At 38.6% G+C, this 72,089-nt stretch overlaps 1 pseudogene; it reads right to left on the bottom strand.

The window, feature by feature from the left end:
• Positions 1–21,647: 21,647 nt before the first annotated feature.
• Positions 21,648–34,600, bottom strand: LOC149145920 (auxin response factor 16 pseudogene; annotated as a pseudogene).
• Positions 34,601–72,089: the final 37,489 nt, after the last annotated feature.

Genomic DNA, 72,089 nt, shown 5'->3' on the forward strand with positions numbered 1-72,089 from the left:
TTTATTATTGTTATTATTCAATTCCAAACTATCTTCTCAAATTTAAATTTTGATAGGATATGGTCTCATCCATTTATTCCAATTTAAATATCCATATCCCCAAAAATGTCCTCTCAAATTTATGTTGGCATTATGGTTCAAGTGTTGTCCTTGATGGCAACTCACTCAGTGGATGGTACAGGTGCTCAAAGGTTAGTACAGGTGATGGCAACTTAATCAGAAGACAGATCTCAGTACAGCATGGCAAGAAAGCTCATACACGCTCTTTCGTTAAGCCCAAGTCGCGTGTACACGCAAGTTCGATTCAGAAAAAGCGCGTGTATGTGGAAAGGTTCCTTTGGTTCATGGTGGTTAGACCTTGGAAGTTGTGCCTATGATTTCGGACCATTATGTCTCGACGGGCGTGTCGATCCCTAGTTTTAAAGTTGATGGTATTGTGTTACTATGGTTTTGGCTCTTGGTATTGAGAAAGGCCTAAGGCTATATAAGGAGAAGAAGATCATTAGGCAAAGATCATCTTTCGACAAGGCATGAATATCTAAGAGAGAAAGAGATCTGATATGCAGGTTCTGAGTTGGTTGATCTGAGCTAAGGAGAGATCTCATCGGTTGATGGAGAACTAGATCTAAGGAGAGATCGGGATCAAATGGTTTGAAATGCACTATCATGATATGGTTGATTATGCGTATTTCTAGATCTGCATATTGTCGCAATGTTACGTTCTGAGTCTAACTAATATCTGGTACAGCTGCAAATTGAGAAAGTTTATTTTTAGATCTGTACGCAGGTTGGCTTCGGTAAAAACGCGTGTATACGCGGTTTCTGCTCATTAAAGTAGCGTATATCTTTTGAAGCTTGATTTGAGTTTACAGTGGGGTCTGACTGTTATTACAGAGTTCTGTAGTCTGCTCTGTGTTCTGGTAACTGGTGATTGACAGGGTTCAGTGGTTCAGTGATTCAAAGTTGGGTTGTTTTATGCTTCAATGATCTGTTGTGAAAATTGAATGAATTGTGGTCTTCAGATTGTAATGTTGTGCTTCAGGAATATCCAAGTCTGAAAATGTATGAAAAGTGATACCTGGAAGAAGGAAGATTGTAGGTCAGCACCTACGTACTAGTATCTTGGCTAGTACAAAAGCAAAAGGGGGTTGGAGCTCCCTTCCAAGGAAGTTTGGAGAACGAGAGAAGGTTGAAGCCTTCTGCAGGTTGTAGCCTGCGTACTGGTATAAGGCTGCACCAGTACAAAAGATTGTAAACTGAAGTTTCATATTAAGAAAGATAGAGACAACTTGCAGCAGGTGGTTTTCACCCACATTGGGTTTCCACCTTATATCTTGGTGTTCATGTGTGTGGCTTTTTATCTGTTCTGTTATACTGCACATGTTTACTGTTAATATGATGAATAATGTCCTGATGCACTTAATTGAAGAATAAGCCAACTAAATTGTGAGTTTTCTGCTTATACGCTGTTTTACTTCGTCACAGTAGCGTGTACACGCTGGTTCACTTAACTGAAGTAGCGTATATGTTTTTGGGCATTTGAAAAGTTTGATTAATCTGATAATACTGATTCACCCCCCCTCTCAGTATTATTTCCAACAATTGGTATCAGAGCAGGTCCTTCAGAGAAGCTTGATCGCTTGAAGGAAGATCATTCATCATGAGCAACTACGAGAAAGAAGCATCAATCAGGCCACCGGTTTTTGATGGAACAAATTTCAATTATTGGAAGGTAAGAGTTACTGCATATCTTCAATCTCTTGGTACAGAAGTTTGGGACATTGTAGAAACAGGCTATGCTTTTCCTTCAGCTACTCCTACAGATCCAGATGAGAAAAGGGCATATGAAACAAATGCAAAAGCAGTCGCTACTCTATTAGGAAGTATATCTCAAACAGAATTCATGAAGGTCATGCACTTCAAATCAGCAAAAGAAATATGGGACAAAATGATCACTAGCTATGAAGGAGATGAACAGGTAAAGCAAGCTAAACTTCAAACTCTCAGGATTCAATATGAGACTCTCAGGATGTATAATGATGAAAGTGTGGCTAATTATTTTCTCCGGGTAGATGAGATTGTTAATTGTATGAAAAATTTGGGTGAAGAAATAAGAGAAACTATAGTTGTTCAAAAGGTTCTAAGATCTTTATCTCCCAAGTTTGAATCTAAAGTATCTGCAATAGAAGAAAAAGAAAATCTCCGTGTTCTCACTATGTCTCAGCTACATGGAATTCTAACCGCTTATGAAATGAGAAAGGGAGGTCCATCTGACAGAAGGGAAGCTGCTTTTAAGGCATCAGGAAAAGAAGATTACTATGAAGCAAGCCATGTTCCAGAAGAAGAGGAAGAAGAATCAAATTTTGTCAGAAATCTTCAAAGGGGTTCTGGAAGGTTCAGAGGTAAGCTACCTTTCAAATGTTTTGCTTGTGGGAAAGTAGGTCATTATGCTGCAAAATGTCCTTATAAGGATAAAGGAAAAGAACCTGCTAGATGGAACAAGAAACAAAGTGCAAATAGGAAAAGCTACTACACCCATGAAGATAGTGATGGCTTATCAAACAGTGATGAAGATGAACAAGGTAATAAATATAAGCTGTTAATGGCATTTGAAGATGATGATTATGAGGATGCTATAGATGTGGATAATCTCTATAATGAAATCACTAGACTCAAGAGAAGCATAGAAGAAAGGAATGTGATTATTGATACTTTGCAATTTCAGATTGATGAAAAGGAAAAACATCTTGAAAAACTAGAAGGTGAAATTGTTGGTCTCAGAAAAGAAATTGAGAAAACAAAAACTATTAATCTTAAATTTGTCAAAGGATCTGAAACCTTGGATGAGATTATTAGTGTGCAGCGGTCTCCTCTAAACAAAACAGGTTTGGGCTATAATGGAGAAACCTCTCAAGCATCCACCTCAAAAAGTTATCTTGATGCAGCAAGAGGAAATGAGCGGAAGAACAATGAAGATAATCAGGTAAAGCAGGGACGAGTTACAAACAGAAACTATCAGGGACAATCCTCCTTAAGGATGAACAAAAGCTACAACCAACCACAGGTAAAATCTTCTCAGTTTGGCTCAAGAATAGATGAAAATAGAAATTACAATCAGTTGGCTGGTAGATTCAATAACCGCAGAAGCTTCTTCAATGGACAATGCTTTTCTTGCCACAACTTTGGTCACAGAGCAGCTCAATGTGTTGCATATAAAACAATCATGACTAGGGAAGCTCAAAAACAAAGAAGTATGACAGGGATTACAAAAAGGACCTATAACAACTTTTCGGTGCTTGAAAATGAAGTTGAATGTTCTATTTGCAATAATTTTGGTCATAAAGACTCTGAATGCAGGAGCAGGTTTCAGGAGAAAAAGGAACAAGCCACAAGCACCAAAACATGGAGAATAAAGGAACCTCAAACAGAAAGATGTGGGATAGCATTTTATGCAGAAGGACAGGAAAATCTATGGTACATTGACAGTGGATGTTCGAAACATATGACAGGTGATAAAGAAAAACTTGAATCTTATTCTACTTTAGAAAAAGGAAAGAAAGTCTCTTTTGGAAATGATACTCCTGCAACTATAAAAGGAAAAGGTATTGCTCCTTTAAAAGAAAAGGTCAAGGCTGGAAATGTTTTGTATGTTGATGGATTGAAACATAATCTTCTAAGTGTCAGCCAGATGTGTGATCAAAAAACAGAGGTTATTTTCAGATCGAATGGATGTCTTGTTCGTGATCTTGATACAGGTGAAACAGTTCTCAAAGGCAAAAGAACTCCAAATAATCTGTACATATTTGAAGAAGAACAACAACAATGCTATCTTAGCAAGGATGAAGAGCACTGGTTATGGCATCGAAGGTTGGGACATCTAAGCTTCTCACAAATAAGGAAAGCATGCAAATATCAGGCAGTTCGCGATCTTCCAGATATCAAAATTCCAGACAACACCATATGCAAATCTTGTCAGTTTGGAAAGCAGACCAGAACTAACTTTCCAGAGAAGGAAGGATCAGCTAGCTTGCCTCTTGAGCTAGTCCATACAGATGTATGTGGTCCATTTAGGAAAAGGTCACCTCGAGGAGAAGAATATCTGATATTATTCATTGATGATTTCTCAAGGTTTGTTTGGTTAGGGCTTATGAAGCACAAAGATGAAGCATTCGAAAAATTCAAATCCTTCAAAGCATTGGCAGAAAATGAATCAGGACACAAAATCAAGTGCCTCAGATCTGACAGAGGTGGGGAGTTCACATCAAATGAATTTTTTGATTTCTGCGATGAACATGGGATAAGAAGAGAATTCTCTACAGCTAGAACTCCTCAGCAAAATGGGGTTGTGGAAAGAATGAACAGAACTATCCAACAAATGGCTCGTGCTATGCTCGATGAATCAGGTACTCCTGCAACCTTCTGGGGAGAAGCCGCACATGCTGCTGTTATCATTCTTAACAAAACAAATGTCCGAGTAAACAGCACTCAAACACCTCATGAGCTTTGGAGTGGTAAAACTCCTTCCGTGAAGCATTTCAAAATCTTTGGGAGCAAATGTTATATTAAGAACACTGATGAGCAACTTGGCAAACTTGAACCTAGAGCAGATGAGGGCATTCTTCTTGGTTATTCTCCACATAGCAAAGCATACAAGTGCTACAATAAAAGACTTGGCAGAATTGTTGACAGTATTGATATAGTGGTTGATGAGAAGGGATATATTCCTAGGCAAGTTCATCATGAAGAAGATGAAGGTTACTCTCAAAGGCGAAATGATGAAGAAAAAGAACCTCAAGAAGAAGAAGAATCTCAAGAAGAACCAGAGGAGCAGACAAGAATAGAAGAGAAGACTCCATCCAGATATGTCCAAAAGAATCATCCAGAAACTCAGATTGTGGGGCAGAAAGAAGCAGGAGTACAAACAAGAAGGACACTTGCAGAAGCTTCAAGCTACTTGGCTCTACTCTCCTCCATTGAACCACAAAATGTGAAAGAAGCATGCAAAGATGAATGTTGGGTCAAAGCAATGGATGAAGAACTTGAGCAAATCGAAAGGAACAACACTTGGGAATTAGTTCCTAGACCAAAAGATAAGAATGTAATAGGAACAAAATGGGTCTTCAAGAATAAGTTAAATGAAAATGGAGAAGTAATTAGAAACAAGGCCAGACTTGTTTGTAAAGGGTATGCACAGCAAGAAGGAATAGATTTTGAAGAGACCTTTGCTCCTGTGGCAAGACTAGAGGCCATCCGAATGTTCCTTGCTCTCTCAAGCTTTCAAAACTTCAAGGTATTTCAAATGGACGTGAAATCAGCCTTCCTGAATGGAGACTTAGAAGAAGAAGTATATATTGAGCAGCCAGATGGGTTCATTCTTGGGAATGATCCAAACCTTGTATGCAGATTGAAAAAGGCTCTCTATGGGCTCAAACAAGCCCCAAGGGCTTGGTACTATCGGTTGGACAAATATCTTCACCAACAAGGCTTTTCAAAAGGATCAGCAGATAGCAATCTCTATATAAAAGTTGAAAATAACAAATTGCTAATTCTTGTTGTTTATGTAGATGATATTATTTTTGGCAGCAATGAAGAAACTATGAGTCAAAACTTTGCCTTGGTTATGCAGAAAGAGTTCGAAATGTCACTTCTTGGAGAATTGACATATTTTCTTGGATTGCAAATCCAACAAAATGAAGGAGGTATCTTCTTGTCTCAAACCAAATACCTCAAGCAGATCTTGAAGAAGTATGGCATGGAAGAGTCAAAACCAGTATGTACACCCATGGTTACAGGATGCAGCCTCAGTGCAAATGATGAATCAGCAGCAGTTCACCAACCCACTTATAGATCCATGATTGGGAGTTTGCTTTATTTGGCAGGTACTCGACCAGATATTACTCATGCAGTAGGGATGGTTGGAAGATTTCAAGCCAACCCAAAGGAAACCCATCTTCAGGCAGTCAAAAGAATCTTCAAATATCTTCAAGGGACCCAAAACTATGGCTTATGGTATCCTAGAAATACAGATCTCACTCTTCATGCTTACACAGATGCAGATTGGGCTGGAAGTGTGGATGATAGGAAAAGCACAAGTGGAGGTGCTTTCTTCATGGGTTCCAGATTAGTGTCTTGGTTCAGCAAGAAGCAAAGTTCGATTGCCTTATCTACAGCTGAAGCAGAATATGTGGCTGCAGCATCTTGTTGCACACAACTTCTTTGGATGATGCAGACCTTGCAGGACTTTCAAATCACTTGCACTCCACCTGTCTCTATCTTATGTGATAATACAAGTGCAATCAGCATTTCAAAGAATCCAGTCATGCACTCAAAGACCAAGCACATACCAATCAAGTACCATTTTCTTCGGGAACAAGTGCTTGAGCAGAAGGTCAAATTGGAGTATGTTCCTTCTAAGGAGCAAGTTGCTGATATTCTCACAAAACCACTGCCCAGGGAAACTTTTGAATATCTCAGACAAAAGCTGGGAGTAGTTGATGCTTCATCCTGTTGTTGAAATTTGTTTGTTCTACAGAAAAGTTGGTATACGCAGGTTACGGAAGGGATATGAGCGTATACACGCGGATTTATGGTGAGTAAGTCGCGTGTATGCTGGACGCTTGTTGCAGAAAGAATATCCGCGTACATACGCTGTTTTATACAGGATAAAACGCGTATATGAAGTTCTGAACAGCAAAGGAAAACTCTGAAGTTCTGAACAGCAATAGGAATGTCAGAAGTTTTCAGGCACAGTTTCAGGGAGTGCAACAGGCACAGGTTCAGGGGGAGCAGCTCCAAAGTCTCATAAAGCATTGTTGGCATTCAGATGTTTTGGTTGATTGGTTTAAGAAGGAGCTCAGAAAGAAATTCTAGTTGCTGATCTAACAAGATGTTTATCAGATGTTGCTGGTGTCTTTCCTAAGTCTTGGTCTAGATCTGTTGTCTCTATGTCATGTATCTCTCTTGTCTCTTTTATGGTGTCAAGGTCATGTAACGGCCTTTGTTGGTTTCCCCACTATGCCTGGGATGAATGATGAAATGTTCATGTATTATCATGGTTAGGTGGATGAGTCAATATTGATGTATCCCCACTTGGTTGGGTGGATGAGTCATTTTTTTGTATATCCTCACTTAGTTGAGAAATGGATGTATGTATGAGTCTTTGGTGATAGGAAGGTCTTTTATGATGTATAGAGTCATGTTCTTCTTGAAGAACATCTTTTGCAGATCTTGCCTACAGTCAAGGGGAGCATGAACAGCACTTGGTGAGCAGGATGGATAGATTAGTACTCTTTGGCATTCACAAAGGGGGAGCACACTTGGAGATTTCAGCATGTACTCAGGGGGAGTATGGACAGCAGTATGGACAGCAGAAGGATTACCAAGGAAGAGAATATCTTGGTCCTCCCTTTGCCCTTGATGTCAAAGGGGGAGAGTGACTTGGTGTGGTGGTTGCCATCAAGTCCAAAGGGGGAGATTGTTGGCATTATGGTTCAAGTGTTGTCCTTGATGGCAACTCACTCAGTGGATGGTACAGGTGCTCAAAGGTTAGTACAGGTGATGGCAACTTAATCAGAAGACAGATCTCAGTACAGCATGGCAAGAAAGCTCATACACGCTCTTTCGTTAAGCCCAAGTCGCGTGTACACGCAAGTTCGATTCAGAAAAAGCGCGTGTATGTGGAAAGGTTCCTTTGGTTCATGGTGGTTAGACCTTGGAAGTTGTGCCTATGATTTCGGACCATTATGTCTCGACGGGCGTGTCGATCCCTAGTTTTAAAGTTGATGGTATTGTGTTACTATGGTTTTGGCTCTTGGTATTGAGAAAGGCCTAAGGCTATATAAGGAGAAGAAGATCATTAGGCAAAGATCATCTTTCGACAAGGCATGAATATCTAAGAGAGAAAGAGATCTGATATGCAGGTTCTGAGTTGGTTGATCTGAGCTAAGGAGAGATCTCATCGGTTGATGGAGAACTAGATCTAAGGAGAGATCGGGATCAAATGGTTTGAAATGCACTATCATGATATGGTTGATTATGCGTATTTCTAGATCTGCATATTGTCGCAATGTTACGTTCTGAGTCTAACTAATATCTGGTACAGCTGCAAATTGAGAAAGTTTATTTTTAGATCTGTACGCAGGTTGGCTTCGGTAAAAACGCGTGTATACGCGGTTTCTGCTCATTAAAGTAGCGTATATCTTTTGAAGCTTGATTTGAGTTTACAGTGGGGTCTGACTGTTATTACAGAGTTCTGTAGTCTGCTCTGTGTTCTGGTAACTGGTGATTGACAGGGTTCAGTGGTTCAGTGATTCAAAGTTGGGTTGTTTTATGCTTCAATGATCTGTTGTGAAAATTGAATGAATTGTGGTCTTCAGATTGTAATGTTGTGCTTCAGGAATATCCAAGTCTGAAAATGTATGAAAAGTGATACCTGGAAGAAGGAAGATTGTAGGTCAGCACCTACGTACTAGTATCTTGGCTAGTACAAAAGCAAAAGGGGGTTGGAGCTCCCTTCCAAGGAAGTTTGGAGAACGAGAGAAGGTTGAAGCCTTCTGCAGGTTGTAGCCTGCGTACTGGTATAAGGCTGCACCAGTACAAAAGATTGTAAACTGAAGTTTCATATTAAGAAAGATAGAGACAACTTGCAGCAGGTGGTTTTCACCCACATTGGGTTTCCACCTTATATCTTGGTGTTCATGTGTGTGGCTTTTTATCTGTTCTGTTATACTGCACATGTTTACTGTTAATATGATGAATAATGTCCTGATGCACTTAATTGAAGAATAAGCCAACTAAATTGTGAGTTTTCTGCTTATACGTTGTTTTACTTCGTCACAGTAGCGTGTACACGCTGGTTCACTTAACTGAAGTAGCGTATATGTTTTTGGGCATTTGAAAAGTTTGATTAATCTGATAATACTGATTCACCCCCCCTCTCAGTATTATTTCCAACAATTTACTTGGAAGAAGATATGGTCCTCTCCATTTAATTACCAAATTATATATCCATATCTTATCCCCAAAATTTTCTCTCAGATTTAATTGGGAGAAGATATGGTCCTCCCTAATTAATTACCAAATTAAATATCTATATCTTATCCCCAAAATGTCCTCTCAAATTTACTTGGGAGAAGATATGGCAAGAAAAGTCAATGAAAAGATGAGGGGGTAGTTATGACATTAATGATAGGTGGTTGAGGTGGATGGGAGAAAGAGGCATAAAAGGGGAAGGATGATGAGAGGAGAGGGGGATCCTTGGTCTTGGTTTTGGTTGGTTATGTTTGGGAGGATTTTGTTTTGGAGGAGGGATGTGAAGAAAAAGGAGGGAGATCAAACTTGGATTTGGAGAGTGTTTGTTAAACCTGGACACACTACATTTGGTTGGACTTGGGCTTGGAGTGCTAGGGAACCTGTGGAGGTTCCCTAGGATAGGAATTACTTTCTAGTTGGCTGGGAGGCAAATCCAGTTGGGTAGTCAAGAGGAGCATGGAGCTCAAGAGCATCCCAACTAAGCCATTGGAACATGTATTATTAGTCATTTATTTTAGTTATGTAAATTATTACAAGTTATACATGTTGCAGATAAATTGTTACAAGTTATACATGTTGCAAATAAATTGTTACATGTTATACATGTTGTAGATTAAATTAATTTATGTTCATGCTTATGATGTTTTATAAACCCGAAATTTTCCTTCTTATGAAAATTAGCGAAATTTATTTGAATGAGTGTAGTAGTAATTAAAGGACTTATAGTTGGGTCATCACACGTGGTATCAAAGCAAAGTTCAAAATCTGGACCTTGAAGCCTACCTACTAATATATATATATATATATATATATATAAAACAAATTTAATTATATAAATTGAATTATTAAATTATAAAAGTAGATAAATATGCATTATAAGAATAGCTTAGTATTAACATCCGACATAGAAGTACGTTTTGGCGCTTCAATTTTCGACTGGCCATCTTTAATAGATGAAGCAACAATAAAGTTCAGATCATGTTCCTCGGCCAAACAATTACCTACCATCTCATTTTTGTTCTCTATATTTTTGATAGCATATTCGCTTCTAGGAATATGGAATAAGTCCTCCTGTGTTGAGATTTGAACTATGCGCAATTTCCTAAGCTGTTGATCTTGAGAAATCCATGGACCAATGTCTGGATCTGTCTCTAGAGAAACCATAAGGTGTTGTTCTTCAATGTGGGTGACATTCTGGGAGTAATTTTCTGTCTCGCACCTGTCAAACGATGCCCCAAAGTGCTTATGTTCCCCACACATATCGAAGCATGACCACCATCTGTGATTAGGCCTGACAAGAGGTGGAAGCGTGGGGTTTCACCCTTTTCTGAGACTTTCTTCGAGTAAGCTTTCAGATAATGGCCAACATTTCCTGATGTCCACACTTCTAACTTTTGCAACATACTCACATATGGAGAAACCTTCGCATAGGAAACTTTTGCCATCGATTTTCCGAGGTTTGTATTTGGAAAAACTACCTGGATTTCTGAATGTCGTTAAACATTTCTTAGCTTTGTAAATACGAACTTCTCCGTTCACTTGAATTCTGGAGAAAGCATTCTTCCCGAAATGTGCTAGTTGACTAGGTTCAGTATCCAATAGAACTGAAGTACCATTTGGATGAATTTTTTCGGCAGCCATAGATGGGTTGAGAATCACTGATCCTCCCACTAATTGTATTGAGTCTGGCTGTTTGTGAAACAAAAACCTTGTTATATTGGAAGCACCTCAACTGACCTACTTGTCATGTAATAGTTGTTTTCACTTGTCCAAACACAAATACAAATTGACAAACAGTATCAAGGAAATTGAAATTTGATGAAGTTCATGACAGTCCCATTATCGGGGCTTCAACTATCAGACATCTCCTTGAAATAGGTCTTCAGTTTAATCAGTAGTAATAATCTCTAATCTTCCCCGCCGCCCCCCCCTCAAAACACATACATAGCGCAGCTCCTCCATCCGGGACTGTCTCTCTTACCATTTTCATTTCTGCATCTGCCCGCTAAAGATGTGATTGCGTTACAAATCCAGGGACCAATGGAGGCAATGTCAGGCATTGCGGGAATCAAGTATCTTGGAGAAATGCGAAGGAACAAATGCAGGAATGCCTTGGGGGTTAGGGGATCGAAGCTCACCTGACGTTCTGAGAGACAGCCCACTTTAAGGATTGTGGCAAAGAAAAATTAGACCTATTTCAATCTCTAGTTTTCTCATGTTCTGTCTTCTTTCATGGAGCTTGAAGGTTGACTTCCGAGAACCCACTTCAACTCCAGGATTTGAAATATCCAGGCATGTCCTACGTACCCTCTGGTTTCATAGGGTGGCTTTGAATTGATTTGTACTAGAAGTATGAACTAGCATCTCTGTTTAGTGAAAAACAAGTTTGTATAGTTTGTGAGTTTCTTTAACTGTTAAGAATTATGTTTGGACATCTCTTTGCTTATGATTTCAGCTCTTCAATAGGAATACCCTTCTTGGGGTCGGAATTTGATTAACTCTGAAGTGAGAGGAGGTGACTCTGTACTAATGACATGCTGTCTTGGAACTGTTATAACTCAGAATGCACCACTGGATAGAACTGACTCCAGGATGGGCCGCACGCAAAACTGAGTAATAACTGATAAGAAATTAACCCTAGGTCACTAGCTGACAGCTTCTCCATTAGGGGTTTTCTAACTACAGTGGGGCATCTCTAATGCTTCTATGTTGCCAATCACTTACAAAATCCTGTGTGTTAGTATGACAGATAAGCACAGGAAATAAGAGTCTCTGGTATGCGTTAAATCCACCAAAGGCATAAATCTGTTTTAAATTGAATAAATGAGAGAATTTCAAATCTGTGATAGCCATGGTCAATAATAATAGGCATAGGAAACCATAACATAAGGCCTCCACATGGTGTACAACACTTTTGACTTGCATTCTTTGGGCTTTACCATGGTGCTATCAAAATGAAAAGTGCATATGTACCCCTAGAAAAGACATTATAGAATATAAACCATTTACCATCTACGCAAAACAGATTGAAGTTTCTCTTGCATTGTAAATTTTGAGAATTTAAACCCCTAGTTAAATGCTAATATTTATCATCTATCTGATTACAAGCAAAAGCTCCTTGAACAAAACTAAGACAGAAACAAAGCTGCAGAAAAAAAATATTGCTTACAACAACATAAACAATGGTGGGAGTTTCAAGTAGTAATTGACCATTTCCTCTTGAAGGTTTAAGCACTTAAAAATGCAGCGGTGAACTGTTCAAATCCCCTGATTTTACAACTTCCTCTTTTTTACATTTTCTATAAATTCATCTATCTTCATACAAGGAAACTTAGATTCTTAAACTAAACAACCTCTAAACTAAAAAAATAATCATGGTTGATATTTATATATTTCTTGATGAGAAACTAAAGTTGAATTATGTTTAAAATAGAATTGCATAGAAGGAATTCTTGGTCTTTTATTATCCGGATAAGTACCCTGTTTCAAAACTGAGCTAGCTTAGAAAAGTTAAAGTATCCCCAGTCTAGGAAGTACATCATTACACCAAGAATTGACGTTGAAAATTTTAAATTCCGTATTTAGCAGTTCACATAACAATATCATGAACCCAGAGATTTTGCAAGCTTCTTCATAAGTAAATTGGCCAAAGTAGTTGTAATCAAATAAAACATGTCATTTTTTTTTCTTTACTATCATACAGGAAAAACATTTGATATTTATCAGGCATGAAATGGCCCACAATGACATAACTCCTAAGTTGAATTAGGCACCTGCAGGCTGCCTCTACATGTAAACTCTTAAACTGCACTGTGAGAATTCTTTTAATTGAGACATGAACGTGTGTATGTCTGATAGTATATATTTTGATGGAAGATATTATAAGAATGTTTTCTTGACATGAATTCCAAGTTGAATTTAGCATTATTTCCCTACATCCATATTCCTAAACTGCAACATGGCAATCATCAAACAATAACATGAGTATACATATGTTTCATAATATATGGTTTAATGGGTGCTATTGTAGGAATGCTTTCTTCTTATATATCTGAGATTCAAGTGTGTGTTGTCATTCTGCCATCCTTGACCCCACTGGGTCATTACTAATTTGGATGTTCTCAACAATGGGGAAGCAGAACTTTCATCACCTTAAGGGTTTCCATGGTAGGATCCCTCTTGCAACCTTATGGCAACATCTTACGAGAAGAAATCACCCAAATTGTAATTTCATCTACCAACTTGTCTATGTCTTGAATGATTTGTTCACAAAGGCTCCGTGCTCTTGTATCTGTGCCTATTGATATACCAACATCTTTTGCTACTGTTTCCCAAGGTGTGCCCGTAGCTAGATTTGCCAAAATCTCTCCACCCCTTGTTACAGCATCAGCCATAGCTGAGGGAACTTCTGGAAAAACTTGTCATGACATTATATATATATATATATATATATATATATATATATATATATCATCACCAATGTATTAAGTTGAACCTGCAGTTACATGTTTCCCAGCAAAGCACGCTTAAAGAAGACATCAAGACCTAGTTTATGAGATTGCAACAAGTGACTCACTTTACCATGATCAATGTTGTGGACAAAGATGCTACAGTTCCTATTAAAGAAAATTCATGAACAAAAGGGGCCCCTTCGACCTTCTTACTTTTATGCGTCCTTGAACCTTCGGCCACCTTGTATCCCTTGACCTTCAGCCACCTTCCAACACCTGAGCCTTCGACCTTCGGCCCTTCGGACCCTTGCCCATTTGGTCTTCCCACACTTAAGCCTTCGTCCTATTGGACCTTTGGTCATTTTTTATCCTTATTAGGGAAAAAAAATTTCAAACTTTTTTTATTCCTGGCCTTGGCTAGGGGGTATATGACTTTGAAGAATCTGGTCTTATAATACCAAGTTTGACCTTTTCTTAAAACAGATGAGAAACTTGAGGTGTTGCAAAACAAACAGTCTATTGGACCACAATTTCAGGTACATCAAACTCAGGATGAACCAATGGAAAATAAAAGTAACTACTCAACACATAGGTTTTCTAACTATTTCCTTTCATATATTTTCTGCATCCAGAAATAGCAAAACAGATATGATAGAAATTCCTCTAGTGGAGATTCTAACTTCAAAACTATTGGCTAGAAGTCACGTAAATTAGGCATAATGAACTTGTCTTTGACTTTCTATGAAGTTGCCAAACAGTAAAATCTTCTTGATGTTTTACCAATAGTGAAACTGGAGTCTGGAAGCCTTGACAAAGCCCTCATCATCTACCATACAATCCTTTACATGGCAACAAGAAAACTGAACGAATGTGAAGCACTGGCTTTCATTAATTAATTGACTTAGCAATGTTGTATTTTAATAAGTGACACTTACAGTGAAGGTATTTCACCTCATTCCCCATCAACCCTTCTCTTTGTCCACATGCATCGAACAACTGCCATTTGCTGTCACATGATTCAAATTCCACTAACATCCCATTCAAGTCATCAACAAAGTTTTAGGGGCTCCTTTTATTGTGCTTTGTTGAAGATGATGAACTAGACAGAGGAAACCATTTTTTTTTGCATGTTGCTCGTAAGAAAAGCCTTCAATCTGGGTTCATGAATCTGAAGAAAATTTCAATGTGATAATATAACATTGGAGACAAGTTCAATCGATAGTCTCCTTAGGAATTAGTTCATCAATTTTATCAAAAGTTCAATTTAGACCAAGAGGCTAATCTAATAGTCCACACAAAGGAAAATTATTTTTCAAATAAATCACACAGCATATGAGGTTTGAAGTCCCAATTTAGGAGGACCAAATTCTTTGATTTTCCTCAGAAATCCGAATTTATATTTGGGGAAAATTTTGAATCTGTAAGCAACCAAGTTTAAATTCTTAGAAGGTCAAGTCCCATATAAGAGACTTAATACAAGTTATTAGGTCTATCCTAAAGAGAAATAATCAAGCTACAACTTGCAGCCATGTATATCAGTGAAGAGGCTGAGAACTTGTGACTTAGTATTGAGGTACATGTTAGGAGCCTAAATCTACCTCAGGCTGAGAAAGGTAGGATCTAGGATAACATCAAACCACACTTAACCTGGTAGCTAGACCTACCAGGTCGGGAGAGGGCTCTCTCCTTGTCAATCTCAGCAAAATATGATCAATGAGGCTTGAGATGACTGATGTGAATACTGATCTTAGGCTAGGAATGTGTTCAGAAGAGTTTGATTGAATTTGATGATGTTTTGTTGGCTCAAATGTGAAAGGTAGATTTGGGTCCGGGGAATGAGGCTTAGTTTTGCAGAGATATCTATGGGGCAAGGTAGGCAAATGGTTTGGTACTTCAAATTGAGTGAGATGGAGAGGTTTTAGACTGGTGAGGAGTTGAAGAGAGCATGAAAGTCTCAGGGATCCTCTTCAAATAGCTAAAAACATAAATAACTAAACAAAACCCTAGGTAGAGCACTGCAATTCAATGAATTATACCGTTATCCTTTGCCCCCCAAGATCTAGAAAGAAGCATGCCAAATCTAGGAGGAATATCTGCCACAACCACATCCATCAAAACATTTTTTGTTGGAATCTGATCCAAACTGACCACCAAATCTTTAATAAGACCAATGCATCTTACTCTACCAGAATCGAAGGAGTAAAGGTCATGATACTTTCTGGTGATATCCAAATCCAATTTCTCCATGATTGCCTTAGGCATGAGATTATGAAAGGCTTCGGAATCAAACATAGCATTGTGTAACACATAGTCATGCACCCTAAGGTTGATGTAAAAAGGAGCTACATCACTATCTTGAGACTGACCTTCCAATCCTGGACCAAAGATCAACTCAGGTTGGTCATCCTCCACATTTACCATATCAAATAATGGATCTAAATTCAAAATCTTAGACACTTGACCTTTATAGTTGTTGTTCTTCATCAACTCAATCAAAGGAATAGATACTTTTAACTTAGCAATTTCATTTTCTAAGTTAAAAACTGAAGTTTTCTCTACCTCTTTAGCTGAAACATCCTTCTTTTCGGTTTTCTCCTTTGATACACTTGGCTGATTGGATCTTTCATTTGTTGATGGTGTTTTGCTAGTGGTAGGATCAGCTGTCTCTTTTCCCTTTTTCTGCACAATGGGAGGATCATTCTTTGGCAATGTCGCCTCCTTCCTTTTCTGAATTGGATTTATGGGTACATCTCTACTCCTGAGTGAATATTGTCATTGTTGGGCTGTCAAAGCATTCATGTACCCTCTCTGATATTCATCAGACTCTTCTTCAAGAACTGTTTCATTTGCCAAGATGAAATTTTCATCCCTTTGTACAGCTGGGCTCTCTAAATACTCCTCATCTTCAGTGATAAAAATTGGCATATCATCAAGTGTAAAGAAATGATTCTCCTCTCCAATTACGTTCTCCTCATCATCTGATTCTGGACCATGTACAAAATTCTGTTGTAAGGGTGTCTTCACCTGCTGCTGTGCTGCTTGGTCTTGTGCTCGTTGCTCTCGTTGCTTGATTCTGAATTGTGGTTGCTGCTGACCATGGAAGTTGGGATTTCTAACTTGTGCTTCAGGCTTATCAATTGTTAATCTATCAAACATCTTCTCAATCTTACAGAGCACTTGATCTGAAGTGGAAACCTCTTCCTTTATCGTTACCTTCTTTTCAGCCTTTGTTCTAGCTCTCTTGGCAAGCAGATTTGCTTCAACGCTGACTGCAATTTTCTGCATGTCTTCCAAAGTGGCCGGATCTCTTTCTCTTAATTGATAGGCCATATCAGGATCAAAACCATCAGGAAACTTAATCAAAGCCAGCCTCATAGGTGGCTTTATATCAGCAGGAATTGCATTATAAATAGAATTGAATCTAATACAATAATCTTGAACAGTCTCACCAACATTCCTCTTGATGTTCTCATATTCAGAAATGATCTGAAGAGAGTTTTTCTTCACTTCCTAGTGATCCAAGAATTGTCTCTGAAGATTAGCCAATGTGGTGATACTTACAGCCGGCAAAGCTCTAAGCCACTTCCTCACTTCGCCTCCAAAAGTTTGTACAAACAGTCTCATAGTCACATTTTCAGCATCAATCTCATGAAGGTCAAAGAAATCTGCCATCCTATCCACATGTTGCTGAGTTATAATGCTTTGAGGAGTGCCATCAAACAATGGAATTTTTCTTTGATAATCGGCGGGCATGGCATCCAAATTTTGAGGCAACACAAGGGGTGCATATCGGGCAGCCATTGCTCTAGGTGGATTTACAACTGGTCTCGGGGATGTAGGAGGAGTTGGAGCAGATGATGTATGAGGTGTATGAGGTGTGGATGGAGGTGAAGAAATTTTTGATGTTTGAGGGGTAGAAGGAGTGGATGGAGGTGACAACACTGCAGATTTCTGATCAGAGATGGAAGGCTGCACGGGAATGGTGGGAATGAAAGGAGTTTCTATAGGAATTTCTGAATTGGATGCAATAGCGGATGACCCAAGGGTTGCAGATGCAGACTCTAAGAACTCATGAATGTTTGTAGCCATAGTGGAAGTTTGAAGTTTTGAGATATAATTGTTAATTGATTTATTGGCCTTTTCAGTTTCAAGATCTTTGACAAACTCTGGATTTAGGATAGTAGAACCAACATCACTTTCAGATTTAGTCTCAAACAACGACAGATCAAAATGTTCGTCAAACTCAAGATCTTCAAGATATTCAAAAACAATTGGGCATGAATGAGATCTAAACACAGGAATCACAGAACTTTCTCGGCGAAGAATTCTCGGAATAAGATTGGGATTTTCATACACAGGGGGTGGATCAGGATCAAGATTTGCTCTGGTGTATCTTCTGGAAGCCAGTGTGTTATTACTTCCAAGAAATCAAATGGACATTATCAATTTGTTCAGCCTATCAAATTCTAAACTCATCATCCAAAAGTCTAGAATTACTAGATGTACTAGGGAATTTGCAAGTCAGATGTTCCGTTTATAAGACTAGACCGGAGATTGACTGAAGCAGCTTTTATCTACTTATGCACTCACAAAGCAATGTGCAGTTCGAAGGCTACCTAGCATAACTTCAAGCTCCATCTGTAGTTTATAAAACAAAGAACACTAACAAACAAACAATCTCTTCCCCAGTATGGTTGCCACTATGTTAAGGCCTAAATCTACCTTAGGCTGAGAAAGGTAGGATCTAGGATAACATCAAACCACGCTTAACCTGGTAGCTAGCCCTACCAGGTCGAGAGAGGGCTCTCTCCTTGTCAATCTCAGCAAAATATGATCAATGAGGCTTGAGATGACTGATGTGAATACTGATCTTAGGCTAGGTATGTGTTTAGAAGAGTTTGATTGAATTTGATGATGTTTTGTTGGCTCAAATGTGAAAGGCAGATTTGGGTCTAGCGAACGAGGCTCGGTTTTGCAGAGATATCTATGGGGCAAGGTAGGTAAATGGTTTGGTACTTCAAATTGAGTGAGATGGAGAGGTTTTAGACTGGTGAGGAGTTGAAGAGGGCATGAAATTCTCATGGATCCTCTTAAAACAGCTGAAAACATAAATAACTAAACAAAACCCTAGGTAGAGCACTGCAATTAAATGAATTCTACCTTTATCCTTGTTTCATTTAGTTAAGATGAAAAGAGAGAAGATGATGGCATACATAAAACACATGTAAACTTGCAATTACAAAAGGAAACACAATACCAAATCAAGTTGCCACAAGAATCCCATAAAGTGTTGCAAACCCTGGTCTATTCCTTTGCCAAACTGCTGAAATGAGTGTACAATAAAGCTCCAAGCTTTCCCAAAAGTCCAACCTTTGCTAATGACTGAAAAACAAGTAGATATAGGCAATAAACAACTCATCCTAGCCTTTAGGGGTCGAGCTCATAAGTTTAGGAGCTGTTCCAACAAAGTCTAAACTAAGAACTAAAAAGTAGGCAGTGGAACAACTTGCCTCTAAAAACTAGGGAACTGATTCATTTAGTTGCAAACTACCTTTTCATGGATGAATCTACCTCTATGAGTGAAAATTTAGCATAATTACATCAAAATCCATTAAGTCACATTAAATTACATCGTGAGTTTGACTATTAGAAAGATAAAAGTCAAACTGTGAAGAAGCTAGGCAAAAAACAGAGTTTTTTGGCCAAAATGAGCAAATTTCCCCCTATGCGCTATGTTGATTTCTCTATGCATAGTGCCTTTTTGCAGCTAATTGTGAAGGCCTTCCTAGTGGGCTCCAGTATTGTAGCAATAATGCTACAACTCCTGGGGCTTCCTATCTCTAATTTTATCAACCCGGTAGTTCGTACAAACTTGGAAGCGACGGTGCTGTATGCACAAGTACTAGCTCTTGTCGCAGCTGTCACTTGGTCAGCTGGCACAAGTCCGCTAGGGCTCAAGCCAACTTCTATATGCTCTCAGAAGAAGCTTGCTAAATGATGGACGAAAGCTATCTCAAAGAAAACTAATCTACTTGGCAAAAATGAACTGAAAGCCAACCAAAGCATGGAAACCCTAGTAAACCCTAATTTTACCAGCTAATCTAACTAATGCGAAAATGAAGATGCAAACTTATGAGAAAAGGTGCCACTACTTCTATGATGATCAAATGCATGTGTCTATACTGCCTTTAACTAGAGAAAACATCTTTTTGTATTTTGGACTAATTTATGAGAATTGTCATGCAAGAGCTCTTAACTAGTTTTCCACTGTGCAGGAATGAATCACAGGATGAAAATGCTTTGAGGGAGGTTTGGAAGGTTCAGGAAGGGTCTAAGGGATCCCTGGCATTCTTTCAGAGAGTTCCACAAGGTCTGGATGCTATGCAACCGAGGTTATGGACTTCTACAGGAAGTCTGCAGGGGCTTCTACAGGAAGTCTCGGGATTTCTACAGGAAGGTCTGTGGTTGGAGTTTTGGGTGATGGAGGAGTGGAGGAAGTGTATGGGTGAATAGGTAGGATGGAAATGAGGTGGTAATGGCTCAGCAACAGTGAGGTGAGGGGATGAGGCTGAGTGTAGAGGCAGATTTGTCTTAGAGGAAATAGAGGGAATGGAAGGCAAAAAACAGGGGATATGAGCAGTGGGGTAGTTGAGGAACAAAGGGCTTCGTTGGAGGATGGATAGTTGGTCTGGGCACGGTTCGGGAAGGTAGGAGAACGATGGAGTAGCGTTGCATGGTGGAAATGAGACAAATCATCCAAATCCTGCAAGTAAAAGTTATTAACTTATGCCAACAGCTTATTTAAACCAATGAACAACAATGTATTCGTGAAGGAAACTGATATATGGTACTGAAGTAATGAAGCATTCCAAGAAATTGACACTCATGGACACTTCTATCGATCACCAAGACTGCGTTCAAGAGAGCATTAACATGTAAGCAAACGTTTTTGAATGGGCAGCACAGTCTGCGATCCCTGCCTCTAGAAAGAGGTGGATCATGAGCATACAGTCAGCCTGTTCTTTTTTAACTGTTATTCACTCTAATCTACTCAGCCTACTTCCAAACAACTACAGCAATTCTAACTGATGAAACCAATATGTTTAACTTCTACAGGAAATCCAAATCAGCAACTGTTTAACCACTACAGGAAATCTAAATCAGCAGCTGTACTCGAATGCATGTAAAGGAAAATGGAAACGAAATGCTAAAGGAACAATATTGATACAAAGGAAGGAGGCCTGAGCTCTCAGGTTGGGCCCAACCCCGAGAGCTTTAGGCTCCTTTAAAAACTCAGAATTTGATCCAAAACTGCTTGCTTTTATTCATAATCAAAAGTCTAATGTCATGCCAAAACTGGCTTACAAAGAGCAAAAACCAAATTGACTAACTAGCTGCTACGAAATGACTAACCACTAGCTACAAAAATGACTACCAACTAGCTAACCAAATTGACTAACTGAAATGAGGTCTTAAGCCCTCTTATTTATACAATTTGAGGACCCAACAGTCCTCCTAAAATTTAGGGACTTGGCTGCCCAAGACTTGTAGTTAACAACAGTCCAACTTGACTTGCTTGGCTGCCCTTGAGCTGATTGATTCGGTGGCCCTTGAACTCCGAGCTGATGGTGGAGAATTCGAGGTAAGGGCCCATAAATGAGGGGGACACCTTCCTACAAATCCTCTAGCTTGTTCTCCCACGAATTTGGCTGCCAAGTGCTCATTAAGACCTTCAAATTTGTTTCCAAGTTGACCAAAAAGGCTACACAAAGCACCCATTAGACTTGTTGGCATAATGACTAACCAAATTCACTCTATTAACATAAAAATAATCAAAAACATGCAATAAACAAATGAGAATGGTGGACTAAGCCAAATTAGGAGGTTGAATGAGCCCAAATAATTGTACATTTTTGGGGCTCATCATCACCCCCCTACTGAAAGTGTTGCTCATCCTCTGAGCAACCAATCTCTCTCCTCGTCTTTGATGGCCCTGGTGGCTTCCTTGGCTAATCATCTCGGCCGATTTCTCCTTTGGCTTCCTTCTTTCAAACTTCCTGTAGAACCAGTTCGCTGGCTTCCTGTAGAAACAGTCTCTGTCTTCCTGTAGAAACAATCCTCTGTCTTCCTGTAGAAACGGTCTGCTAACTTCCTGTAGAACTGTCTTCACTGTTTTTGTCTGCGTGGCTGAGGGTGCCTTCTTCTCGAACTGTGCTGCTGCTCCACTTGTTGTGAAGGATTTTGCTGTTGCATATGAAGATGGTGTTGATCCAGCTGTTGTGACCACATAATTTGAGGTTGATACAATTCTGACTGTTGGGACTGTGGAATACTGAATTGTAACTGATGTGACTGCAATGCCTGTTGGGCTGAATTCAAAGGCTTGGTTATGTCACTGCTCCCCAGTTTTTGTAAGGTAGCAGCAGCCATAGGACGATAGTAATCTGGCTGGATGGCTGAGTTTATTATATCAGGTCTCTGATGCATGTTCATCCATTGGAGTAAACCAACACCAGGCATTGTAGGATTTTGAGAATTAACAATACCAGTCTCCTCCCCAAACCACAGTGAAGATCTCTTGATGGCACTCTCTATTTCTGATTCTTCACCCAACATTCCTGGCTGCCGTGGGCACTTGGGCCTGAAGAAAGGCGGAGGACAAATGAAAAATGGAGTGGCAACAGGCTCAATCTCCCAGATAGAAACTCGATTCTGCCTTTCACCAGCAGTGGATTCATCCCACCCAACCTGGATATTATGCCACTGTGAGTTTGGCCATTTCATAGAATCAAGATCACTGATCCCTGTAATGGTACCCATATATCTGCGCACGCCTGATTCCTCAGTTTCAAACATCATCCTGAACCGCATGCCAAGTGAAACCTGGGTGCCATAGATTGCTTTGTTGTACTTAGGCAGAGGAATGACAAACTCTGAAGGGCTTGCCCTTGGATTGTAGAAAACGGTAAATGGGCTATGGTTTGAAGCAGCATGCGCTGCTACAGCAAGAACGCCAATATGCATGCTGTCACTAGACAGGACAGATGATGACATAGTTGCTTGTTGCTGATTTGCACGCCTTATACCCAGAAGTAGTTGTGATTTTTCATCCCTTATAAAAAGGACAGAGTCACCAGCGAAAAGTCTCTTCGCACTCACAAATACACCCCATCCTGTTGTTAGAAGATGCCTCTTTGGCTGACCACGATAGATATGTCTGAATGTCCATGCATGGTTATGCAAACCTCTGGCCACAAGTTCTTGAGCTGGTGGTTGCATCGTATAATCTAGTGGTGGAAATATTTTCTCTGCGGCACGGCGAGGTACAGAGAAGCCGCCATGGGTACTTGTATCACTTGCTGTCAATGTCTTGCAGAAGAACTCTGTAGGCTGCTTACTTTGCTTCAGACCAAGATCAGAGGCCAACAGTGCCTCCTTATCATGTGTATTGACAGGTTGAAGAGTCATCTGTGCATAGACCTCATCAGTCTCCACATATGCAATGTAACATTGTGAAGCTGACAAATCAACTTGGAGGGGAGACTAGGGTAATTTGGAATATGTCCATCTGTTTCCTTCTGCATTGAAGCTGCTACCTGTTCACTGTGGCCTTGTGGAAAATATACCACCAGGCTACCCACTGGTGGAAATGAAACAAGAGGTCCCGCGCAGGCATGCCAAAGTTCAGAATTAATGCTCCTCCTTTCTCCGCGTTTTGAGCTTGAACTTTTCTAAAAATCCCGTGGTTTCTTTCTGCAGGGCTGTTTTCTGCCTTTCCTGTAGACGACATCCTGTAGAAACGCCTGTAGAGTGCGACAGGCGGGAATTTTTTAAGGAACTGAAGAGATCTCGAGAATAAAAGGCAGAAATTGGTAGAGCACCACTGGTTAACTGATCTGGGAATGGTGGACATGCGCTTCAGTTGACCGCAGTTGAACAAAGAGTGGTGAGAGTTTCAGCCGAGCGTCCCTTAAATTACTGCGTGATTGGTGGTGAGGTGGCAAAAACATGAGCGCTGGCTTTTTTGAACTGAAGTGATGTTATGAACTGCATGTCTTCTTCTGTTTGTTAATCAACTGATGCCCTGTTCACTGGAGTTCAACACATCTACCATTGCCGGTATTTTTCAACTTCCACGTGAATCTCATCCATGCATGCTACGTGATTTTTCAGGAGTGCTAGAGAACTGGATGTCGGGTTAAACTTATTCCATTCGTGGCTTAATTCCACCATCCATTCGTTCATGCAGTTCTTGAATTAGATTCATGCAATAGAGGAATAGGTTTTGTCACGTACCTGAAGCCAAACGGCTGCTTGTGAAGCTTCTTGCTGCTGCATGCTCTGATTCTTTGATTGCATGAGGCTTGGCTAATGATTTTTGATTGCTTTTCCTTGTGCAGGTGTCCTCTGGCCGGATCTGAGCTGCATGCAATCGTTTCCACGTTCAACTCTGCCCGTTCAAGCTGCTGCTGCTGCATGGTCACAAAACCAGAACTTCTTTTTGCCATTTCTCCCAAACGGTAGATCGGATTGATCTGAAACTCGGTGAGCATGTTCCTACCATCATTATGCATCTCCCATAGCAAATTCGTGATCAATGGATGCACGGATTTCGAGAAAAATGGAAAATGGCTGAAGATTTCAGAGCTCGATTTCTCGGAAACCGTGCATCGGAATCGGCTGAAACTGCTTGGATAGGCTACTATCACCCATGTGCATCTCCCCATGAAACAGGTTTTAAAACGGATATGGAGAAAATGCAAAAATGGCTGATGGTGATGGAGGCTGATTTCTTGGAAACCGTGCATCGGAATTGCATGAAACTGCTCAGGCATGTTGTCATCAACCTTGTACAATTCCCCATAAAACGGTTTGTCAAATGGATGCATGGTTTTCAAGTTACGGCATAAACAAATTCTGCTCTATGTGTTTTTGCTTCAAGGCACTTTGCATTTTGGTTGCATGGTATGACAAAATGAATTTTGGCTATGATGCAGGTATGGAGATGATGGAGGAGGAGTTGGAGGATTGCATGAGGGCTTCTGAACCCTTGAGGAAGCTACCATGCTCGCCAAACCACTTTTTGAAATGCATGCCTAGTTTCCCACAATTTCTACAGGAAGTTCCTGTAGAAGCACAATGAGAAGCACAAGGAGGTGGAAAAAATGATGGAGAAAGGCAAGGGATGGACACACAAGTGCTTGTAGGCCTAATCAACATATTCCCACCATTAGATTCACTTTTGAAATTGGATTTGGCTCGTCCAAAGGTTCTACAGGATGTTTCCTGTAGAAATACAGAGCTTCCTGTAGAAGGCACAAGAAAAATTACTTTGACCTTGATTTGAGTGCTCCTCCTGTCATGAAACGTCCTTCTTGCAACCTGCAATGTCATTGCTGCAACATGAAATTATTCAATGGAGATTAGCTTTATTTTTCTTTTTCTTTTTTCTCTTTTTTTTTGAAAAACAACTAGGGCGCCTCATGGAGGTTTTCACCCTAATTGCCTGCCCTGGGCGCCTCCAAGGGAGGTTTTCACCCAGAGATCTTATTCTCTTTTCTCTTTTTTCCCAACCCATTGACCGCCTCATGGAAGTTTTCAATCAATGAGCCAATCTAAGGCGCCTCCGAGGAGGTTTTCACCTTAGATTTTTATTTTTTCTTCTTATTTTCATTTTTTTCTCTTTTTTTCTTTTTTCCTACCCTACCCTACTTGAAAAACAAAATCATTTTCAAGTATAAGAATACTTCCAATGGAGCCATGTGCACATCGAGATTAGAGAAAAAATGATGTGAAGGCTCGAAATGCATGCTTGGACAGGTATCCAGATCTCAGGGACCAAATGATCTGGCGTTGAAGGGATCAAACAAAACTGAGGAAGAAAGTACTGCTGCAACTTAGTGACCTTCTGAAACCATATCTCAATATAGCTTTGATATCCTTGGTTCTTTTGCTGATCTGGATCATTCTTCATGTCACCTTCTATCATGACCTTCTGATCTTCCTCTTTTTGTTGATCTTTCTCTTGAACACATGGAGGATTTGATGATAACCATGAGGGAACTCTCTCGATTTCTGATTCTGATCTCTTCTCTTCATCAAGTGCAGCCCATGGTTCTTTGATCTCCTCTTTGGAACCTTCTTTTGCTTTTGGTCCTTCAATGTTGTCAATAGATTCTCTCTTTTGCAACACTCTTCCTGAGCTTTGGTGAACATCATTGAGCTCAAAAGGAGTCATTTTCACATGTTGTGCCTCAGCTTTGCAATTGGGTTGAGCTGCTCCATTGCATGGTTTTGGAAATGGAGGTACGGGTAGCTGAGTGGAGGTGTGAAATTGAGATGGAGATGGATGGCACTGTGGTTGGGTAGGCATTTGGGGTTGCCTTGGTGGAGGAGGAGGCGATGGTTGTGGATGAGCAGGTGGTGGAGGAAAATGAGCGGAATGAGAGTTGTACTGGGGCCTCCACTCCTGATAAGGTGCATTCCACTGAGGCTGTGGCTGAGCATAAGAGTGAAACGAATGAGCAGCTGGTTGGGCATAATATGGATCTGTGAAGGAATAAGGAGGAGGTGTGAACCAGGAAGGATGAGCAGGGGGACCCCAAGAAGGCATGAAGGTGGCTTGATAAGGGTCATAATAGGTCTCGGGTGTCCCTTGTAGTTCCTGCTGGTAGGGTATGGGTCCATGTGGCCTCCTTTGGTTCATATAACAGAGTGATTCAGTGGCTCCCTTGGCTCTTTGATATGTAGCTTTGATTCTGGGCAAGGAAGGGCACTGATCTGTAGGATGGTATTCTTCACAGATGAAACACACTTCTAGAGAGTGCATTGGACATTCGTTCCTAGGATGCTTTCTAGTGCACCTAGGACAAAAAATGGCCAAAGCCCTCTTGGCTTCTTCTTGCTTCTTTTGGATCCGCAAGGTATCCAGTTGCATGGCAAGAAACTGCCTCATATCACTCTTGAAATCTTCGATCTGATTTGCAAATTCACCTTTGGACAAGGGACTGCTCCCAACATTTCTGCTTGTAGCCATTTGCTTCAGAGGAATGTTTCTTCTTCTTCTCCCCTAGAGGTTCTTCAGATATGTCTTGATGTCCACCCAGGGGTTCTTTCATCACAACCATCGAAGAAGAACGTTGGCTGTGTGAAGCAGTGGGGGTGTTGTGCAATCATTTTTCTAACTTATCTCTACTCCTACAAAGCATGAAATGAAATCTTTTTGGTTGATTTTTTTGTTTTTTCTACTTCTACCTGCAAAACTAAAATAGATTGAACTGCAACTAACTATCTTGCTGAAATGAAAATGCGGAATTGAAATGAAAGCAGGAAAGGACTAATCTATTTTGCTCAAATGAAATTGCAGGAATGGAAAGGCTAGTCTACGCTTGCAGAATTGAAATACTAATCTACGCTTGCAGGAATGGAAAGGCTAGTCTACACTTGCAAAATTGAAATACTAATCTACGCTTGCAGAATTGAAATACTAATCTACGCTTGCAAAATTGAAATTGCGGAATTGAAAGGCCAATCTAGGAAAGCAAGAAATGCTAATCTACTTTTGCATAAATGAAATTGCATAATGGAAATGAAATAAACTACTTAGCAGAAGGTTGTAGTAGAAAATAGAAGAATAGCAACAATCACCAATACTCTGCCGCTTCGCCGGCAACGGCGCCAAAAAGATGGTGGGCTCCAGTATTGTAGCAATAATGCTACAACTCCTGGGGCTTCCTATCTCTAATTTTATCAACCCGGTAGTTCGTACAAACTTGGAAGCGATGGTGCTGTATGCACAAGTACTAGCTCTTGTCGCAGCTGTCACTTGGTCAGCTGGCACAAGTCCGCTAGGGCTCAAGCCAACTTCTATATGCTCTCAGAAGAAGCTTGCTAAATGATGGACGAAAGCTATCAGAAAGAAAACTAATCTACTTGGCAAAAATGAACTGAAAGCCAACCAAAGCATGGAAACCCTAGTAAACCCTAATTTTACCAGCTAATCTAACTAATGCAAAATGAAGATGCAAACTTATGAGAAAAGGTGCCACTACTTCTATGATGATCAAATGCATGTGTCTATACTGCCTTTAACTAGAGAAAACATCTTTTTGTATTTTGAACTAATTTATGAGAATTGTCATGCAAGAGCTCTTAACTAGTTTTCCACTGTGCAGGAATGAATCACAGGATGAAAATGCTTTGAGGGAGGTTTGGAAGGTTCAGGAAGGGTCTAAGGGATCCCTGGCATTCTTTTAGAGAGTTCCACAAGGTCTGGATGCTATGCAACCGAGGTTATGGACTTCTACAGGAAGTCTGCAGGGGCTTCTACAGGAAGTCTCGGGATTTCTACAGGAAGGTCTGTGGTTGGAGTTTTGGGTGATGGAGGAGTGGAGGAAGTGTATGGGTGAATAGGTAGGATGGAAATGAGGTGGTAATGGCTCAGCAACAGTGAGGTGAGGAGATGAGGGTGAGTGTAGAGGCAGATTTGTCTTAGAGGAAATAGAGGGAATGGAAGGCAAAAAACAGGGGATATGAGCAGTGGGGTAGTTGAGGAACAAAGGGCTTCGTTGGAGGATGGATAGTTGGTCTGGGCACGGTTCGGGAAGGTAGGAGAACGATGGAGTAGCGTTGCACGGTGGAAATGAGACAAATCATCCAAATCCTGCAAGTAAAAGTTATTAACTTATGCCAACAGCTTATTTAAACCAATGAACAGCAATGTATTCGTGAAGGAAACTGATATATGGTACTGAAGTAATGAAGCATTCCAAGAAATTGACACTCATGGACACTTCTATCAATCACCAAGACTGCGTTCAAGAGAGCATTAACATGTAAGCAAACGTTTTTGAATGGGCAGCACAGTCTGCGATCCCTGCCTCTAGAAAGAGGTGGATCATGAGCATACAGTCAGCCTGTTCTTTTTTAACTGTTATTCACTCTAATCTACTCAGCCTACTTCCAAACAACTACAACAATTCTAACTGATAAAACCAATCTGTTTAACTTCTACAGGAAATCCAAATCAGCAACTGTTTAACCACTACAGGAAATCTAAATCAGCAGCTATACTCGAATGCATGTAAAGGAAAATGGAAACGAAATGCTAAAGGAACAATATTGATACAAAGGAAGGAGGCCTGAGCTCTCAGGTTGGGCCCAACCCCGAGAGCTTTAGGCTCCTTTAAAAACTCAGAATTTGATCCAAAACTGCTTGCTTTTATTCATAATCAAAAGTCTAATGTCATGCCAAAACTGGCTTACAAAGAGCAAAAACCAAATTGACTAACTAGCTGCTACGAAATGACTAACCACTAGCTACAAAAATGACTACCAACTAGCTAACCAAATTGACTAACTGAAATGAGGTCTTAAGCCCTCTTATTTATACAATTTGAGGACCCAACAGTCCTCCTAAAATTTAGGGACTTGGCTGCCCAAGACTTGTAGTTAACAACAGTCCAACTTGACTTGCTTGGCTGCCCTTGAGCTGATTGATTCGGTGGCCCTTGAACTCCGAGCTGATGGTGGAGAATTCGAGGTAAGGGCCCATAAATGAGGGGGACACCTTCCTACAAATCCTCTAGCTTGTTCTCCCACGAATTTGGCTGCCAAGTGCTCATTAAGACCTTCAAATTTGTCTCCAAGTTGACCAAAAAGGCTACACAAAGCATCCATTAGACTTGTTGGCATAATGACTAACCAAATTCACTCTATTAACATAAAAATAATCAAAAACATGCAATAAACAAATGAGAATGGTGGACTAAGCCAAATTAGGAGGTTGAATGAGCCCAAATAATTGTACATTTTTGGGGCTCATCACTTCCTGTGCACCAAATTTTCTCCAAGTGGGCTCTTTGGAAAGTTCTGCCTGTCTACTTTTCAGAACAAGTGGAATTTCTAAATTTGGCCTCCATTTGCCCCTCCAAAACTAAGTTTTCCCAACACTGCTTCCTATGTGTCCAAAAAGGGGCAAAAAGGTCATTTTTGAGGTGTTTTTGACCTTTTTGGAAGCTCAAAACCTGTCAAAATTTCTTGGCCATTTGTGGGAATTCATATTTTTCCATGAAAAATCCAAAAATGCTAAGTTTTCCTCAAAAGGAGGTCCCTAGCAAAAGCACGCGCCAGGTGGCGCAGCGCATCGGCAGAAAAACCTGTTTTTTAGGCCAAAAATTTCAAAATTGCAAAAAGTGTCCCAAATTTCTTGAAATTTGGGTTGAGTGTCCTTCATTAAGTGTTGTGTTGGGCCAAGGAAGCCTCAGCCAAGATCTGGAGTCTATCTTGCTCTTTTCGCTTCCTCGATGCTTTCTTCAACTTGGCCTTCAAAATCCTGATTCTTGCTTTGCACACCTTGTTTCTCGCCAAGTAGTGGTAGGCCATGTGCCTCAACATAGTTTTCTCTCTGTTGGCCTTCTCTAGCATCTTTTCCAAGTGGATATTTTCCCTCTCAAGCCAAGATTCATGATCAGCATCAATTTCTTGTTCAAGTGGTGTCAGCTTGACTTTCCTCCTCTTGGCAGCTTGCCGGTTTTCTCGTATGTTTTGTAGCTCCATAATGGTTTGCTGATCCTCTAGCTATTTGTTTCTTTGCTCTAGATATTTGATTATCCACTTGGCTCTTTCTAGGTTGAGAGACAAATCATGAATGTCCTCTTGCTGCTCCCGAATGATCTCTTTAAGCTTTGAGCTTTGTGAGCCCAAATCGGTGTCATCATCCTGAATAAGAATGAAATTTATCTCTTGTCCTCCTGAAGGCCCCTCATCATGTAATGGCTACTTCCCTTGTCCTGTACCTGCTCTGCTGATGGAGGAAACAAGACCCCTCCCACCACGAGTGGAGATAATACTCGTTTTGTTGCTGCAAACAACATTCTAGTGCCCTTTTGGTAGGTGACAAACACTGGCACACTAGTGGTTTGTGTCTCATGAATCTCCTACTGATGTGAAGGCCCTCCTGTCTCATGAAAAACTGCTGGGGGTACTTGAGGACCTGTGAACACCTCATGTGAAATGAAATCCTCCCGTGAGATGTTCTGTAAACCAAGTTGATGCAAGACCACAATTTTAATTAGTGCAAAATGATATATTCTATTATACTACTGCTAAGGAGGCTTCCTATGCACTAAGGTGGTCATCTTCTCAATGTTCCGGCAAATAAAATAGGGGATATTCATCATTCTCACCCTAATGAAGTGCATCACCAATCTGATGTGGTAGGCATACAGATGAGAAAATCGGCCCTCACAGCTGAAATATTTAATTATGAGTTTCATCAAGGGAGCATATGTGTCCTTCAGATGCCTGAAGGGAAAAACTCTACTGACATGTCTCTAATAACCAGCCTTGATGTAAGGCTCATAATGCTCTCTGTTAATCAATTGCATTTTATTCCACTGCTCACCGACATTTGTAATGCTAGTTGCTTGAGAAATAGTCTTAGGTGTCAAGGTGAATGTCACACCTGCCAGAGTGACTGGGCCATTATGAAGATGGAGCACAAACAATCTGGCCAACTCATGGTGGTGCCTGACTCTCTCTACCATCTCACAGAACTGATAACAAGATTGGTGTTGAAAGCATGTGATAGCAAGAGGATAGGCCAGTAGCTCAACAAGTGAAGTAGGCTCCTCTCGTATATGTTTACCACCCTTGTGAGGTCTCCTTGGTGCATGCATTTCTCTAGAAGAATCACTGACTGTCTCCTCATCTCTATCATAGGAAGAATTTGACTCCATGTTTGCCAATGTTTGAGTTTTCTTAGATGAGTATGAAGAGATTTTATGGTGTCTTTAGGTTTTTGCTGCCAAAGATAAGAATGTATAAGGGACTGTGGAGGGAATGTGTTTGAGGGGTTTGGGAATGTTGCTAATAGGTTTTTGGGGAATAGAAGGGTTTAGGGAATAGTATTTAGGCTTTGGGGCAGTAATTAGGGTTTGGGAATATTTAACTAGGGTTTGGGATAGTGGGATTTAGGGATTTAGGATTAGTGAATTTAGGGTAGATGAGAATGTAAAGAGAGGGAGAAAATGAATGAGGGAATGAAGGAGTGAGAAATGGCTAGGAGTGGAATTGGCAGCAAGAAATACAGTTTATAAACCCTATGCAATTGTTTTTGACTAGAAATGCAAGGAGGTAGGGTTTTATTTTTTTCTCATTAAATCACCATAAGCACCAAGATAAACTCACTCATTGGTCATGGAGGAATGTCAACTTACTTGGACAAGTGAGGATTGAGCAAATTTGAAGTTTTGGATGAGGTTGTGAATGAAATCGGGCTTGTAGCCCTATGCGCCACGCCACAAACCCAGTGCACCACGCCCGCTCAATGCGTCGCACTCGTGTAAAATTAACACTGTAGAGCGCTGCCCAATGCGCCGCGCCCTTTCAATGCACCACGCTCCAAACCCAATGTGTCGCGCCACTGAAAATGCCCAAGTTGCTGCAATTTTTGCCTCCTTTGTGATTTTTGACCTTTCAATTGCTCACTCTTTCTCCTTTGGATACAAATGAACTCTTTAAACATGAAAAATGGTTTATATACATAGGATTTTAATTTTCCACTTATAAAAACCCACTTTGTAATGTTTGCCTTTGACTTGCTTTTAAAACTATGTTTTTGGGCAATTTGCTTTATATTTGCCTTTATTGAACTGAATGCTTTGACTTTTTGTTTGCTTTGTAGGTGATGGAGTTGCTGAAGCTTGGCAAGGTGACCAGGGTTGCCTCTGAAGTTATTACATATGGAAAAAATGAAATTACATCAAATTTGTACATAAAAACAAAAAAACTTTGTTTTTCCTCAAAACAGGGTTTTGAGGAAAAAACAATCACTGAGCATGCGATTATGGAAATTATTATTGCTGGAACTTAATTTGATCTCCTCATGCACTTGCTGACCATTATTGAACATTTTGAAGACCTTATTGACAAAACCCTAGACCTAATGAGACCTAAAATGCTAAAAATGACTTTTGCAAATTTAAAGACAAAAATTGACTGCAGATGATCTAGATGAATGAAAATGGGCCAACAGGTAAAGAATATGAGGGAAAATGTATAATAAGCCACTACCGTCAGATGATCCATGACCCTAATGGAATGCAGCTAATCAAGTGAGACACCTAACATGCAATGCAACAAGAGAATTTGATCACTGACGGAAGGATGAAGATACTGACACTAACAGTACATACACATATACAGTCTAAGTATGTTCATAATCCTTGAAACCAACCTTGGAATAGCCTTGTTTAGAAAGAATACTGGATATTATGACAAGGAGCCGACTTGTGATTCCTGTCTGTAAGCTATTATGAGGTCTCAGTGTTTTAAAGAAGCCCCAACCAACATGACCCTTCTTTAGTCATATTTTATCCAGTTAAGATTGTCTTAAGTTTATTATAACAACATTAATCTCTTGGCACACATGTATATGTTTGGTGATTTTTGAAGAATTGTAGAAGTCTTATCTCTTATAGAAAAGTCTAATCTTGAGCAACATTTCTGAATGTATAGAGTCTTATTCAAAGGATCAATAAGCTCAAATATGGTCTTACAAACTATAGTATAAAGATAATTCATTACTTCATGCAGTGGGAATTTTTTTCCTATATATATATATATATACACACACAGTAACAGGAAGCTTCAAGATCCATATTAAATGTCCAGTGGCAAAGCAGAGATTTAATTGAAGACATGTTGGTAGGAAATCTTGGCAAAGATCCTAGATCTCTTGAGAAGTAATGGTCTCCCTAGAAGTTTGAAGACTTGAAGCCATCATAAAAATCAAGAATAGCAACACCTTTTGAAGAAACAATCTAAATTAAGAGGGCCATATCAGGAAAAGAAGAATTGTCATCCTTTGAAAGGTTATCTACTATGAAGAAGCTACAAGGATCTATCAATAAAATAAATTGCAACTCCTTTGACTTTGGCATCTTAGATAAGGGTTATAGCACACTTGAAGTTTTCATTCTTGAAGAACAAATAGAAGAAGAAGCCTAGCACAATTTCATTTTTAAAAGGAACTTAAGTCAAGCCTTTGTCATAAAGGAAGAGGAGTTGAGACTCCTATGCATGAAGGAGACCTAGGATGATGGATCATTAGACTTATCATCTCATTAGTAAAGGCTCATCACCTTGCTCTCATTCTTGGATAATAGCATAAAAGGATCAAAGCATCTATTCATCCTACAGTGATAAAAATATACACTGACCAGTGAAAATAATATGTCTCTGTGATATGAGATACATGATTTGTACCTTCTACAATGATGTGCACTCATATATATACACACAATTTGATCTATGTATATCAGTTGAGCCGACCTATGGAGATTTTTTTTTATTTACAGTGGCAATATTGTTATTTAATAAGAGTCTATATTGAAACCCAAGGGTATACACATTAGTAAATATTTGGTCATGTTGGAAAGAACACAGTCCCACTTCTCAAGGAAAGGTTGTAACAGAGTTTACTACGTCTCCACTAACCACAATATCATAAGTAGTAGACATAATTTTCTAATCATTATACTCTTTTAAACTTATGGAATATTTGACCAGAGTTTATAGATCTACCTCAGCAATTGTAGCACATGGAGGATCTGTCTCATACAAAGGCCGTACTTCATAGACGAGCATTTTGCAGCTCACTAATGCACTGAGATGAGATGAATTCTTCTGGACAACATCATTGGAACACTGGTCATCCTCAAAACTGTCTGCAACAACACAGTCTAGGACCACAAAATCTTGCTTGGAATTACCTACATAGTCCCTTTTATCATCCTTTATAAAAAAAGGGAAGTTATCCATGTCAGTACTTGAGTTAACATGACATCTGGATCCCAAAGGCACATCCACCTCCAAACCCTTAGCTACATTCTCTACTATTTTTGAAAAGCATTTCTCTTTTGACTTTGCAATTAGATCAATGGCAGGAGATATACTAGATTGATCTCTCTCTTCATTCTTTCTTTAGCACTTGAAACAACCACGAGAAACTCTCCATTAGTTTCATTCATGTCATCTTTGATATCACCAAAGGCTAATTTGTAAAGCTCCTGTTCAGTGCCAACATCCCCCGAAATAACATCACCTGGCTTGGACATTTATGGTATATTGTTTGCCTCCATAAGATACATTTTCTTATCATGACAGAATTTTATTAATGGTGGGCATCCTGCTATAGTTTCCATTTTACTTAATCCACCCAATTTTTTTTTCCTGTTTTATATATGTAGAAGAGCAAATTGGCACTATATTTTTAATTGTCTTTGGTACACAAGAGTTTTCAGGAGTCTTCACTTCAGTTGAAGTCTCTGCACATAACAACTCAGCTTCCATAGCTAGACTACAATTTGGAATAGGTATCTTTGGCATATTATTCCCACACATCTCAGCCATTGATGATTGTTAAATGATAGCATTTGACCTGGATCTGGATCTGATCAGTTTGTTTGGCATCAAATGCTTGAAGGAAACATGAGAATAGATTTGACTTGATCTCAAGGGCTTTGTAATGGGTTAAATTTGAGTGGAACATGAGGGCTTCATGTTTGTTTCAAGGACGTTTGTCTGAATTCAATAGATTTTGAAACTTGAACGAAAGGCAGTTGATGACTTGCCTTCAACAAAAGTCCTGGAAGAAGTCAATACTTAAAGCATGTGACCAGCAAAGATATAGAAAACATGGAAAATGGTTGTTAACTGAACGGATCAATAACTGAATCAGTTACTTCTGTGGGATCCAATTCAGAAATAGTTCTCGACGGTACATTAGAAAGACAAGTATTAGAGATATTATGGTAATGGTCATATGTTAAATGTAATAGTATAATTTTATGCTTTAATTTAATAAAGCTAAGTCCCTTAAATTAATAAAGTCACATGTTATAAATCATATTAAGTTAAATCAGGTTAGTCATGTCTTAATGAAACAGGGTGGTTGTACATGGTATTATCGCTCTTTATATATATAGTCTTGACAATTCCCATATTAAATTATAACAAGCAATATCTCCATTTCTTCTGTCTCTTCTTTTTTTACAAATATTCTGCTATTGTGTATGTCCATTACCCAACAACAATGGGTCCAAATGCCAAGGTAACATGAGAGTTGAGTGTATTTAATCACCAAAAAAATATAGAGTTAGTGGCAAATTCAGTTTGCATAGTGTTAGAAACAATCAAACTAAGAAGGGAATAAAATAGTAGGTGACCGAGTCAAGATATTGCCTAGCATCCATAGACTTGAGATTGAGCTGATCATATTCACTGAAGTATTAAAGAAATTATATGCATGAAACTTATACTAGCACTTTCTAGTGGAATTGATAGTGCACTAATCCGTTGCTTGCCCATATTTTGGTCTTTTTCTTACTTTGGTAACACCTTGTAGCATATCTAGGTTCAAATACTATTTTTCATTGTGGACAGTTGAATCTTGTTTCAACTCTAATTGTTTGTTGAGGGGTTTCACAAGGTTGTCACATGATCATATGTAATGCCCATTTTGACTTAGAAGCTATTTATGCTAAGGCTCTATTTTTTAGTTCCATCTTATTTATTTATGAACTCTATGTAATATTGATGCATTTAGTTGGACATGTGAAACTACTTATATAAATCATTAGATGGATTAGGTATTGATGATGGAAATGTTTGATGTATGACCTAGTGTATGACTTACTTGGTGATGATCTATCTAGTGCATGAATTATCAAAGTTATTGTTGTTTCACGTATGGCTTAAGTGGATATTATTTATTTAATGAATGACTTAGTGAAATTATGTTTTATTTCCAGTATGAACTACAAAATTGACATGTGGATACTAGACTTAATAACATGATGTTTAAGATCACTTATCTATATATATCTTGTTGTTATATATATGCATGAATGAGAACTAGCTTGCAGATTGGAATGAACTATATGATAGCCAAGATCTACTCTTCCATTGGGGAAGGTCGAGACATCTAATGAGGAAAGGTATGATGTACATTGTTCTATTACATTTTGTATCTACTAGATATGTGCTCTTATGACATGGGTAAAATGTAAATGACAAGTGACATAACTACCTAATTGGATTATTCGATGACAAGTATCCAATCAACGCTGTAGCGTGGTCCATATTAGGGTGTTAACCCTAGGAGGGGTGGAGGTACTTCCCACCGTGTAACCTCCAAACCTAGAATCGTGGGAAGGGTAGTGGTCGACACGCTCCCTATTTAGTCAATTTAGTGTGTCTTAAATTGCTACATAAGTTATCAATCCGGGAGTCGTAAACTAATGAAGTGTAGTGCACTGTATGTGCTAGACAACCCTTTTCTTACCTCACTATTTTTAGTTTTATCTTGTTTTGGGGTTTTGTTCTTGTTGGTCTCCTAAAGTGTTTTAATGCAATGGAAATCCTAGTCTAAAGTTTTAAGAATACTTTTAAAGATCAAGTGTGGATGTAAAATTCAAGACAAGGTTTATGCTTCTTATGATAATTTCCAAACTTAGAACTTAAAAGATCTCAAAACATGTTGTCTACAAAATCAAAACTTGAATAAGAGTGTGAACATGCAGCTACATAAACCAAACTAAAAATGAAGTACTGAAAATGAGGTTACTATCTCTGTTTTCCATCCTAATTGCAGAATTGAAATCTAATAAATTGCTGCACTCAAAACCAAAAAGTAAAGAAACTGGAAGCTAGTCAATGATTTCACCCATAATCACAATATTTCGTCAATTAACTTCTAAAATGGGGTTAAGCTAAAGACTCTGGAAATATCATCATATGGCATGAAAAGAATGACATCTAAATTTCACACTAATGGAAGCAAAGTCAATTAGTTCATCTATAATCACAATATTTCGTCAATTAACTTCTAAAACGGGGTTAAGCTAAAGACTCTGTAAATATCATCATATAGCATGAAAGAACTGACATCTAAACTATCTACTTGCAGACTAATGAAAGCAAAATCAATTGCTTCACCTATAATCAGAATAGCTCGCCAATTAACTTCTAAAACATGGTTAAGCTAAAGGCTCCAGAGACATCATCATATAGCACGAAGAAATGATATCTAAACTATCTTGAACAGTAAACAAATCTCACTAAATAAAAGCATAAACAACTAAAATTGAAAACTAAAGTTCAGCAGAGGAAGCAAGTCTCAAATCACTACTTGATGCAAAAACTACATTAAAAAGCTCGAGCATGACCAGACTTAAAGACCTATTCTGAAGTGTACTGATCAGTGTTAGTAGAGAATGTAACAAGCTGCAAAAACATGTACAGGATTAGAATGATTAAAATCATAAGCAAAACATGAGAAATGTACAGCTCAAATGAGAGAAAATATACATGAAAAACTATACAACACAAAAGAAGGGACTTCATATATGCAGGGGCCCTTTGCACAACTTTGGACTAACACGTTGTTACTTCAAACCACGCTTAAACAACCATGTGAAAACTAGAGTTTTGTATTATGAAACAGAGGAATATGTCTCTCAGTTACACAACAACAAAATAACGCTATATCAACAGTATTAAGAACTAACTATCTTCGTTGAAAATGCTTATATTTATAGAGAAAATGGATAACTGTATCTCGGAGAAATTTCTTTAGTAATAGACATGTGAACAGGTCAAAATCCGAGGATTCAACCTCTCGGTTGCCATGAGTAGTAAATCTATGCGAGGTGGATGTTGGATTGCGTTATGGAGATGGCCTGCAGGTGGCAAAAACAGATCCATGAGTTCAGGAATGGCTTTGGGCTTCTTTTACGTGTAGGAACAGAGTCCTAGTTGACATAGAACTCTCTATTGACCACCCTTTGACCGGTACCTTTCCTTACGAATTTGGTTAAGCAAAGAGGACCTCATCCATGTGTGGATCATTCCTGAGCTGCCCATGTGTCTCATTTCTCCTACCGACACATGTAACCTACAGAACAATGAAAATGGCTATGGAATTGCGAGTTAGCTACAGATAGTGGCTACATTCTGTAGCTGATAAACAAAACCTAGATCAAATAGCACACACAATGATATAATTTTAAAATCACTCAAATATACTCCTGAAATCAACATGTAACAACTTTTGATAGCTTAGGAGGCACTGACATGGGAAAATAGAAGAGAAAGGGTTTAAGAAAATTCTTGGAAGAGAGGTAGTTTTGGGGCTCAACACTCCCCTAGATGTGCAATGACGATTTCCAGTTGCCTGTTGGGGAAGTTAGGTCAATATAGTCGACGCTTCCACCATATTGGTTTTATCAGTAATTAGATTGGTATAGCCGATGCCACAGTATATAGCAGAAAAGGATGGATAGGGTGGGAACGGAAGTAGCTTTGGAAGGATAGGAGGATATATATTAGTTGGAGACTCTTGATGGAACGAGATGTCATTGTCTGACTTATCAAATTTTACTACTATAACTCTCTCTCTATTTTGATATGCCTTATTGTCAAACTGCTTCGAACTCATTGTATATTTTTCACTCTAACTTCGTGATGAAGTTTTATGAAGGACGAGTGTATGTAATGGCCTACTTAATCTTATCAAGCAAATTTTATTAGTGTTTAAATTACCTGAAAATATTAACTTATATTATCAAGAAATATTGGTACATACCTACATTGGCGAGACTGTAAATTTATTACTGATATAAATTTTATTTTTGTTATTATTCAATTCCCAACTGTCTTCTCAAATTTAAATTTTGATAGGATATGGTCTCCTTCCATTTATTCCAATTTAAATATCCATATCTCCAAAAATGTCCTCTCAAATTCACTTGGGAGAAGATATGGTCCTCTCCATTTAATTACCAAATTATATATCCATATCTTATCCCCAAACATTTCCTCTCAAATTCACTTGGGAGAAGATATGGCCCTCTCCATTTAATTACCAAATTATATATCCATGTCTTATCCCCAAAATGTCCTCTCAAATTTACTTGGAAGAAGATATGGTCCTCTCCATTTAATTACCAAATTATATATCCATATCTTATCCCCAAAACATCCTCTCAAATTTACTTGGAAGAAGATATGGTCTTCTCCATTTAATTACCAAATTATATGTCCATATCTTATCTCCAAAATGCCCTCTTAAATTTACTTGGGAGAAGATATGGTCCTCCCCAATTAATTACCAAATTAAATATCTATATCTTATCCCCAAAATGTACTCTCAAATTTACTTGGGAGAAGATATGGCAAGAAAAGTCAATGAAAGGATGAGGGGGTAGTTATGACATTAATGATAGGTGGTTGAGGTGGATGGGAGAAAGAGGCATAAAAGGGGAAGGATGATGAGAGGAGAGGGGGATCCTTGGTCTTGGTTTTGGTTGGTTTTATTTTGGAGGATTTTTTTTTTGGAGGAGGGATGTGGAGAAAGAGGAGGGAGATCAAACTTGGATCGAAAGAGTGTTTGTTAAACCTGGACACACTACATCTGGTTGGACTTGGGCTCAGAGGGTTAGAGAACCTGTGGAGGTTCCCTAGGCTAGGAATTACTTCCTAGTTGGCTGGGGGGAAAATCCAGTCAGGTAGTCAAGAGGAGCATAGAGCTTAGGAGCATCTCAACTAAGCTATTGGAACATGTATTATCAGTCATTTATTTTAGTTATGTAAATTATTTCAAGTTATACATGTTGCAGATAAATTGTTACAAGTTATACATGTTGCAGATTAAATTAATTTATGTTCATGCTTATGATGTTTTATAAACCCAAAATTTTCATTGTTATGAAAATTAGCGAAATTTATTTTAGTGTGTAGTAGTAGCTAGAGGACTTATAGCTGGGTCATCACAATTGTGCTTTGGCAGAAGCTCAAGCAAGTGATGTAAGAAAATTATCAAATGGTAGAGGAATGCTAGAAGATCAAGGACATGGTCGAAGCCACATGTAAAGAGATTCCAGACCTTGATGTCCGAGAGGAAGATCTAGTAGAAGAAAAGGTTGCAAAGCTCAACCTTGCAGTGAAGGGGTATAAGGACAAAATTTATGAAGTACAATTCAAGTATGAAATGAAGATTAGTGAGTCGCAAATGAAGTTGCATCCAACTAAACCACAGGAAGTAAGGGATCAAAGGGAGACTGACCTAAAGACTGTAATGGCCAACATCTCCACAGCATTGGTAGACTATGGGAAGTTGTTAAATGAAAGTTTGTAAATTTGGACTTCGCTGCAGGAAGATCCAAATGTACTGAAACTACTGGAACAAATGCACCAGTAGCAACAATAGTTAGAAGAGATTCGGGCATCTGTGAAGACCTTACCAATTACGCATAGGCTCATTAAAATCAATGAGAGTTAGGCCCTCCAGAAGAACACTGAGGAACTAAAGAAGGAGGAGCATATTTTGATAGATTGGAATCAACCTTGGTAGGATGAGGCTCTCCAGTTATCATGGGAAATGAATGAGAAGCTTCAGGAGCTTCGACAAAGGGAAACAGTGTTGGTACAAAAGGTTGCAGAACATGTAACATAGAAATTGTTTGAGGAAGCACACAACAAGGACAAGAAGGTGACATAAAATCTGCAACAGTTCAACTAGGCCTACAACAACATTGTAGCAAAAATCAGAGGCAAAGCAGCTGAGTGACTCAAGGCGAGTCACATGTGAGCATTGGGGGTCTGTTGGGCGCAGCTCAACTTGGCCTAGATTTTGATGAAGGCTCCACATTTTGGGGAGTGGAGTGTGAAGTAAAGGATGCAGTGGAGCACGGAGTGGGTCACACAGTGGAGCAACTAAGAACAAAAATGGACCTCGAAATATATGTGCTTAGGGGCGGGTCGAAGCCCCTCATTTTTGTTTAAAGAATGTAATTTCGTAAAATGTAATGGTTGTAGCTACTTGTTTTGTGGAAACCATGGTATGTGGACCATGGTATTGTAAGGATGGACCCTCAATGTAATAGTATATAATATGGTTAAATAATAAAGAAGAGAATCATCATATATCAACTTATGATCTAGATTTGAATTATGGTTGTATCTTGTTGATATGTACTTTGGAAGGAAGGTGAGGCTCTGCAGCTGAGTGCACAGACTATCTATCACTGAGTGCACAAGCTAAGAACTATTTGTTGTACAAATTCTATATTATAAGAAATAGTTCTTGTGGACGTAGTCCAACATTGGGATGAAGCACAGTAAAATATGTGTTTTCATGTGTTTATTTTCTTATTATATATTGTAGTGTAGAAATTGTACTTTATTTTAGTACAATCAAGTTTTATGGACGTATATGATATGTTTTAAGTGATGAATTTAATGTGGCAAAGTAATATATGAATGCGAACTAATTTATAAATGTTAAGTACAAGAGAACACAAAAATACCACATCGCAAAATCCCTCAAGGCTATAGAAACCTAGCTCTACATCCTCCCATAGTCACTTCGGGTGAGACTTCGATCTGCTTACAAGTCGTTGTCGAAAGGGCCAATGATTGAGGGTTTTGTTGGTGCGCAATAAGAGATCGAACCTGGGTCAGCCCAACCTAAAGTTGATAAATGAGAAATATTTAAATATTGAATACTTAAAATCAGGCAGAGGAGGAGAATACACTTCAAGAGAGTTTAAATAATTCTGTGAAGAGCATGGCATTATGAGGCAGTATTTTGTGGCTTGAACTCCACAAAAAAATGGTGTAGTCAAGAGAAAGAATAAAACAATCCAGGAAATGGATAGAGCTAAGATGAATGAAGCATATGTATCCCACATCTTCTGGGGAGAAGCAACACAAGACAAAATGTACCTATCAAACAAAGCACAACTCAGGCCTAATAGTGATAAAAATCCCTATGAGTTGTGGAAGGGAAGACCTGCATCAGTTAAACACTTCAAGGTATTTGGGAGAAAATTATTTATCAAAAGAAATGATAAAAATCTCGAAAAGTTTGATTCACGCGCTAATGAGGGAATATTACTTGGGTACTCTGCTCGAAGTAAAGCTTACAACTATTACAACAAATAGAAAAGGAGGGTTGAGGATTGCATTGATGTAGTAGTAGATGAAATAACTTCACAACCTAAGTCCTCCAAAGGAAACATGAACTTAGATGGAGAAGAAATTTTAGACATTACGCCCTCAAATCAATATGAAACAAATTCAGATAATGAATACATGGAAACGAGCACAACTCCAAGGCCGAAAACACCTTCTAGGTATGTACAGAAAAAACATCCTAAAAGTCAAATTCTTGGAGATCAGAGACTTGGTGTTCATACCAAGAGAAAACTTGTTGGTAGTTCAAGTTGTGCAAATCTTGCTTTTTTGTCTCAGATTGAGCCCAAAAATCTCAGCCAGGCAAGTGAGGACTGTTGGACACCTAATCCTAAATGGGTTAGTGTGGAAGTCGAATGGACAAAAGCAGTCCAAGAGACCTTGGGATCTGAAACCCAAGAGTCACGTATTGTACTATAAATGTATATCTCATGTTAATAAAAATCGTATTGCATGTTTTATCTTTCATATCTCTCTTTCTGTCCATGTGTGTTTAACATGTTATCAGAGCAGGCGATTGCTGGTCCTGCTCCAATTTGAGCCATTTGTTTTGTGGCCTCTATGTGCATATCAGTTATGACATTTATGTTCACTGTCCATAACACTCCATTAATTCACTGACAGTCAGAAATTTGATGCTTTTACTCTGTCGATTCCTTGGATTATCTCTCTGTTGTGCCTAATCGAAATTCATGCACATATATGCGTTTTTCTGCCAAGACTGTGCGTTTTGTCTAGACTGCGCACTCTGACATATGCGTTTTTAAGTAAATGCTGAACGTTTGTCTGGCCTGAACGTTTGTCTCTCTGCGCATTGATTGCCTGCCTGAACGGTTGTCTGGCCATGCCTGAACGTTTGTCTCTCTGCGCATTGATTGCCTGCCTGAACGGTTGTCTGGCCATGCCTGAACGTTTGTCTCTCTGCGCATTGATTGCCTCTGTCCTGCGTTTCATTCTCTGCGCATCGAAGACTGTGTGAAATTCCGTTTTAGACCATCTTTTCCATTCAATACGCCCGTTACTAAGTATAGGAATCCCACTGAGCATTTGAGCTGCTTTTAACCATTGTTGTTCAGTCTCAAATAATTCAGCAAGCTTCTCCCGCATGATGGATACCTGTTCTTCGAAGGAAACAACCCTGGGTTGAATTTGAGCCAAAGCATAGTGGGCAACCTCCTTGTGAGCCTCGGGCTCTAACTGCCCTAACTCCTGCGCAAATATCTGCAGCAGTTGCCTCGAAGCCACCAGCGGCACATCGTCGGACACCATATGATCAATGAAAGCCTTCGCATTTTGAACATTATTGCTGGAGAAAATGGAGGCAAGAATAAGCTTGTACTGCTCTATCTTCTGCCTCTGATCAGTAATGGTAGCAGCGCTTTGGAGAGCGCTCTCTATTTTGCCTGCCATCGTCCTTGAATTTGCGTTGTTGACTCTGTTGCCATTCTTCAATCGCGCCAACCGCGTGATTCATATTCTTCTGTTGTGTGAGGAGATCGGTGGCCGTCAACCTCTGTTGTGTGAGGAGATCGGTGGCCGTCGTTTTGTTGACGAGGGTGAACTCATAGAGAAGGTTGTTTAACGCCTGTTGGAAGAGATCAATAGTGTTTTCTCTGTTGGTAGCGGGGTATTTTTTGTCGGACTGTCGTGCAAGAGGTCGTCGTTGGTGGTAAATTATGGGGATCGTCGATAGAGCCGAGAGGTTGGTGGATTCAACGTCAGACTCAGCTCTCTTGTTCATTTTATGCCATCGGCGGTGCGGAGGAGGTGTTGAATCTGGTTTCTGTATCTGACGGTGAAATTGTATATTTCCTGAGTACGGCGACATTACCCAACTCTGCAAGCTTTGGATCTGAGAGCGTAGACCCTAGGCATCGCGGACTACGGCAAGATTACAAGAGCGGCGGCGTGGCTTTTCCTCAGAACCGGAGTGGAGTCGTGGTGGTGGAAGCCCTGCAAGCTCTTAAGCCGATCAGTGATTGCTGCTCCCGTGAAAAGGGCGCTTGTTGCCACTGTTGTACGTGACTCGTGGAGGAGACCGGGCTTGCCGTGAAGGAGGTAGCCTTCTGGGGTCTCGTTTCAAGAAATCTGGAAAGGTTTTCCCTGCCGGTGTTGTATCCCTTGTCTCTTTGATCATGACTGGTGGTTATCTTCATAGCATATTGCGCAGTTCTCATGCATAGGATAATCATGAAAGTATATGAGGTTGAAAGCCATTTTGTGCGATGAGTGTTTATAAATCACATTGTAATTTAGTTCTTCTAGATTTGGATCTCGGAAATTTCTTTGTGTATGATATTTCTGGTGTATTTTTTACATTGAGATACCGCCCATATATATGTGCACTTGATATTGCCCAGGATCGATGAGTAGAAAATTTGGGTATTTATACACTCTTTTTCTCTGAAATCAAGACTTCTTCTGATCAAGCACCAATGTTTGCTGAAGTTCATGGGTTGAGTTTCCACAACCAAGGGACTGTACTCTCTGTGATACATTGAGATTGAAGTTCTGCCCACGAAAGGGCAAGTTTCATTCTGTTTCAAGGGACAAGTTCTTTTCCCTTCTAGTGGCCGACTTTAGTCTAAGAAATAGGTTGAGTTTTCCATCACAGTGAGTTGTGCACTTCCTGTAAGTTGCTGGTGTGAACAAAATGCAAACAGAAAATCATTTTGGAAGATTGTGCGAGTTGTAGTTGGGGAGAGGGTAAGGGCATAAAGAATGATCTAGCCCCAAGGCTACAAACTTGTATTTTCTGTGGTTGTTTCAGTTGAGCAGCATATCACTGTACTTGTGCTTGAAATCTTAATGAGTATAGACTATTGGAAGTGATGTTTGGTGATGTACCTCTGCTATAGAGGGTCTCAAACTTCCTCATCTCATTGGATGTGTGGCTGTGAATATATTGAAGACACTCCATATTTATTTCTCTGTCTTGGAGCTGAATACGTTGCATATATTATCACTGTGGTGTTTTCTCTGTAATGATGGAGCTTCTTTGATGTTATAACACTTATCTACAGCCACTGTTCTTCCTAACATTTGCTGGTATATTCTACTTCAGATCTCTGTTATTATTAGAGTTGATATATCAGAGGTATATGTAATCCATTCCTGTAGTTGAAGTTCGAATTTCAAAGAAGGAAGAAGTCATTTAGTTGTGCATCCATACAAAGCGTATCTTGGTATACCTGAGCATTTTAAGGGTGAAACATATCTATTGTATCTGTGTTGGAAGGACTTTGAGCCTCTCATTCTTGCTGGACACAAATCTGTTAGTGATTGGCTAAATTCTTAGCTGGAATTAGTTGAGTGCCTTTTGAATACCTTCGGTGAAGTTTTTTACATCATTGGGGTCATTTCCAATAAAAAAGGGGTTGAGATTCTTGGGTTTATTATTGAAGGAAGAGGTCGAGCTACCCTTGTGTATATTCGTGGAGTTTGAGCCGTGTCTCCATTGCTGGTATTCGCGGATTTTTTATTCTTTTTGCATTCCTGAGCTTCCAGAAGGGATATAGAGGCAAGTTCTATAAAGTTTGAAGGAATCAGCTACGTAACTTAATTTAAAAAGTCTAGTCAGATGTGAAATTTCTACAGAATTTAAAGAACAGAATCTCTGAAAGTTTGGTATTGGACAATGTATTTTTCAAACTGATATTCTTAATTTTTGAAATCTTCAATAGCTGGGGTTTGTCTAGACTTGCTATAGTCTCCACTAGGATTGTTGAGTGTTCATTTCTTTGTTGAGACAATGGCTAGATTTGATGATGTATTAGAGTTACTGAATACACTAATACACTCCACTATTGGTGGGAAGGTAAATGTTAGCAAAGACACTCTTTGTGACATTCAGACCTGCCTGCATGATGCACAAGAAAAGATTGATTTTTTGCAACTAGAATCTCAGTTCCAACAAGATGAGCTTCAACAGATTTGTCATTCCAAATTGTTTTCTGCTCAAAACAATATGTTGTTCAAGGTTAAACCAACAAGTGGTGAAATTAGTAAGATTGAGGTTGAATCAGATCCAGAATCCAATAAAGCAGTAGTTGTACATGCAGATGCAGAAACTCAGTCTGCACTTCCCAAGCCCATCATCAGACCTTGGGAACAGCTTGTCCACAACAAGCACAGAACTGGTCTTGGATATGACAAGGACTTGTCCTTTCATATTCCAGACTACGCCAAACCCATTCAATTTCAGAGTGTTGGATTCATTCATGACAGTTCAGCTGCTCCTCATGACAGTTCAGCGTCAGCTGATCCAGGCTCTTCCCTTCTTCCACAGCAATAACAACAACAAAAACACATTGTGAAATGCCAACACTGTGACCGAGTTGGCCATATGAAAGATCACTGTTTTGGTCTTCATCCATGTGAGCACTGTCATAAAACCAGCCATTCTTCACAAAGATGCTTCAGAAACAAACGTCCTGCAAGAACAAAGATTCATCTTGGATGGATCACTTCTTGGCAATGGGCATCAACAGCCAAGAAGATATTCCAAACACATGTCAGAACTTGTTCCAGAATATTGAACAGTCTTGCAGTTGAGTTTTCTCCATCATCTCACCTTGTATCTGACAGGGGGGAAAATGATGGTCATCTACAAGCTTCAAAGCCACATCAAGCGAACTTGAGCCACAACCTGCCACACCAGTTTCAGAGTTGTAGCCAGAGACAAAGATGCCTGAACATGCCTTCAGTTGGCAATCTGGGACACTTCCTCTAGCAGAAGACTTCAGCTTCTTGCCAGTTTTGGAAGAGTTCTAGGAACACAATTGAGAACACTTCCTCTAGCAGAAGACACCAGCTTCTTGCCAGTTTTGGAAGAGTTCCAGGAATTGCATTAAGCATTCCAGAGTTGTTGGTTATCCTTAAACCATCACAGGTTGAGACTTCCCTTTTCAGCTTGAAGTTTTACCTTTTATGCGGGGTGAGACCTCCCTTTTATGGTTGAAGGTTTCCCTCTTTAAAACAATAGGATCACTTCCTCTAGCAGAAAACTTCAGTTTCTTGCCAGTTTTGGAAGAGTTCCGGGAACTGCACTAAGCGTTCCAGTGTTGGTGGTCATCCTTAAACCACCGCCCTTTATACCAACATTTCATAGAGCACATTCAGCCTAGTGCTGCCATGCATATTTGCACATTTTGTATTACAGCTCTCTTCTTGGACTCATACATAACCCTTCGGATTAAGGGGGGGAATGTTGGACACCTAATCCTAAATGGGTTAGTGTGGAAGTCGAATGGACAAAAGCATTCCAAGAGACCTTGGGATCTAAAACCCAAGAGTCACGTATTGTACTATAAATGTATATCTCATGTTAATAAAAATCGTATTGCATGTTTTATCTTTCATATCTCTCTTGCTGTCCATGTGTGTTTAACAGGGACAAGTTCTAGGTGAGAGATATGAATGAAGAACATGATCAAATTGAGAAGAATGACACTTGGGAGCTTGTTCAAAGACCCAAACAGAAAAATTTCATAGGTACAAAATGGGTCTTCAAAAATAAGCTAAATGAGTAGGGTCGAGTAGTTAGGAACAAGGCTCGATTATTTTTCAAATGGTATGCCCAGATAGAAGGAATAGATTTCAAGGAAACCTTTGCACCAATAGTAATACTTGAAATGGATGTGAAGTATTCCTTTCTCAATGGAGATCTGGAAGAAGAGGTGTATACTGAGTAGCCATAAGGATTCATGCTCTCTGAAGATAAAGAGTTTGTGTGCAAACTAAGGCCTTATATGGACTCAAACAGGCTCCCATAGATTGGTATGTAAGACTCGATCAATACCTTTAACAACAAGGATTTAAAACAACAATTTATACATAAATTCTAAAGGCAATCATATACTAGTTGTAGTATTATATGTGGATCATATAATCTTTGGAAGTGACATGGAACAATTGGAACATCAATTCACAAAATTTATGTAGACAGAGTTCAATATGTTCATGATCAGAGAGTTTTATTTCTTCTTGGGATTGCAAATTTCTCAGTCGGAAAATGGAGTGTTTATCTCCCAATCCAAATACCTATGAGAAACTCTGAAAATGTTTGGGTTAGAAGATTGAAAGCCAATAAGAACACCTATGGTTACAGGTTGCAAATTGTGCAAAGAAGATGAGACAATGCTTGTAAATCAGACTGAATATAGATCCATGATAGGAATATTGTTGTATGTCACAACTTCGCCACAAGATATCATGAAAATTGTGGGTCTTGTGGCCAAATTTCAATATTTCCATCATGAAAGTCATGTCATCACTATCAAAAGGATTTTCAAATATCTTCAAGGGACAATGGATTATGGACTGTGGTATGCTAAAAGAAGAGAGTTTAAGTTGAAGGCCTACACTGATGCTGATTGGGTAGGTAGTATTGATGACAGGAAGAGCACCTCAAGTGCAACATTCTTTTTGGGAAACTTCTTAGTGTCATGGGTCAGCAAGAAGCAAGCCTCCACTTCTTTATCAAATGCTGAAGCAGAGTATATTGCTATTGCCACTTGTTGCTCACAAATTCTATGGATGAAGCGGACTTTGAAGGACATTAAGATAGAGCTGAATCATCCTATTCCAATCATGTGTGATATTATTAGTGCCATCAGTGTCTCTAAGAATCCTGTCATGCACTCAAAGACCAAGCACATCCCTATCAAGTTCCATTTATTACGAAAGTAGTTTGAAACCAATGTTTTTCAACTTGAATATGTGGCTACTAAAGACCAACTTGCAAATATATTTACTACGCCACTGGAAAGAGAACCCTTTTAAGATCTTAGGCAATGGTAGAAGTTGTGACTCCTCCTCCCAAATGACTCAACTATAGCATGTGTTGGAAGCTATTCAACATGTGGGATCAATTGAAGAGTAGGCTGCAATGGTTTAACGGGAGTATTCAAGGGCATCCTTTGCCATTGATGCCAGAGGGGGAGAAGATTGCAATTGCATCGGAGAATGAAGAAGACCATGCATGGTTTTAGGGGGAGATTATGTTGCTTCTAGTGCATCAAAGAATGAATAATACCATGCATGGTTTTAGGGGGAGCTTATGTTGTTGCCATCAATTCAAAAGGGGTATATTGTTGGAGAGTTGGCACTGTCCAGATTGTTTGTGGAATTTAGTATGTTGGCATTGATGTCAACTAGACTAACATTGAGGTAGAGAGTTTGCAACCATTTCTCAGGTAGCATATGGGCTCAAAGCCTACATCGGACCATCTCCACTTGAAAGTACTTTGAAAGATATTTCCAACGCACATTGAAGTATGGAAATGGCTTCATGGATGAAAGTTATTGATTGTCAAAGTTAGTCCTAAGAAGGTCGTAATATTGAAGCAAGCTAGCATATCGGGACCTTGGGAGGATAGAATATTGGAGGTTGGAGTCCCTTATAATTATTTTGAGAAAAATTTATGATTCAATATTGGAGGTCGGAGCACACCAGGACTCGATATGGAACCTCGGAGCAGAGGGCATATCGTAATATCGGAAGGTCGAGGCCAATTGAACCTCAAAACCTCGTAAGTCCCTATGAATTGCAATTTTGTGAAAGTGCTAAGGTTTGCAAAGGAGAAGAAATACAAAGGAAATTTTTGAAAAACCAAGGACCAATGGACCCTTTCTGTCTCCTCCAATTGGACACATGGCAGCAGGTGATTGGAGATGAAGTGGAAAATGGCCTCAACATGACGCAGTTGTATGGTGGACACGTTGCAATTTGATTCAACATTTTTAGTGGCCTAATGGGGGAAAATTTGGGTTATACCTGTCACCACCAAGGAGGCACCATGTGGAGTGATGGTGGCATCATGACACCATCTTTGAGGTCGATATATTGGAGGTTGGAGTTTTTGTAACTCTTGTGTAATTGTTTTATAGAAAATTTCCAATCTAATAAAGGGGCTGTGATTTGGATTGGCACATGGTCATGGGAGATCTAAAGGACCAAGGGTGCAAAGCAAGCCTTAGAACCTGAGTGCTGTAAATATGCCACGTGGAAAGTAAATTTCAAAGGTCAAAATTTTGGGAACCCCTCTAATTGATTTATGAGAAAGTTTAGATATGTGGGAGCTCTAATGTGTTGGCGCTTGGTCAAGGAAACCCAAAAGAACCAAGGGAAAGAGCTATACACAAGGAGATAGTCCCTTGAAAGGAGAATAAATTCCCTAGCACCTAAGAACTAAGCCGACGGTCTTAGGCATCGTTCATATGAGAAAGAAAACGATAAGGGGGCTAAACAACAAGGGACTAAAGGCATCAGAATTGTGTGATTTTGTAATATTGTTTTAATATGAGTTACAATAATTTATGGCTTGGATACTGAAGTATAGAGTGAAAGGATGAATGGGTTGGCAACTAGAGAGTAAATTCAAGCCAAAGGAGTTGGTTGATTGAGTAATGGCCACTGTCAAATATCGTTGGGTCAAGGTAGCGAGGACCATGACATGAAGGAGTAGATAATGGAGTCTGTCTCAAGCAGAAGTGTGGAAACTCTGTTATTGTTTGCACGCTTCAACAAATTAAAGGAAGAACAGAGCCATGTTGGAGTACATTCTGAGCTCTGTGATAAATTTAATAAGCATGGGGAGCCTTTCCAAAGTGCACAGGTGAAATGAGATTAAATTCTCAGCATGGAGGATCACACAGAGAGTTGGTGAAGCACTTAGGAGCCCATCCTCATGTTTAATGCAATGACAAAACTCAAGTAGTAGACGCAAGAATAGTATGGAGGTGTCATACAAAGGTACACTCGGGTTGTGTGGAAACATGCAGTAGAGACATTATTGAGGATAGTGTAACAGAGGAAAAAAACCAATTATTTCCATTAAACAACATGGGGGAAATACATTAGTGTCATATGTGTTGAAGAGAGGAGAGAAAAGTGCTTGAGAGCTATGCAACTGGACCAAGTTGTTGGACTGAAGTAGAGTGTTGTAGAGAGACTGTGGAAAAGAAGGTAGAGAGTAGAGTATATGCAGTAGTGAGCAGAGGATAGGGTGCTATTGTATGGGGTCGAGAGAGCTTGTGGAATAGTGGAGGACCAAGAGAAAAATTATGTTTTTTTTTGTGAACCAAATTGGTATTTCTCTTTATATGTATTTTCCTCTATTTCCATTTTGAAAATTGTATGAAAGGTAGAACAATGGCAAGAGAAGGTAGTGGCCTTCATTCATAAGAGGTTGGTACCTCTTTCCTAAGAGGGTCGGTGCCTCTTGTGAGTGGGTGCTCACAAACAAACTGATTTAATTAAGTAGGTGCTTAATTTACATCATAACAACAAATAGATTGGTGGTTTTCTCCCTTTGGGTTTCCATGTAAAAAATATCAGTGTCAATTTGTGTATGTTTCTCATGTGATGGATTGTATGTACTTGTGAATGTCTTATATAACTGTTCATTTGTATTATCTATGAATTATCTCATAAGTAACAAATAGTATAGGAAAAACTAAATACATATTCATGTAAAGATTTAAGAACCTCACTATTACTGATTCACCCCCCCAGTAATTCCTTATTTCAACATAACTGTCCCAAAGAGGATTGTCGCGAGAAACTCAAAGGTGAGTTGAAATGAAATGAACCAGACAAAGGATCTTGTGATGGAGTATGAGGAGGAGGAATAGGATAGGTTATATAAAGATGAAGCCCTCTCAAATGAATAGGATAAAAAGTCGAGGTTCTTCTTAAGGAATATCTTCAATACTCACAAGACCAGGTGGAAGTGGTTCACTATCAGGTCCAAGATAAATAGGTTGTGGTTGAGTCTGAGATAGAGGAAGAGAAGAAGAAGGTCATGAAGTAACAAGTATAAGTGACTGAGGTGCCTCAGGTTGTAAAAACTCAGGCTCTGTTGTTTCTTATTCAATATAATCAGGTTCAATAACCTCAGCTAATGAAATCTCAGGTGCTTCTATTTTGACTATGTCAGATTCAACAACAAATGTAGAAGTAATCTCGGGTTCAGTACTCATAGGAAAGGATGATTCTAGTTGATCTACCTCAAATGGAGGACCAGAAGGAGTAGCTCCCAAAGTGCCAGATTCAATAGTCTGTGTCTTCTTATTCTTTTGACGATGGCCATTAGTTGCCTCAGGTGGAAGTAGAGCCTTATTTTGCATTCTACGAGAATGACAAAGTGGGGGATCTTGTTCTTCCACATTGGATTATTTTTTTTTAAACATTAACAATAAAAAATAAATAAAAAAAGGGTAATCTAGGAAAAGGTTTTACCAAGCAACCATGAATTGCAATATACCACCTTGGAGAACCAAGGATTTACAAATAGGAAGGAAATCTCCCTGAATACTATGTTCGGTGTATCATGGTATACAAGGCGAACAACTCAGTTACCTATGGTGAGGATAAAAACCTATGGTGGACTTCCAAAATATACTCAACGGTACGTGGAAGTGCAGTCTATGTTAGTGTTGTCTAATGTGTAATCATACAATGTGACTATTCCAATATACTTTTCATGTGTGGAGCTCCATCCAATATACTCGAAAGTATGTGGAGAGAGGTCTAATACACTTACATACGTGGAACAAGATTTCAGCCCCGGAATGCAACGCTAGCAAAAAATGACAGCGTCTACGTTTATAAATGTCAAAACATGTCTATGGCCTAGACCTCTAGATGTTTGCATTAATGTTACAAATTCTCCTTAGGTTGATTAAGTAAATTTTAAATTTGATCTTGAATTACATTTCAATTTTCAAGGCTCACCATGAATTTCACCTGCATATCCTAAAAAATGCAATCTAGCATGATGAAATGAAACTTTTATTTCAATGAAAATCTATGTATAGGCGAGAAGAGAATAAAGAGTATGAAACATACAAAATCCAACAAACAAATTTTGTTAAATGAAATTCCCCTAATGCAATTGTTCCAATTACAATTCACACACAAAAACCTACACGTGATGCAAAGATATTTTTCTTTTCAATCCACTTAATTTTGAAATGAAATGAAAACTAAGATGTTTGATAAATCACTGATAAAAGAAATTATTCATAATGATGACTAGAACACCAATTAATTGAAGCAATTAATGATCAAACAATCAGTTTTCTAATGACCTAATTGACAAGAACAAATAAAAAATGCAAACAAATTCTTATGAAAGGAAATAAAAACCCAAATCAAACAATATAAAGGCTTGTAAGAGACCATGACACACTCAGGGACACAAGAGAACTAGCTTGAACAAATCTAATCAGAGAGAAAATCACAAAAAGGCAATTTTTTGCATTAAAAAGGGCTCAACGCAAGTGATGAAAGGGCACCAGTGCTTTGCAACAAAGGTGCAAAGAAGGATGGGGAGCATTGCAACACTCTTTCTCCAGGCCAGGGGGTGCGCTGATCAAGATTCAAATAATTTCCAACACAAAAATGAAATCAAGCTCAATGAAGCATCTTCCTAGGTCCAAATTAGTTATGAGTGAGGAAATGAAGGTTGATTTAAGAGGTGAAACAAGCACTAGGTAAAAGGAAACCACTAAGGAAATGAAATGGTCCCTGGTGGAGTCGCCAATTTGTTATGTGAAATTTACAACTGTGGACAAAAGTATCTTCCGTAGACCTAGTGGACTGGTATAGAACAACAAAAATCAAAGAATATAAAGTTTCCCTTAGAAAATTGAAGAAGGGAAAGATGCTTACTTGGAATCCATTACATGCTTTACTCTCCTCTCGGCTTTTAAGCTCCAATCGCAGCTCTGATTTCTATAATTAGAACCTACACATACAATCAAAATAAGCCAAAGATCTATGACATCTTTGTCACATAATCCAATTACTCTATTAAATGGATCAACAAGGTATTGAAATACATGAATATAAACATAACATAACACATATAGGAAAACATTGTACTCTTTGTATTAATAGAAATGGAGAGAGTTTACAACCAAGTATAGTAGTTGATATTGTAAAGGTATCCCCAAGTTGACTTGTCCTTCCTTGTCACAAAGCACACCTCTATGTCACCCTAATGCATGAAGATGACAACTATCTTAGATTGAAGGAATCATCATGAGGGCATGATAAGTCTCCAAAAGCCAACCCTAATGTTGTGGATGTTAGTAAATTTATAGGAGAGGGAGGTAGTTTAGGAATTCTTATCCATTTACCAATCTAGGCTTGAGATCCACTTAAGAGGGGAAGATGAGCTCAAGGGATAAGAGGTGAAAATTCCAAGGCAGGAATAGATAGGATTCAAATTTCATATCCAAGGTAAATGGTTAAACAACCTCTGGAAGCTTCTAGAAGAGGAAGCTTCAAGATTCTTTTTTATTTTCCTGAATTTTCTAGAATCAATGCACCACCAGCAAGGGACAACCTTCTACTGATCATCGTTGGTGTAGAATGGAGCAACATGCTACTGAATGCAGGTCCCTAAAGGGACGGGGTGCTCTGGACCTTAAAAGCACTAAAATGAAGTAGTTAGACCTAAAAACTCAGGGATTTAGAAGATTAATTCTTAGGGATTTGTGTAAGGATGATGACAAGGTGTTCATGGATGTGAATTTATCCAGTTTGAAGTGATATTAACTAGATGCGATAAAATGGCCTATAACAACCCTGGTTTTAAAAATGGAATATGTAAAAGTATATGACAAATTTAATTGGTACATTTTAATATTGGTAGTACTTCATATTGGCTTGCATTTGAAGGTCACAAATTAGGTAATGGGATGTGTTCAATCAACCAAAATTTATGTGTTAATAAATGGCTCTCCATCTAGTTTTTTTAGTAGTTCAAGAGGTTTGAGACAAGGTTTCCCACATTATACTTTGTTATTCCTACTTATCATTGAAGGTTTGATTAGATTGACCATGAAAGTAAAAAAATGGTTATTTGAAAGGGGTTAAAGTTTTTAAGTCTTTGTATAGTACACATTTCCTTTTTGTTGATGAAGTGATATTATTTGGAGAATTAAGTGTTGAATGGTAGTCCTTTTCCAATATCATTTCTCTTTTTTTCCAAGCATTTTGAATGGATATCAATGTACATAAATCTACCTTTCTATAGAATAGAACTCTGGAAGGGGCCCTAGCCAATATTAACACATTTTTTCCCTATAAAGTGGAAGAATTAGAGAAAGGATTCAAATATCTAGACTATAACCTGAAACCCAACTGTTACCACAAGGAAGACTGGTTCTAGGCAATTAAAAAGGTTGAAAGAAAAATAGGGAATTGGTGCTTCAGGTGGTTACCGTTGAGAGGTAGAATGATTCTTATCAAGTCAGTTTTGGAGAGTGTCCTGGTGTATTGGCTTACACTCACAAAGATCCCAAAACTTATTATAATGAAAATAAGAGAAAGAATTTTTAATTTTCTTTGGATAGGAAAAAGGGAAAAGAAGGTTTACATCTGGTTAGATGAGAAATATCATCTCAAACAAATATCCTTAGTGGTTGGGGCTTCAAAAATATGCATTGGTTTGGCTTATCCCTCTCTATGAAGAGTCTATGTAGAGCATTGCTTAGTACTATCCTTTGGAACCACATTATCAAGGAAAAGTATATAAAAAATAAATCTTTAATTGATTGGTTGAGATCCAATGTCCAAAATGCATATAAAATTGGATCAATCATCTAGGAAGGCTTCATGGATTATTTCCCTTGGCTCTTCTCCTAGATAGACTGGAAGGTGGGAAAGAGTAACTAGATAATCTTAGGAAAGGATGCTTTCATAGGAGGAGTTGATTTTTATCAACTCTCTTCGGATGTAATTTCCTTCTTGAATGCACAAAGCTTGTATAAGTTGTGCCATGTTAAGGGAACACATTTGTAAATGGTTTGTACTCTAATAGGATATTACTAAACAAAGAAGAGGATTAAGTGTAACATTCTTGATGAACATGATTATAGATATCGGGAAAAAAATTCAATATCTTTCCTTTAATCACATTCACAAGGAATGGAAATCTCAAGATAATTCATTATCGAAAATGGCACTTACCTTGGAAAAAAGGTTTCATCTTTTATGAAGAATGAGAAGGCACCTCTGATAAAAATGGGAAGACTTTCTCTTACCACATGGTCTTAGTATTCCTTTAACAACACCGAGTTTACAATTTTCTTCCTCATAGAAAGTCAAAGTTTAAATAATATTTGTAAATGGAATGAAATTAATGCTATATAAATTGCGAGTGAGTTTGAAAGTAAATTATTGTTCTACAGATTTCAAGCGAGTCTGAAACTAAATAATTTTTATGGACTTTGTGAGTGAGTTAAAAACTAAATTAATATTAGTGAATATTCAAATAATACATATACATACACACACACACACATATTGTAAATATTAGTATTTTTTTTTTTACTAACTGTTGACGGGTTGGAATGTATCGCTAATAGCTAAGGGGGTCTCCCTAGTTTGAAGTCCTAATTAGACCTCACACTGTTTGTGATAGGAGTCCCATATGGTATGTGGGCCTGACTACCACCATGATTTTTTCTCTCTTGGCTATCAAATGAAAAGATGTTAGAGTGAGGACAAAAATGAATTGCCCAAACAATGAAACAAAGTCAACCCAAGATTGACAAACTGCAGAAAGAGGTACAGGAAAGTCACAACAACACTAAGAAGAGGTATGCCATGAAAAGGATCAGTGATCCAACACCCAATTAGACATACATGAACAAGAACGTTCCAGAGGTTAATTGCAAATTAGTTCACAATAGATCACCCATATGGAGTGGAATAAGTAAGCATAGATTCGACAATAAACATACATGCAACAACTATAAACTAATCCATAACATATTACATGTATGAAAGCACACATACAAATGTAGTGGGGATATTGGAAAACCAATATAAAAACTATGAATAAGCATGAGAATCAGTGTCCAAAAATGAAGAACATCTTATTAATGTTGCTAGAAATACAAGTAAATATCCTGCAATTCATCAAATCCAAATAATGGGACATGGGATTCTCATGCCATTATCCAATGCAAAACCATAGCCTCACTTTAGCTCACCCTCCTAGCTTCCAAGAGCATAATTCCTCTAGCTCTTTAAGCAAAGGTTAACTCTCTAATGATACTCTTATCTCTAGTGCTAAATGTCCCCCTCAAATGAGGCATGAGGGTATATTTATAGAGGTGAGGTAATTGTTCACCTACTGTGATATTCTACCTACCCACATGACCTTTGAACTTATTTACTACTCTCTAATGTCTCATGACTAATACATGCCCAATTGATTTTAGCATAGCTACTGGCACTATGGAGAGAGATATTTACATATGATAGAAGAGAGGTCGTGAGGAGAATAAAAAAGGTTATGAGAAACCTTAGGGTTATTGTTTCCAATGCTACTATGAAGCCATGGAGACTTGCATGAACTATTGAACTTTCTGCTATTGTGCATTGCTTACATCCGTCAATCTTTTGATAATGTGACTTTGGTATGGCTAACTAGTTTCTAGAGCCTGTGTGAAACCATATTTCCAGCCTGCAACTTCTGTGAGAAACACTAGCTCCCTCCATATGGTCGAAGTTCTCATTTCCTTCCTTCTGCCTATAAACAAATGATACTAGTCACACATACTTTTGAACAAAGAATGACATTAAAACATAATCAATCGAATGAAATGAAGATATTAATTGGACCGCTGTATATTCCTTTCCGCAGTGCACTTTTATCATCGCATGTACAACCTGTGCAAGATTTATGGCCTGATCCAAGAGGTACTTTATCAACTGGTGCAAAAAATCCAGGGCTTTTCCACCATCCATAGATATGAAAAGAGCCCTTTGAAAAATGCCTCTTTGGTTAAAAATTCCAGACCTTTTGTAATGGCCACAAGTGTTTCCCCATTAAGATGTACACCAACAAGTGAGATTTGGGTATCATATGCCTGACAAGTGCTTCTTTTGTCAAGTCCCTAGCCTCATTGGTTGTTATACAATGCTCCAATTGATTTTGAGCATCTCCTTTTACTTTGGAAATTTAGGTCATATTTGTTTTATGAGGTGTCTTTCAAGCATTTCCACATATTTACCAATACATACTACAAGATAATCGATTGAGGATATCACATAAATTATCATATCTCTGATTGTCCTTAGGGTTAACCTCATGCATGGAGGTTGTCATGCAAAATATGACCAAGTTACTTCTATGTAGGATGGGATTAAATTTTTCCTCCCCATGTACTTCTACTCATGTTCTTCTACCTAGGACTAGCTTGCATTCATCTAGGGACATAATGATAAAAAAATTCCATGGCTCTATGATAAGCCTTCCACATGGCTTTGGCTGTATATGCGACTTGACTCAATTTTTATTTTTGCATGTCACATCTTCATTTTTTGTTGTTACGAGACCCATACTTGCACTCAAAACCCATACAATGCACACTAATGGGTTGTTTACAAATCCTTGTATAATGTTGTTTCACACTAGTTGTATTAGATATCTTCATCTTTCCATTATCTTGCCCCTCCTTTGCACCACCTTTCTAGGACTTGGTAGTATTATCCTCACATAACACTCTTAATCCATCACACTGTTTCATGGGGTGAAACAGAAAAAAATAATATGCAACAGAAGGGGATAAATCATACAATTATGCCTCATTATTTTACTGAGAGACAAAAATGCATTGGGAATTGGGTAGGTCACATTTTAACTGTGTATTAAAGAAGTGGCATTGAATGCAAGTCACACACCACATGGTGATGTAGGTTGCAGTGTGGATAGGTTAACAAAGGTCTCATTTTATAAATTCCAGCGAAGGGGATGTCACAAGGGCACAAAATCTAGGAGGTTGTGAGGACTATTAGCTCCCTCAATCATGATCATGCGACCCTATGACTAGTCACATTTAGAACTACACCCTGGGGAGGTCACATAGTCACACTTGAACAAAGGTCACACTTTCAGTTGTGTCTTTGAATATTTGGTGTGAAACTTAGCGACTAGTGGGAAAATATTACAGATGAGAGATTTGATTAGTCGTATAGTCGCATTTAACTGAGTGTCGCATTTTAGGGTGCATATTTGGAGATATCCCTTGTGACTTTGCGATTTGAAGTCACAAATCGATAAGGAGATTGAATCACCTCCTTTTGTCACTTCACTTGAGTTATCTATGCGATTCTGCATCCCATGATGTTAATAAAATAACCGTAGTTGCATTTCTTGTCATGACTTGCGGAAGCAACCATCCTTGTTGCCTCAAAAGAAACTAATTCCACAATGAGGCCTTCAAGAGTAGGAATGGTCATACTCTTGTTCTTAGCCATATTCCATAGCTCTAGGTCTTGATAGAGGCCAATGACCAAAAGAAATTGGTACTTGGTATGGAAGACGCATGAATGGAACTTATTTCCAAAACAATTTAGTTCGTGTACACATTTTGCATCACTTATAGAACCAATGTTTCATACCCTCATTTAATCCATACTAACAGATGCCACATAATTTCCTTTTTGCATCCCAATAAAAATAGTGCATAGGCTTTGTATGTCTCTATAGAGAATGTATGCAAGCTTCAGTCTCAATATCAAATATTGACACAACATTCTCATCTGCTACAACAAGATAGATACCAAGACAAGGTTGAAAATGCTCTTGACTCGAAACACCCTCGAAATATCTTGTGCATGCACCCTGCTTAACATCCCAGTAATAGTCCTCACTTTCTTTGCGACAAGAGAAAATGAGATCTTCATCATTCCGGTGATAACCAAGAGATATTACAGACCTAGTATGGCCAGAAAAGGTACATAAGGTATAATTTTGGATTGTCTTCATCCTAGATTTTGACTATCTTGTCAAAAGAAGATGTACCCAAATACATTGAATTTGGATTGATTCACACATTGGAATGTGATTGACAGCCACAATTTTCCCAACCAATTAGCCATTCTCGTATGTTGTCTAGACTGATTGTTTCCTTTGCAATAGAATGTCAAACTAGTTCCGAGTTGGACTTTCTCCCACCCACATTATCTGCTCGTACCTGTAGCACCTCAATATCTAACCATCATCAAAATTATGATGCCAACAATTATCATAATCCCAAACCAATAAGTTTTTTTTTTAGGTGTTGTTGTATGCTACATTTTAACCCCATGTATGCCCCAATTTGGCCTTGTGCTTAGAGACACTATTTAGGGCACATACACATTTGGAACGTGGTAACACATCTAGTCCTTCTGAAAAATAAAATTTTTATTCTTGTTTGAGATTTTATATGTTCCACAAAACTACCTTCTTCTCATATCCAAAACTGGCTAGCAATCTTCCAACCTCCTACGTTGTTGACACAAATCCTTGCTATGCATTGGGAGTCGTTCCAATTTTTCCAATAGAAACGACGTATGTAATGGCAAAGAATTATGCAAGTGGAGTGATTTTTTTATGCCAAATAATACAACCACTATTTTTGTTGTGTGATAAGTCCTAACTAATTTCGATCACATTCTAACATTTGGGACATTGTTTGCCACACTTTTGTGCGTTCTTTTGAGTAAGCTTTCACTATGATGCATAACATCAAGAGGCATACATAAATTTTTAGTTTAAACATAGGGCCCGCCATACAATGTGTTAGAGAGTGTGCCCTTGGCTCACACTTAGGAGTATATGGTGCCTTTCCTCGCATAAGCTCATGGAGTTGATGTGCTTTACTTTAGTGCTCATGTCGGTTTCCTTTAGTGCACTATCAATGTATCCTTCCCCTTTGTAATCGCTTGGTGCTAATTTTTTATAGTTCTTAATGCCTCTTGAATTAGTGTATGCATTGGTCTCCAATTAATTTCCATTTCAGTTAGGGGAGCGCTATAGTATCGATATATTGGCCCAAACACATAATAATAATTAATGGGAGTTTTAGGTGTATGGGCCATTGTCAATGGCTCTTACGCTTTGGTTTGACACTTGTGTTGTTCTCCCTTTGCTCGCCCTATATGCCAAAATACCACATTGATTAGTGGGGTCATTAACATGCATTTCAACCATAAAACCTTAATAATAAACAAGAAAATTAAAAGGTTGGTCTAAGTGAGTTCCACAAGGTCCAGGAAACCTTCACCCCATTAATGTGGTATCTAAAGTATCATGGATGTTTCTTTAAGAAAAGTACACATGCCACAACATAAAACTAACTTGAAATTTACAAGTGGAATCTCTTTATTAACCTGAACCTTGAAAAGAACATTGAAGGCACTCATGATTGTATATGGTTTCAAAAGAGGAAACAATTACTGCAAACCTTAATGCATATGCTGAGATGGGGAACCAATCATGAGCCTAGGGGAATATGAAAATAAATTATTCTTACCATGATGCCATGCAATGTTGATGAGAATTCGACCCTAGAGGTAAACAAATTAGGCGAAAACATGAAACCTTTATTTTGACAATTTATGGTTTCTTCCAAACCCTAATATTTGTTGGAAATACTAGGGGGGGGTGTGGGTGAATCAGTATTGCTTAACATTTAGCACTTTTAAATATTTTCAAAGCATTATTTAATATTCAATTATTATTAATGTTTATGCAGTAATAATAGTAAATAAAAGAACACAGTAAGCACAATAATTTTAGGTGGAAAACCCCCTTCGGGTCAAAAACCACCGAATGATTTTCTAATAAATTATTTAATCTTCAGTGCCAACTGAAATGAAAGCAACAATTTCCTAGAATTCTAGAAAAGCATTCTTCTCCAGCTACTACTAGAAGGATGCCCCAATGCCTTGGTTTCTTTAGTAATCAACCGAATGAATGCCCCAACACCCTAGTGAGCCAAAACTCACCCTAGCACCACCCTACCACCCTGAAGTGTTCACATGCCCCAACCTGTAGGTGAATTCATACACCTACCTAGCAACTCCCAGCCACCCTATAATGACTGAAATAAGACAAGGCTATGGATTCCCAAACTAGGGACAAAAATCCATGATACAATAAGATGTACAATGATTTTCGTGTACTTGACCAAATACCCAATCACTCTATGACCTGCAACCCAACCATGACATCATCCCAACAATGACTCCTATACCTCCCAACACTGCCTCTTCGACTCTAGGTAGAATGACTCTTTCAAAAATGACTCTTTTACAATCTTTACAATGATGACTCTTTTACAACTTTACAATGATGACTCTTTTACAAATGACTCTTTTACAATGATGACTCTTTTATAAATGACTCTTTTACAACTTTACAATGATGACTCTTGGCCTTAACAATACTTCACGATATCTGGATGGTTGTCATGTCTTCAAGGATGTCCCGCTGCAATTCTTCCTTTGATTTGATACTTCTGCTCTTGAATTCTTACTTGATGTTGTACTTGAATATTCCTCTACCTTCATGCAAAATTTTCCCAGTGAAACCAATCCCAAACCAAAAGAAAATACCCTTCAACTTACCTCTGCCTACAAAACACATGTAAGTGCATAATAATGAATAAATGCAAATTAAAATTACAATGTGTACCTGAAGTGTGCTTGTCACTTTTGTTGTTAAATTATTGCAGCAGTGGACAAAGACTCCCACTCTTGATATAGGATTGGAGTCTATGAAAGACTATATCTAAAACTGACCTAAAGATATATATAATAAAAACTAATGACAAACCCTAGACTTGTGATGGACCAAGTTCTAAGTACAACAACAAAGACCATTCTATAAACTATGACAAGACAAGTAACATGAGCTTACAACAACATATAGATTTAGCAGACTTGGTGTAGCATCAAGCATATGTAGCATCAAGAATATGTAGCATCAACTATGTAGTATCAAAAATAGGACATCTGAAATGTGGTATCAAAACTAACTGTGACATATAGAGACATAGAGATATAAACGAGAACTTGTATATACTTACGTTGTCCTAAAAAAACATATGTCAAAGATGATACTAAAAATTCAAATGTAAACACTAATCATACATACCTTGTTGTAGGAGACATACCCTTGACTGTTGATGTTTGGTCCTTACTACAATGATCTTTGAATGCATGCTTTTTCTTGCCTTATAGGAGCTTGATATTGAATCTGTTGTATTTATGTAATTTATGATCTCCATGGTCTAAAATTTCGTCCTGTGGTATCCCTCTAAGTCATATTTCCAACCCTATAGGTCTGATCAAGCTTGGATTCTTCAAGAAAGAGTTATGCCCAATGTCCCAAGATGACCTGATTATAGATTGGTTCAGCAGAGTGAACTTGTACGAAGTTCCATGTGTCACTGTTGCGACCTTCGACCCTAAAAACGATAACAAAAAATCTACCATTCATCCTATTTATTTCAGTATTTACGAAATTTGAATCCAATGCTCAGAGAGAAAGTTATGACAATTTTCCTAATGTCACCTGTTTGACATGGAATTCGAGAGCGTGCAAAAACCCTAACTTCCTCAAATCATATCGCCAAAAATATAGAGAACCAAGATTTGAAATTTGGTTACGAGGGTCATCAAGATTTTGGATCAAATGGGTTTTACTTTCTTCTTCTGAAGCTTCGCAGAAAAATTTTTATAGCAAAAATTCCATGATGACTTGTTTGCAATCACAAAATCCCTACTAAAGGAGGATATGAGGGTCACTATTTATATGAATGTCTTGAGTTGAGAGGGTCCTCACCAAGTGAACGTTGGAGGGATTTTAGAATAAATTTTATTATTACTAATTATTTACTATTCAATGACCATAAGCAATTATGAGTGCCATGCCACAACCCCATAGGGTTTTAGCCCACTAACTAGGGTTAATAACTTCAAACATGAATATCTCTTAAACCGTGAAGAATTACGTGGCATGCCATATATCAACGGAAACACATCGATGAGTACAATCCATCTAAAAAATCCTTGGCTCATAATACATTAATTTGTCAAGTCAAAATTCCCATGCAAGATCACGGTAGCTGGTGTTGCTTAGGTTGACATCAATGACAACAACTGATCAACAAATATGGTCAACATAATGAAAGCCAAATTGAAGTTTTGTCTATCCATAGACAATGCCTCCATTGATTTTATGCATATGATAGAAAGATAAGTTTCAAATTCACAAGATACTCTGAATGCATCACTGAAGCGACAAACCTTCAAAACCCTAGTGCAATCATGAGATAAAACAAGACAAAAGAGTGGGATATACATCTCATGTAGGTCCCTATACTACTGGTGTAGCCTCTTATTGTATTAGTGAAACCCCCTTATTTTATTTTTGTGCCCATGTAGTCCCCATATTGTTATTATTGTGCCTCATAGAATCCCACTATTGTTATTTTTGTGCCCTTACAATATTATTGTTATGTAGGCTCTGATTATATTGTGACTGCTTAGACTCATGTATATAGAAAGGAGGTATTGTCATTTGTATCATCCAAGAATTGTTCATTTGTATAATTTAAAGGAGGTTCCCCCCTCAAAGAGGCTAATTTTTAAGTTATCTTTTGTGAGTTGGTCACATAACATTTGGTATCAGAGTTTTGGATTCTAAGGTTTCACTGCTTCAAACAGGTTATCATGGTATTTTCTCTATAAATGTTTTTCTACGGAGCCTCAGAATATAAAATTAAAACCACATGGAGCTGAAATCTTGGTGACCTTTGTTTCTGAATTTCAAATCTTTTCTCGCTATATTTTCGGAGATATGATCCAAGGAAGTTAGGATTTTTGCAAGCTCTAGAATTCTGTCTCAAACAGGTGACCTAGGGAAAGTCGTCATAACTTTTTTTTCAGGAATCATATTTTATTTATGTAAAATTTGTTGGAAAGTGAACATAATTTGGTTTTTAGTGTAGCAATTTTAGGGTCGAAGGTTGAAACAATGACACATGGCATCCTGTACAACTTCACTCTACTGAACGAGTCCATAATCAGGTCATCGTGGGATATTTGACATAACTCTTCCTTGGAGAATCCAATCTCAATCAAAATTTTGGGGTTAGAAAGAGGACTCAAAGGGCTACCACAGGACGGAATTTTGGACCTTTAAGATTCAAAATTACAGAGATACAATATATTCAATATCAAGCTCCTATAAAGAAATAAAAAGGTGTGTATTTTTTAAAATTTACGTAAGTTTTGTTTGATAAATTAGTTGGAAGTGATTCAAAGGGAATAGTGAAGAATACATATCATTAATTCATGACCCAAAGAAAGAAAATGGAAACACCTAGTAAGAAACCCGAAAGCTCTACTATGACACATGAATAAGATGAAGAAATGCATCATGATTTATCAAAATTACGTGACCAAGTGCAGCAAGTTTCACTCTCGCAAAAAGTAATAGAAGCTAAGATGGATGGTTTGAAGAATGGCATGGAAGGTATAAAAAGGGACATGGGAGTTTTGAATGATGGTTTAAAATCAGACATGGAAGCAATGATGAATGTCAAGATAGAGGGGTTGAAGGAAGGTTTGGAAAAGTTGCTATAAGAAAGGTGTCTCAATGGTGACAAGGAAATCCATCAAAATCATGATGAATACAAAAGAAATATCAATTATGATTTTAGAGACTCCAATGTGGGGTTTAAGAACCACCACATTCCAAAGATATATATGAGGAAGTTTGATGGCAAGGATCTGGTAACTTTGATACTATAGATGGAGAAATATTTTGATGTACATGATGTGCAACTCTCACAAAAGGTACATATTGCATCTTTATATTTAGAATCCAATCAATTTGTATGGTATAGATGGATTTGTTTTTGTAAAACACTTGTCACCTAGTCAATTTTTATGGAGGAAAAGATAGCATATTATGAAAATACAAAGAGCAACACCTTCTTTAGCCCATTGATAAATCTCAAACAAAAGGGTTCAATGGTGGAGCACATTGAAGACTTCCATAAGTTGATATTAGGGTAACTGATATTCCAGAGGGACATAGGATTGATGTTTTCATAGGCAATTTAAAAGACAAGATCCTACATGAGGTTCACCTTTGGTAACATGATTAAAAGGAGAATGCATTTAGTTTGGCAAGAAAATTTGAAAGTAAAATTATGGCAATAAGGAAGTCTACCACTCACAACTATAAAGATGGAAATGTTGTTGCTCCTAGCCTTCCACAATGTACAAGGTTGACACTAAAAAAATTGGAGGAAAAAAGAGAAAAAAGGGCTTTGTTATAGTTGTGATAGAAAATACACTAAAGGTCATAAATGTGTTGAGAACAAATTATTCTACATAGATTGTGAAGAGGAGGTAGGAAAGGAACAAGACACATCAAAAGAGGAGGATACATACCAGGAACCAAACCCAGAGAAAGGAGAAATGAATATTACCATATCTTGTAATGCATTGGCAGGAATTACTACTCCTCAAACTCTCAAGATAGAAGATATAGAAAGAAGAAAAAGGTAATAGTGTTGATTGATTCAGGTGTTAGTGCCTAGATTTACCTTAGGCTGATGAAGGTAGGATCCAGGGCCAACATAAAACCACGCTTAACCTGGTAGCTAGCCCTACCAGGTCGGGAGAGGGCTCTCTCCGGGTCAATCTCAGCAAATTATAATCGATGAGGGCTTGATATGACTGATAGAAACACTGATCTTAGGCTAGGTATATGTGTGAAAAAGTTTGATTGAATGAAATGATGTTTTTGTTGGCTTAGATGGAAAGGTAGATTTTGGGTGCAGGGATTGAGGCTCAGTCTTGCAGAGATCTCAATGGGGCAAGGTAGGAAAATGTTTTTGGCACTTAAAATTGAATGAGATGGAAGGATTTAGATAGGTGAGGAGCTAGAGAGGGCAAGAAAACTCATGGATCCTCTCCAAACAGCTGAAAACATAAAAAGCTAAAGCAAATATGAAGTAGAGCACTGCAATTTCAATGGATTCTACTTACACTCTTGTTTGATTTAGCTGAGAAGAAATAAGAGAGATAATGGCATACAATCACATAAATAAATGCACAATTACAAAGGAAAGAACTATACCAAGACAAGTTTCCACATGAATCCCAAAGAGTGCTGCAAACCCTGATCTCAATTCCTTAGCCAAAATGCCGATATGAGTGTACAATGAAGCTCAAGGCTTTCTCAAAAGTCTAACCATGCTAATCACTGAAAGATCACAAGATATAGACAAACCATAACTCATCCTAGCCTCTAGGGGTCGAGCTCACAAGTTTAGGAGCTGTTCCAACTAATTCTAAACTGAGAACTAGAAATTAGGCAGTGGAACAGCATGCCTCTAAAAACTAGGGAACTGATTCATTCAGTTTCAAACAACTTTTTGATAGATGAATCTACCTCCATAAGTGAAAATTAGATAGAATTACATCAAGATCCATCATTTTACATTAAATTACATCACAATTTTGACATTGAGAAAGAGAAAAAGTCAAATTGTCAAAACTAGGCGAAAAACAGAGCATTCTTGGTCAAACTATGCCAAATTTCCTCTATGCACCATGCCTAATTTCTCTATGTGTAGCACCTGTTTGGATCCACTTTTGGAAGCCTTCATGGTGTCCACAATTTCTCCACATATTCTTGTTAGAAAGGTCCACCTGTCTACTTTCCAACCCAAGTGGAATTTTTGAATTTGGTGTCCATTTGCCCCTCCAAAATTCAGTTCTCTCAACATTGCTTCCTGTGTGTCAAAATAGGGGCAGTAAGGTCATTTTTTGGGTGTTTTTGACCTTTTTGGGGGCTCAAAACCTGTCAAAATTTCTTGGCCATTGGTGGGCATGCATATTTTTCCAAGACAAATCCAAAGATGCTGAGTTTTTGTCATTTGGAGGCCTCCATCAAAAGCGAGTGCTAGGTGGTGTGACACATAGAGTAGAAATTCCTGTTTTTTGAGCAAAAAAGTCCAAAAATGCAAAAAGTGCCTCAAATTTTTTGGAATTTGGGCTGAGTCTTCTCCATCAAACATCATGTTGGGCCAAGGAAGCCTCAACCAATATCTGAAGTTTATCTTGCGCTTTTTGCCTCCTCGATCTCTTCTTCAACTTTGCCTTCAAGCTCCTGATTCTAGCTTGGCACACCTTGTTTCTTGCCAAGTAATGATGGGCCATGTGCCTCAAAATATTTGTCACATTGTTGGCCTTCTCTAGCATCCTTTCCCAAGTGCAAGTTTGTCCTCTCAAGCCAAGATTCATGATCAGCTTGAATTTCTTGCTCAAGTGTGGCCAATTTGATTTTCCTCCTCTTGGTAGCTTGTCAGTTTTGCCTTCATGTTTTTGAGCGCCATGGATGAGTGGGACTGATGAGGGAAGGGTTTGATGATAGCTGTAGGGTTTTAGGGAATGAAAGGGTTTAGGGGATGATATTTAGGGTTTGGGATGGCAATTAGGGTTTGTAGTTAGGATTTGGGAAAATGGGAATTGAGGATAGGGATGACTGAATATGGGAGTTAGGGAATGGGTGGATAAGCTGAGAAAATGAATGGAGGAGTGAAAAAATGAGGGAGCGGTAAAACAAACTTGGCAGCAAAATGATAAGTACAAACCCTAGGAAATGGTTTCACACTAGAAGAGTTGAGTGATTTTGGCAATTTGAGGGAGTTTTTGAGAGAATCGGGCTTGGCAGCTCTATGCGCCGCGCCTCAAACCCAACGCACCACACCTTCTCTATGCGCCGCGCCAGTGTATTTTTTGCACTGTGGAGGGCAGCCCAATGCGCCGCGCCAGTGACCCAATGCGTAACACCAGCTCAATGCGTAGCGCATTTTTGTCAGGAGACTTTTAGAGGCCTTCCCGGTGTCTGAATTGGGTGCGGAATAGCTCGTTGGAAAGGTTATTGAGTCTACTTTCAAAGCAATTGGAATTTTTCAATTTAGAGTTCATTTTCCCTATCAAAAATCAAATCTCCCAAGACTGGTCAAAATGTGCAAATGAGACTGCCTAAAGGCAGAGTGCTGTTGCAGTCAACTTTTGAAGGTCTTCCTCAACTCCAAATTGAGCTCATGATAGCTCATTGGAAATCTCTTTGTGTCTAGTTATCATTTCACTCATCACACAAGTCATTTGGCCAACCAAGCTAGGAGAAAACTTGATTTTACCAAGGTCACTTCCGAGGTGCATCAGTTCTCCTAAGGCAACTGTATTTTTGACATTTCTCTAAAACCATGACACCTGTGTAAAAAGTGAAGGAGGTTTTTCTTCCTTGGCATATTGTGGACAAAAACTGCTCTCAGTTTTCTAAAATTCATCTTTTATTTCTTAGAAACATCATTGTAGTAAAACCTATCTTGATATGTGGAACAAGGGATTTGTCGAAATGAAGTGAAATGAAGGGGATAAGGGGCTTCTAAATTCTTAAGAAAATTTTTGGAAGTAGGGAGCAATGTTAGGAGGTAGGAGAAAGTGGAATTTCAAAGATTGAGTGAGGGGAAGGGGTCCAAAAGGGCTAGACATAGGCCCAATCTAGAAAATTGTCAAGTTGTAGCAAGAAACTAGGGTTTGTGGAAAACTGAGGAATTTGGGGGATCTCAGTGATGGGAAGTGATTAATAAGGTATATTAAGGATAGGGGAAGGTGTATGAACATCAGGATACAAGTTTTGCTGATGATCTGACCATCGAAGAGAAATTAAAACCCTAGGAGAGGGAAATGAACCTTACCTAGACACAACTGAAGCATGAACAAGGTGTAAAATGACCTAGTGGAACTTGACATGATGATGAAAACCCTCTAAATGATGGTACACTCAGCTGAATGGTGACATGGACTGACATTTGGACAACTTTGAAAGGATTAAAATCAAACCCTAGACCTAATACCTAGTGACCAAATTTTGTTTGAAGACTCACTGAAATGACAAAATTTGACCTTGACACCTTAAAATCACTTTGTAAGAGCATGTTTGATCACTGGAGGAAGGCTGCAAAGACTAACACTAACATTGGCTCCAATGGGGATGGTAGCTCCTTGGAGGTGCCAAGAACGACAGATCTTTGGGAGAGCAGACCAGTGCCTTATCCATTGGGCAATGGAGTCAAAAAATCAAGCTGAAATGCATGACTGAAAACTGACAATTTGACGACACAAATTGACTCTCACTCAACTAAACACTGACTCGATACTTAAACACAACCGAAAAACTGGAAATGATGCTCAAAGTTGAGCTTATTCATCAAAACCTACTCTAACAGTTTCATTCATCACCTGATCAAGTGAAATGAAACAACCAATGCAACCAAGTATTCCAGCTGTTGTTTGAACTCTCCACAAGCGCTTGCTTATGAACAACAAGAGAGAACTACTGAAAGGAAACTCCCATGAAAACTTGTGAACAAATCCGTTGAATACTATGGATTCTCTATCTGCCTCCAAAAGCACTGCATAAGGATCTTGAAGTTCATGAACACTGGGAATTAGCTCATCCAATGGATTACTTCTCTTCTCCTCATACCATGAATGAAAACTTTGATCTGAACTTTGTGACGAGACTCCTGCTAAAAATGACAAAGAAACTGGCTATCGGATCAAGTTTGTATCAATACTTTTATCAAGCTCACAGATAGGAGAAGGACTTTGACTACAGACATCATCCAACACATCAGCTGTTGGATCGTGAAAAACTTGAAAATATTGCTACAACCCATTTTCTATTGTTTCCGATGAGATTACATGATTTCCTACAGGCTGCTCATTTGAAGATATACTATGCAAATTTTCCTTCAAAAACTGAAATGATTCAAAACAAAATGGTACGAAATCATCTTGTATCATTTGATCGTATGTGCCAGCTTCCAAGTCTTCATCTGCAACTTGACAATCAATGGCATTCGGAGGCTGCAAATCTGGATATGAGAAGATTGCATGAATGTTGTCTCTGATGAACTGAAACAAAGCAAAACAAAAAGGTAAAGATCCGTCACTTACTTCAAAATTTGTTGCACTTTCTTCGTCACTGTCATCGCTGATATGCATCGGCTGATCACTGTATTCGAGCTGCTGAAAATGAACTTCCTCCTCCCACGAACTAGCTGTTGATTTGTCTACAAGATTAGCTTCTGTTTGGAGAACATAATCATAATCATACTGATCAAACTGAGGAAAATCATTAGTATAAAATACATCATCAAGCATACATGTCATATCAATAGATCTCTCTTCTCCAAGGTGATCTATAAAACAATCATTATCAGATCTATGACAACTGGGATAAGAAAGAAAATGTTTTGGAGTAGTAACTTGTTCTTCTTCAATCAGCGAGCGATGGGTTTGAACATTATACTCATTCCTTGTGGTGATCCTTTGCATCATCTCTTCCATTGCACTTACCAAAATGTCAAGTTTTACCTCTAGAGATGTCGATTCCTCTGGATCTATGTTTTTCATCTCTTCTTCCTTCAACTTTGCCCTTCGGATCAACAAATGAGCCTCTACATCTACTGCACTATTCTGCATCTCTTCAAGTGTTGCAAGATTCCTTTCTCTCAGCTGAAACTCCATTTCCAGATCAAAGGCACCTGGGTAGTGCAAGAGAGCGGATCCAGGAGGAGGTCTTATATTAACCGGCATCGAAAAGTAGACTTGATTAAATCTGGCAGAAAACTGTTGTACTGTCTCCCCTAGTTGTCTTTTCAGCTGGTTATACTATT

Source organism: Pinus tabuliformis, chromosome X, assembly GCF_031772625.1.
Source record: "Pinus tabuliformis cultivar Carrire ecotype Pingquan chromosome X, CPIR1, whole genome shotgun sequence".
NCBI classification, from domain to species: Eukaryota; Viridiplantae; Streptophyta; class Pinopsida; order Pinales; family Pinaceae; genus Pinus; species Pinus tabuliformis.